Source organism: Homo sapiens, chromosome 5 (genome assembly GCF_000001405.40).
Source record: "Homo sapiens chromosome 5, GRCh38.p14 Primary Assembly".
In the NCBI taxonomy this organism is placed as follows: domain Eukaryota; kingdom Metazoa; phylum Chordata; class Mammalia; order Primates; family Hominidae; genus Homo; species Homo sapiens.
Genome location: NC_000005.10, coordinates 130,330,122 through 130,402,210, shown reverse-complemented (window position 1 = coordinate 130,402,210; position 72,089 = coordinate 130,330,122). Strand labels below are relative to the sequence as shown.

The window sequence follows — 72,089 nt, the reverse complement described above, 5'->3', positions numbered from 1 at the left end:
CATGTTGGTCAGGCTGGTCTCCACCTCCCGACCTCAAGTGATCTGCTTGCCTCGGCCTCCCAAAGTACTGGGATTATAGGTCCCTTCTTTTTATTTTTAAACAAATGAATGTAAGCGGTATCTCAGCAATTTTGATTTTTATTTTTGCAACCATTAATAATTTTAAATATTTCATTATATGCTTATTGCCATTCATGGATTTTATTTTTGAAATTACCATTTATAATTTTCTTTTCTTTTCTTTTCTTTTTTGAGACGGAGTCTGGCTCTGTTGCCCAGGCTGGAGTGCAATGGCACGGTCTTGGCTCACTGCAACCTCCACCTCCTGGATTCAAGTGATTCTCCTGCCTCAGCCTCCCGAGTAGCGGGGATTACAGGCGCCCGCCACCATGCTTGGCACCTCAGGATCCGCCCGTCTTGGCCTCCCAAAGTGCTGGGATTACAGGCGTGAGCCACCGCGCCTGATGCCAGTTATAACTTTCAACAATTTTCTGTTTAATTTTTACTTTGCTTTTCTTATTGACCTATGGAAGCACTTTATTATCCATACCAATGCTTTGGCACTTGTCTGTAATACACATATCGCCTCCCAATTTGATCTATTGTTTTGATTAACTAATGTTAGTTTTAATCTAAATGTATCATTTTTTTCTCATAGTCAATGTGTTTTGTACTTATTTAAGAAACTTTTCTCACTCTAAAGTCTAAAAGGTATTTACTTATATTTTCTACTAAGAAGCTTAAGTCCTTAATGCTTTTGGAATCTATTTTTATATTCTATGAGGTAGAGATTTAATTTTGTCTTTATTCACTTGGCTAACCATGTTTCTTAATGTCTATTTAATAATTTCAACTTATCTATTTATTAAATAATTTCAACTTCACCCAGCCATCTGGCATGCTATCTCTGTCATATAACAATGTTCCATTAATGTTTGGGTACTTTTTAGCACCTTTATTTATCAGATAAGCTATATTTTCTATCCCTGATGCTGTAACATACTATTTAGATTATTACAGATTTAAAGTATTTAGTAGGACAAATTACCCATCCTTCACTTATTCAGATTAGTTCAGGGTATTTATTAGCTCGTTTTGTTCTTTTATATAAATTTTATAACAATCTGAACAAGTTGCATTAAAAAAACAGAAATTTCTATTGAAATTTTATTAAATCTGGAGTTCCACTTAGGGAAAATTGATTTTTCTATAATATAAAGTTTTTCTCCTTATAAATATGGTTTCTCTGCATTTTACAGTTATTTTTAATAGCTCTAAAAGTTTTATAATTTACCTGTAGAGATTTTTTATATCTTATGATATATTATTCTTGTATTCTTGTAAATACTGCTGTATTTAAATTATTGAAAATTTTTTCTTCTCTTTATTTTTGTTTTCTAGGTATTTGCTTCTGGTGTATATAAATGCTACTGACTTTATATTCAGTCCTTTTGTAAGATTTATGGATTCTTTTGCATTTTCTATGTAAATGATAAAAGTTATCTCTAATAATTTTGCTTTCCTCTCTTATAACCTTAATACCTTTTTTATTTCCTCTTATACTACTTAAGACTGCCAATAAAATAGAATAGATGTGGTGGTAGTATATATCGTTGAGTTGTCCCTTATTTTTAAGAAACTGTTTTCATTGTTACCATATTTAAGGTGTTTGCTCCAGATGTTTATGGAAATTTTTTGTTAGGCCTTGGAGGTTCTCATTTATTTCTAACTTAATAAATGTTTACTTTTTTTGAATTATAATTGCATACTGAATTTACCAAATGCCTGCATCTATTATGCTGACCAATTCCCCATGCTCTGAGAGCATGAAATATTGTTGATTAGAACTCAGTTTGGCTCCTTGAGAATTGTTCTCCAGGGCTTTTGGCCCTGACTGCTGTAATCTTGGTCCCATCCTGTGAGTCACTGCTCTTCTATGAAAAATGGCAAATATTTGCATTTGAGTAGTTCCCTCAGACTGCTTAGGGAAGGAGTCCTCTTTTCATTTTACACAATTGCTACCCTTTCAGTACAAGATGGCACAAATCCTTTAAAAGTTGCATGGAATTCTTGCAGATTAGATTATAAACCACTCTGTTACACAAAACCACACCTATGTATACCTTCAATCCAGGTTCATTTCTACTTTGGGCTTAAAAATCAAAGAGCGATGAGACAATTCCATTCAACTTCTTAGAAACTCTTTTGTCTAGCTGAGAACTTATAGGAGCCATCTCTTTAAATTTCTCCATGGTCTTATCAGAGAGGCTGATAGTTGCACCTGTAGTTGGAATCTCATGTAGATTTTGGAATAAAAGCCCTTTACAGCTCATACTTTATGGACTTAAACCAATTTCCATGGCTAAATAAGTGAAAAGGCAAGAAAATCTGATTCTCAGGAAAAAAGAGGGGTAAGTATTTTAAAATATCAGTAACAGAGTATATGAAAAGGTAAAATTAACAGTATATTTAATTTCATTTAAATGGCAATAATTATGACATATTCCTCAGGGATTGTCTAATTTTTCCTTAAAATTTTCAAATGTTAAAACATTTGGGTAAGAAGACAGATAACCTGATTTTTTGCCTCTTGATTTGTAAATCATTTTTAAGGGGCCAAGCCACTGTCTTCATTCTTCCTTTCTTCTATCAGTGTATTAGTCCGTTCTCATGTTACTAATAAAGACATTCCTGAGACTAAGTAATTTATGAAGAAAAGAGTTTTAATTGACTCACAGTTCCACATGTGGGAAGTCCTTACAATCATGGAAGAAGGTGAAGGAGGAACAAAGTCACATCTTAAATGGTGACAGGCAAAGAGAGTGTGTGCAGGGGAACTCTCCTTTATATAACCATCAGATCTCGTGAGACTTACTCACTATCATGAGAATAGCAGGGGGAAAGACCTGCCCCCATGATTCAATTACCTCTTTCCAGGTCCCACCCATGACACATGGGAATTATGGGGGCTACAATTCAAGATGAGATTTGGGTGGGGACACAGGCAAACCATATCATTCTGTCCCTGGCCCCTCCCAAATCTCACGTTCTTACATTTCAAAACAAATCATGCCTTACCAACAGTCCTCTAAATTCTTAACTCATTTCAGCATTAACACAAAAGTCCACAGTCCAAAGTCCCATTTAAGACAAGGCAAGCCCCTTCTGTTTATGAGCCAGTAAAATCACAAGCAAGTTAGTTATTTCCCAGATACAATGGCGATACGGGCATTGGGTAAATGCATTCCAAATGGGAGAAAGTGGAAAAAACAAAGAGGCTACAGGCCCTATTTGAGTCTGAAATCCAATAGGGCAGTCATTAAACGTTAAAGCTCCAAAATGACCTCATTTGACTCCATGTCTCACATCCAGATCACACTGATGCAAGGAAGTGGGCTCCAATGGCCTTGGGAAGCTCCACCCCTGTGGCTTTGCAGGGTACAGCTCCCCTCCTGACTGCTTTCATGGGCTGGCATTGAGTGTTTGTGGCTTATCCAGGCGCATGGTGCAAGCTGTCAGTGGATCTACCATTCTGGGGTATGGAGGATGGTGGCCCTTTTCTCATGGCTCCACTAGGAAGTGCTCAAGTGGGGACTCTGTTTGGGGGCTCCAACCCCACATTTCCGTTCCACACTCCCCTAGCAGAGGTTCTCCATGAGGGCCCTACCCCTGCAGCAATCGTCTGCCTGGACATCCAAGCATTTCCATACATCCTCTGAAATCTAGGCAGAGGTTCCCAATCCTCAATTCTTGACTTCTCGTACCCACAGGCCCAAAACTACATGTAAACTGCCAAGGTTTGGGGCTCGCACCCTCTGAAGTAATGGCCTGAGCTGTACATTGGCCCCTTTTAGCTGAGCTGGGGCTGAAGCAGTTGGAATGCAGGGCACCATGTCCCAAGGCTGCATAGAGCAGGGGGGCTCTTGTCCTCATCCATGAAAGCATTTTCCCCTCCTAGGACTCCAGGTCTGTGATGAGAGGGGCTGCTATGAAGGTCTCTGACATGACCAGGAGACATTTTCCCCATTGTCTTTGTGATTAACATTCAGCTTCTCCTTACTTATGCAAATTTCTGCAGCTGGCTTAAATTTCTCCCCAGAAAATGGATTTTTCTTTTCTATTGCATCATCAGGCTGCAAATTTCCCTAACTTGTATGCCTGTCACCTCTTGATTGCTTTGCCCCTTAGAAATTTCTTCCACCAGATACCCTAAATCATCTCTCTCAAGTTCAAAGTTCCACAGATCTCTAGGGTGGGGGCAAAATGCCAACAGTCTCTTTGCATAGCAAAAGTAACCTTTACTCCTGTTCCCAACAAGTTCCTCATCTCCATCTGAGACTGCCTCAGCTTGGATTTTATTGTCTATATCACTATCAGCATTTTGGTCAAAGCCATTCAACAAGTCTCGAGGAAGTTCCAAACTTTCCCACATCTTCCTGTCTTCTTCTGAGCTCTCCAGTGTGCTCCAGCTTCTGCCTGTTACCCAGTTCCAAAGTCACTTCCACATTTTTGGGTATCTTTACAGCAGCACCCCACTCTAGTGGTACCGATTTACTGTTTTAGCCTGTTCTTATGCTGCTAATAAAGACATACCCGAGACTGGGTAATTTTTAAAGAAAAGAGGTTTAATTGACTCACAGTTCTACATGCTGGGGAGTACTCACAATCATGGTAGAAGGTGAAGAAGGAGCAAAGTCATATCTTACATAGGGGCATGCAAAGAGAGCTTGTGCAGGGGAACTCCCTTTTATAAAACCATCAGATCTTGTGAGACTCATTCACTATCACAAGAATAGCATGGGAAAGACCCGCCCCCATGATTCAGTTATCTCCCTCAGGGTCCTACCCATGACACATGAGAATTATGGGAGACATAATTCAAGATGACATTTGGGAGACATAATTCAGCTGAGCCGTATCAATAAGCTTCTGAAATGAAATGACCAGTTACAGGACTTCTATATTATAATCAGCTCTGTATGGATGGAGATAGCTGCACTCTTCTTACTGTATTTCTTCCTGATGAAATGCCACTGGACCAACTACAGAAAGGAATACAATTTTATGTAAAAAAAAAAAATGTGATCATTAGCTGCTCAACTAGATTAGTTAAAGTGGGTCATTTTACTTGCACTATTTAATTCTCATAATAATTACTGATACATTTTAAGACTCAACTGATGGCTTTTAAAGCTAAAAGAAAAATCAATATTCATTTAAAGCAATGGAAAGAAAGACTGTTTCTGGATAAATTCAATATTTAAGGAAGAGACTTACAAATCTATTTAAGTGGAAATATCAGCTATAGAAACTTAAAGTAAATCGGAAGCTAACCAGCCATGGCTGTTTCATTATCTTCAAGTGAAAGGCAATCTCTGGAAATTGTGTGCTTTTGATTAATATAATTTACATGGCCTGTTTTCATTTCCCTGTAAATGTCTACAGAAAAATGAACAGCAACCAAAATCTTCCTTTCATAATCCAATAGGTAACAAAAGACAAAGTTTACATATTTTTTTTTCAAAAAAAATTTATTTATTTAACTTATAGGGCACATGCTGTATGCCAGACTCGTCACTGAAAATACTAGGCCTCTGTCTGAGTGGAAGGGTTTTCTATGGGAGAAGAAATGCCAGTGAAGACTTTGTAATTCAAAGAATACATTTTTATTTTAATCAACGGTTATGAAACATTTCAGAAGTGTCCCAAGTGTGTGCCATGTGTATTCAATTATGAATACCATTAATGATGTAAAACATTGACTTTTAATGATAAAAATCAAGTGAGATATAAAAATTTGTTCTAAATGTGAAATATGGTGAATTCTATAAAAAAAACCCCCCCTTTTTTTTTTTTTACTGATTATTAGGGATTCAAATTTGTGATCTTTAAAACTATGTTAAGATGCTTGTATCTTTTACATCATAAGGGCTTTATTTACTCAGTTTTTATGAAGTCCAAAGACTCTTTCCAAACTAAAGTTTAGTTAATTTGGGTTGTATTTTTAGTATGGCATTAGTTAGCATTTTCATCTTGAAATTCCTCTACCAGATGTTGACAAACTTTTTCAATAAAGGGCTAGATAATAAATATTTTAAGCATTGTGGGCCATATATTATCTGTGGCAACTATTCAATTATATTTCTGTAGGGTAAAATCAGCCATAGACAATATATAATGAAGGTATTTATGTTCGCATAAAACTTTATTTCAAAAACAGGAAGTGGCCTAGATTTGGTTTTTGGGCCATAGGTTGCCAATCTGTGCTTTTTACAATAGGTTTAATTTCTTTATTATCAATTGTAAGATCTCTTTCCCTGTTAGCCTTTATTATATGTAATAACTTTTTATTCTATTTAATTCTTTATTCTTTATTATTTTCACAAAATAACCTTGAACCTCAACTACAATTGATATTATAATGTGTTTTTTCACCCTACATTAACAAATATGTACTTTAACTGTTAATTCCATGTAAATTAATGATTATAGCACTTTCTTAAGCTATATTTATTACTACATGACAGAATACCTTCAAAAGTTTATACAATTTCCTTATGGTGACACCCACTGAAAAACCTTAAGTTTGGACTAAGCTCAATACCTTGGAGTTACATAGTATCATGCAATTTTGGAATACGAGACCTGGGAAAGTTGAGAGGTAAAAGGATTTTACCTCTCAAATTGTCCCAAAATTCTCCTAAAAGAACCTCCCTAAATTCTCCTAAGTTGTAGTCTGTTGTTTTTTCTACTGTAGTATGATAATTTTGAACTCTGACCTTATGTGCTTAATTTCCAGTTATGTTCATGGCCATCTTCAATTCTCAGTCAGATTGCTATGTCCTGGAAGTAATTAGTGAGAACATTTCATTTCCCTTGATAAAGATAGAAAATATTATTTTTTGTATTATGGTCTATATGTGCCTATACAAGTTGCATGCTTCATAAGAAAGATATAGAAATACAAGATTGATGAGAAAAATATATAAACTCTTCGATATAAACAGGATGTTAGATAGATTTCTTGACCTTCACATAGTAAAATGGTTGCAATAACTGAGGACATATTCCTAGACTCAATTATTGTTATTTATTTTAAAGATTATTTTCTTTTGGCAGAATGTTTTTAAGTTATTTTGGAAACAGAAGAAGAAAGAGTGAAAAAGAATGCTTAAATGCAAAGGAGATCTTTTAAAACAAATTATTCTTTTTCTTTTTTTAAAATTATACTTTAAGTTCTGGGAGACACGTGCAGAATATGCAGGTTTGTTACATAGATAGACATGTGCCATGGTGATTTGCTGCACCCATTAATCCGTCATCTGCGTTAGGTATTTCTTCTAATGCTATCCCTCCCCTTGACCCCACACCCCGACAGGCCCTGGTATGTAATGTTCCTCTGCCTGTGTCCATGTGTTCTCATTGTTCAGTTCCCACTTATGAGTGAGAATATGCAGTGTTTTGTTTTCTGTTCCTTTCTTAGTTTGCTAAGAATGATGGTTTACAGCTTCATCCATGTCCCTACAAAAGACATGAACTCATCCTTTTTATGGCTGCATAGTATTCCATGGTGTATATGTGCCACATTTTCTCTATCCAGTCTATAATTGATGGGCAGTTGGGTTGGTTCCAAGCCTTTGCTATTGTGAATAGTGCTACAGTAAACATACGTGTGCGTGTGTCTTTATGGTAGAATTATTTATAATCCTTTGGGTATATACCAAGTAATGGGATTGCTGGATCAAATGATATTTCTGGTTCTAGTTCCTTGAGGAATCACCACACTGTCTTCTACAATGGTTGAACTAATTTACACTCCCCAAAACAGTGTAAAAGTGTTCCTGTTTCTCCACATCCTCTCCAGCAGCTGTTGTTTCCTGACTTTTTAATGATTGCTATTCTAACTGGCATGAGATGATATCTCACTCTGGTTTTGATTTGCATTTCTCTAATGACCAGTGATGAGCTTTTTTTCATATGTTTATTGGCCACATAAATGTCTTCTTTTGAGAACTGTCTGTTCATATCCTTTGCCCACTTTTTGATGGGATTGTTTGTTTTATTCTTGTAAATTTGTTAAAGTTTTTTGTAGATTCTGGATATTAGTCCTTTGTCAGATGGATAGATTGCAAAAATTTTCTCCCATTCTGTAGGATGCCTGTTCACGCTGATGATAGTTTCTTTTGCTGTGCAGAAGCTGTTTAGTTTAATTAGATCCTATTTGTCTATTTTGGCTTTTGTTGCCATTGCTTTTGGTGTTTTAGTCATGAAGTCTTTGCCCATGCCTATGTCCTGAATGGTATTGCCTAGTTTTCTTCTTGGGTTTTAATGGTATTAGGCCTTATGTTTAAGTCTTTAATCCATCTTGAGTTAGTTTTTGTATAAGGTGTAAGGAAGGGGTCCAGTTTCAGTTTTCTGCATATGGCTCACCATTTTCCCAACATCATTTATTAAATAGGGAATCCTTTCCCCATGGCTTATTTTTGTCAGGTTTGTCAAAGATCAGATGGTTGTAGCTGTGTGGCATTATTTCTGAGGCCTTTGTTCTATTCCATTGGTTTATATATCTGTTTTGGTACCAGTACCATGCTGTTTTGGTTACTGTAGCCTTGCAGTATAGTTTGAAGTCAGGTAGCGTGATGCCTCCAGCTTTGTTCTTTTTGCTTAGGATTGTGTTGGCTATACAGGCTCTTTTTCCGTTCCATGTGAAATTTAAAGTAGTTTTTTTTTTAATTCTGTGAAGAAAGTCAATGGTAGCTTAATGGAAATTACATTGAATCTATAAATTATTTTGAGCAGTATGGCCATTTTCACGATATTGATTCTTCCTACCCATGAGCATGGAATTTTTTTCCATTTGTTTGTATCCTCTCTTGTTTCCTTGAGCAGTGGTTTGTAGTTCTCCTTCAAGAGGTCCTTCACATCCCTTGTAAGTTGGATATCTAGGTATTTATACTCTTTGTAGCAATTGTGAATAGGAGTTCACTCATGATTTGGCTTTCTGTCTGTTATTGGTGTATAGAAATGCTTGTGATTTTTGCACATTGATTTTCTATCCTGAGATTTTGCTGAAGTTGCTTATCAGCTTAAGCAGTTTTTGGGCTGAGACGATAGGGTTTCTTAAATATGCAATCATGTCATCTGCAAACAGAGACAATTTGACTTCCTCTCTTCCTATTTGAATACCTTTATTTCTTTGCCTTGCCTTATTGCCCTGACCCGAATGTCCAGTACTATGTTGAATAGGAGTGGTAAGAGAGGGCATCCTTGTCTTGTGCTGGTTTTCAAAGGGAATACTTTCAGCTTTTGCCCATTCAGTATGATATTGGCTGTGGGTTTGTCATAAATAGCTTATCATTTTGAGATACGTTTCATCAATACCTAGTTTATTGAGTGTTTTTGGCATGAAGATGTGTTGAATTTTATTGAAGGCCTTTTCTGCATCTATTGAGATAATCATGTGGTTTTTGTCATTGGTTCTGTTTATGTGATGGGTTACATTTATTGATTTGTGTATGCTGAACCAGCCTGGCATCCCAGGGATGAAGCTGACTCATTTGTGGTGGATAAGCCTTTTGATGTGCTGCTGGATTCGGTTTGCTGGTATTTTATTGAGGATGATTTTTGCATCAGTGTTCATCAGGGATATTGGCCTGAAATTTTCTTTTTTTGTTGTGTTTCTGCCAGGTCTTAGTATCAGGATAATGCTGGCCTCATAAAATGAATTGGGAGGAGTCCCTGTTTTTCTATTGTTTGGAATAGTTTCAGGAAGAATGGTACCAGCTCCTCTTTGTACCTCTGGTAGAATTGGCTATGAATCTGTCTGGTCCTGGGCTTTTTCTGGTTGGTAGGCTATTAATTACTCCCTCAATTTCAGAACTTGTTATTGGTCTATTTGGGGATTCGACTTCTTCCTGGTTTATTCTTGGGAGAGTGTATGTATCCAGGAATTTATCCATTTCCTTTAGATTTTCTAGTTTACTTACACAGAGGTGTTTATAGTATTCTGTGATGGTAGTTTGTATTTCTGTGGGATCAGTGGTTATATCCCCTTTATCATTTTTTACTGTATCTATTTGTTTCTTCTCTCTTTTCTTCTTTCTTAGTCTGGCTAGCAGTCTATCGATTTTGTTAATCTTTTCAAAAAACCAGCTCCTGGATTCATTGATTTTTTTGAAAGATTTTTTGAAAGAGTCTCTGTCTCTTTCAGTTCTGCTCTGATCTTAGTTATTTCCTGTCTTCTGCTAGCTTTGGAATTTGTTTGCTCTTGCTTATCTAGTTATTTTGTGATGTTAGGGTGTTGACTTTAGATCTTTCCCACTTTCTCAGGTGATCATTTAGTGCTATAAATTTCCCTGTAAACAGTACGTTAGCTGTGTCCCAGAGATTCTGGTACATTGTGTCTTTGTTCTCATTGGTTTCAAAGAGCTTATTTGTTTCTGCCTTAATTTCGTTATTTACCCAGTATTTATTCAAGAGCAGGTTGTTCAATTTCCATTTAGTTGTGTGGTTTTAAAACAAATTGTTTTAGATGTGCCTAGAAAATTATGACTATATGGTCTATAACACTACATTTTGTAGTACAACACTTGTAATGAAAAAAAATCATTATTTCCACCAAAGACCCCTCCTAATTTTTGCATTAACAATTTTCAGATTAAAGCAAAAAATTAATACAATTATCCTTGAAAAGGTATTTTTACAAAGCTCTCAAATTTTTGCTTTTTTCTATATATTTTTCATGTTTAACTTTTTAATTGTATTTTTCCCGTGAAAATCTACCAAGATTTCATTTTTAATCAAAGCTAAATTTTATGTGTTTTTTCTACATATTTATATGTGTACAATCTACATATTTTTATATTTATATATTTAATCCATTTATTTTATAATTGTAATGGACATTTCCACCATTCTGTCTGAGTTTTAGTTGTTGATTTTTACTGCGTTTTGGCTTTTTTCTCTATAAGCTATTTTTGTTTTTATTGCTGTAAGTATTCAGAAAATATTCTTGTCTTTTCATGCTTAGTGGTTGGATTTATTTTTTTAAGAAAAATAGATTTCCCTAATTAACAACATAAAGAATAACTTATCCATTTATATTTTATTTAAATAAAAGGAAGAATCAAGCATGATTTTATTTGGCCTCAGCCACTTCACTCTACATTTTGATTTTAAAAATCTGGGATTTTATACACAGTTAAGTATTATATTTTATCATTATTATCTTTAAATTATGTCTTAAAAAATTTATACAGTAATTATTTAGATGGAATTTTTATTTACTAGGCTTTGTTACTAGGTTTTAAAATTATTGTCCAGATCCCAATTTAAAGGATGCTACTGTTAGTTTTTCATCCCTGAAGACCATATCTCTCCAAGAGGTAGTGGAAATATTTTATTTCTTCTTTGTTTGGATTCTACAGCTTCTTTGTGATTTGCTTAGTGATGATCCCTTTGATATCTTTTAGATAATTAAATCTAAACTGAATTTGTAGAACTCTAATAATGTTGCATATGTATGTCCATTTTTATGAATGTTACAATGGGAAATAAAGATGACAATTCAAACTTTATTAGTAACTAGCTGGTACTGTATCCTAGAAATTTGTGCTTTTATATGGAATAGCTTAAAATATCCTGGAAGAGTCATTATGAGAAAATATTTTGAAAATAAACCAAAAAAAAGCCCTCAACTACAATTAAAATAGTATTATGTTGTCACTATTAACTTTACTCTTACTTCAAATAACACAACTGTTTTTGATCACATTGTTTTAAGTAATAGATTACCTTTAAGGTAAAATCTGCCTATTAGGAAAATTTTAGGGTTCATTTTTCTTCCTCCAATATTAAACAACTTAAGGAATATACTTGAGAAGTTACTCCCTGAAAAATAAAAAACATTGCTGTGTTTTGAATTATCTGATAATTGTATCAACAAACACACATAACTTGTATCAACATTTGGTATAACACAATGAGTAAAGCTTATTTGAGAATCGTATTATTTAAAAGGCCAAAATTTTCAATATGAATTTTGGAGCTGTATATAATAAATTTGAACTATGTTCAACATATTATCAGCTTTCTAAGAACACAGCTGCTAAACAACAAACTAAAATCTAATGAAAAGATAGTCTAGAGGAATAGCTACATAACTAAAACAGCAGAAACATTTTCTTAAACTACAACTTAATATGTTTCTTTTAAGCGTAGAAATCCTAGTTCCTGATCCTTTTCTTTGTAGCTAGGCAGCATTGATGCTGTGCAGTGGTTTCTTTTGGAATGTTACTTCGAGGTTGGATACAGAGAGCACTTCTCTGAGCAGTGGGTTCCTTTTATAGATCCTTTCAAATAAAGGCAGTTGAGTGTATCTGTTGAATGACCCATATGACTACTGGGCAAGTTAGTGAGGATCTAGAAAATCAATGAATATCACTAAGACAAGAAAAACTACTTTTTACATGAGTGATTAAATTTTAAAAATTATTTTTCTCATTTAAAACCATTATTTCAGACATACAGAGAATAGAAATATAAAGATAAAAATTTTGAGGAATTGGTAAAAATAGATATTTCTCATCATGAGGAGTTATACCAGAATCTGCAGTTAAAATAAGATCTAGATAAATTCCTAGTTCTTCAGTGTTCTTATCAGCTACCAGTTTTCTATACCCACATTCAGTGTGAAAGAGTATCTCGTGATGCCCTTTACTTCAAATTTAGAAATCACCTTGTTTATACTTAGTATACTGTCCATGTTCAGGAGAATGACATGAACAGGAAATTATAAGAGAACTGAGTATTTGAGAATCAATTAAATTTTCCACAGGTCTTGTACTGTGAATTTTCTTAAAAGAGAACAAAAGCTAAAAGCTAGCAGGTAATATTGAAAGGCTAGAAATCTGTTGCAATTAGAACACTAATGATAATGCCACTTAAACACTTTTTTTTTTTTTTGAGATGGAGTCTTGCTCCTGTGGCCAGGCTGGAGTGCAGTGGCATGATCTTGGCTCACTGCAACCTCCACCTCCCAGGTTCAAGCAATTCTCCTGCCTCAGCCTCCTGAGTAGCTGGGACTACAGGTGTGTGCCACCACACCCGGCTAATTTTTGTATTTTCAGTAGAGATGGGGGTTCACCATGTTGACCAGGATGGTCTCAATCTCTTGACCCCAGGGGATCCGCCCACCTTGGCCTCCCAAAGTGCTGGGATTACAGGCGCGAGCCACCGTGCCTGGCCTAAATACTCATTTTCTTATGATGTATGTGATGAATACACACACACACACACACACACACACACACACGATTTTCCAAGCATTGTATCTTGCCATTATACTCAGTGAACAGTTAAGCTCTCTCAAATCTCAACACTTTGAGCTTCCAAAATGATTTATTGTTATTAAATGGAGATACAACAATAAGAAGTAGTCTGTATACTCTGTGTATATAGATTTCAGTCTATAATAGGCAGCAGAGCCCAAATTTTGAAGACAAATTATAAAGTTTCTCAGGAAATCCAGGCCTGTTGAAGAGAAGTACAAAGCCATATGCATTATTCTTGTTTTTGCTTTATTTTAAAATCTTATTTATACTAGGATTTCAGAAAACCAAAATTTGATTGGCAATAGAATTGTGTTTTTATGCTGGTTCCTTAAACTAAGGGAAAAAAGAAGTGGCAGTAAGATTATGGATTTCAGTATGTGATCAGAGTCAAATTCTAGGAAGCTTAAGTTGTAGGAACTTGGAAATTCGTTGATTACACATGGTTTCTGAGGAATGCGTATCATTCTCCATGTAGTGGCTTCATTCAATTCCCATATTATAGAGCTTCTCGTTTTCACTTATATAAATATTTAGGTTAGATGAAATAACGACAAACATCAGTAACAATTAAGTAACAGGTAGTATTATTTATATTGCATATAAAATTTAAGAAAGTAACATGAACAAAATTGTGGCCTAAATCATATAGAAATTTAATATAAAGCATCTTTGAAAAATTCCATGGCTGTGCTAATCACCCAAGAATCAATGCCCTTTGATGAATTCACTCTGTGACTCTGGAAAAATGGGAGATAACAATGACCTTCAACCTAAAATCTGGGTATCTGATGAAACCTGTCATCTTTAATTTTGCATAATAACTTATTTTGCATATATTTATTTACAGCGTAATACTGTCCAAATGTAAATACTTGGCATTCTATTTTGTCCATATATCCCTATCTAGTACTCACTCAACACATATCTAGTTCTTTATCTGTTCTACTTCCTTCTACGTCACAATATGTTGAAAACTTTTCATGAGAAAAGTACATTTTTCTCAAAACCATCAATTTTTACGCTTCCTCACCCATGTTATTCTGTGCAAACATCTATCGAGAGAATAAGGGGTGAGTCTTGCTATCAAACCACTTGGGGCTCTTTGCTCCAGAGATTAGTCTTTAGTTTCAAGGAGCATGACTATTTTCCTCAATAAATCTCAATGGGCTCAGACATAAACAGATTGAATGAATTCACAGATGACCTTAGCTGTTCCCTCTCGTATTCTCTTTTCCAAACCATATGTATCAATGATGTTAACATGAGAATGTATGGACCTTGACTTTGTGAAATAATTTAATATATGGAAATACAGGTAAGGCATATAATGGAAGCCAAGAAACTCTTCAGCACTTAAGGTCTAGGTTATGTTTTAGAATTATGTTTTTTATCACTTTTTAAGGCAAAAGTAACAGAATTCGAGTGAATAACTATAGATTACAACACATGAATAGAATTAAACAGTAGAAAGCTTTTGGAGTTGTGAGTAGGGGGGAAATTCTATTATTCATCTGTGTTAAGAAAAACTGGTACACTGAAATGAGTTTCTGGAACTGCCAATGTCTGCAACTCTGAGTACACTACACATAAAAAGTATGGCTAGCTAAAACACATTATTATTTAGGATTTTTACTATATTAATATCATCATAAGCATTGAATCAGAGTTATGTGTTAAACTGAAATTTTATTAAATATTTCATTAAATTGGATAACAGTATCAGTGTAAGAAAAAAACTTGTTAAAAAATAAACTCATTAAAGTTGAATAAAAATACGATGGCTTATTTATAGTATTTTATATTTTTAAGACGGAGTATTCCTCTGTCACCCAGGCTGGAGTGCAGTGGTGCGATCTCAGCTCACTGCAACCTCCACCTCCCGGGTTCAAGCAATTCTCCTGCCTCAGCCTCCCAAGTAGCTGGGACTACAGGCCCCTGCCACTACACCTGGCTAATGTTTGTATTTTTAATAGAGATGGGGTTTCACCTTGTTGGTCAGGCTGGTTTTGAACTCCTGACCTCTGCTGATCTACCCGTCTCGGCCTCCCAAAGTGCTGGGATTACAGGCGTACAGGCGTGAGCCATGGTGCCTGGCCTATGGTATTTTTTAATTATGTAAAATAAAGTAAAACTTATGTAAAAATTACTTACAATTTTTCTTTAAAAATTTAAAGTAGTAGATTACAAAAAGACATGAAGTAGTGTTACAGCTCTTTTAGAATTTGTCTAGCAGGTTTTTGGTTTTTTAGCGAAACCCTCCCCAGCCAATATACACACAAAGACGATGCAACTAATCCTCTCAGAAAGCAATCTCAAGTTTATAGAACAAATCTCTCTCTTTACATGTATTCTTTTCCTTCTAAATTTTTCTCATTTGAGCCTCTGAGAAGTTCTATATTTGCTATTTATCTTTCTATTTAAATTTCTCTATAAAGTCATCCAAATTCTCAAATTCATAAACACAAAGGAAAATGTTTCAGATCCTCTTGCTTGACCACTAGGTGACATTTCACACCATTCATCACTTCTTCCTTCCCATAAACCTTTCCTCCCTCAGTTTCTTGACTCTCTCGGGGATCCCCTGCTCCTCAGCTTGTTGTTTATGTGATGCTGATCCTCAGGCCTTCTGCTTTCTGTTTGTCTTTGCTCTTTGAGAAACATTAAACTTTCCTTCTGCTTTAGCTCTCACAATCATGGAAAATATGTAGCAGTTGAAGATTCTTGCCACTTTATCCTGTGCTACATGCCCATGAAATAAAATAGAATGCATTTATAAGTCTTTCCTGATTTATAAATTCTCAAAATCCATCACATTGTGAACCAGGAATAGGGTTTATTTCCCCAGGTAAAGTCTGAAATCATGGGCAAATCTCACCAAGGATGTGGGAATAAACCTAATGAAATGTAAACTGTGTTGCCTCTCACAATACCTTTTGCCAGGACAGAGCTCATAGATGGTTCAGCAGCTTTGTTTTAAAGAATGGCAACCTAGTGCTCCCTGTTATTGCCAGGAGTTCTGGGCCTTCACGTTAGCAGTTAGGCTAAAAGGGAAGCAACACAGGGAGGAGGGTATAATGAGGCATGTTCGACTCCCACTTCCTGTCAGGGTCTGAATGTTTTTCTGTTTTGGGTTCTTCTTGGCCAGGAGGTGGGTTCCATTCAGTTAGCTGAGGGGCTTAGAATTTTATTTTTGGTTTACAATTGGAAAAGTAAATGCCAACTGAGAGGACAAAAATCCTTATAGATATTACATTGGCTGGGCTTCTGTGATTATTCATATCAAAGTAAAGATAAGATTGTTTATTAGGGGACCATGAAATTTAATCAGTGAAGACATGTTAGAATTTTCACTGAAGAAAAATTGTAAGGAAGTATCATTTGTAGAGGACACTATTGTGTCAAGGGGATATCTCTTTCTTATGCTTTTATTTTTCTCGGTTAAATTTCTTATTAACATGTTTATCAACTGAAGTTATGGCAAGAATTACATTTCTACAATAGGTAACAATGCTGCAGGAACAAGACCATGTTTAATGGATTATTCCTATCTCTGTTAAGCTTTCCTCAAAATAATTAGAAAATACTGCATTCACCCGAGGATAAAACATTCAAGCAGAAATGACAAGATAAATATATGCGAGAAAAGGGGACGGACTGCTATGTAACTCGATAAATTGTCTGGCATATTTATTTGTTTTCCATTATGTTTAAGGTGTTTCAAAGGATTATGAAAATGAGATAGAATCAAAATGAGAGTTCTTCTCTTGTAGCAAATGACTTTTCAATACATCAGTTAATTGAACTGTTTTCCCACAAAGAAGGCCGCAGACAGTATCAACTATCAAAACTTTTAGAGAAAAATGTTGCATTCTTGCTAAAAATTAGGGAAAAAATCCTGTTACATTTAGTTTTATTAAGTTACAAGAGGAAACTAAGCATTATTTTTAAAATGAAGATAAACTGCTGGCAAAGCTACATTCTCCTCACTTATTTTAAATAATTTTATTCATTCTTCATTGTCTTAGTGAGGCAACCATCATTGATCATTCTATTATGGAGAATACTGTAACCAATATTAGCACTTGAAAAAAATATCTTGAGGATTGAGAGTCTGAATTTACACCAATGTATCCCATAAGCAGAGAAAGTGTTGGCAACTGCAGCCAGTACCACCCTTAAGTCAGGGCAAGAGACAAGCTCACTGGGATAATGTGTGCTTCCCCCATGTTCCTGGCACCAGAGGAACATGGCCTGGAACCATGTTCCTGGCACCAGAGACCCTACAATTCCTTCACTATATGGTGCCAACCCACATCCAAGTACTGTACCAGCCTCTTCCCAGTTTCACCTTCATGAATTTAGATTACATGTTCAATGTGACCATACCTAGCTCATACGAGTGACCAAAGAAGAGAAGTGTGAGAGAATGAAGCTTGGGAAGAGAAAGTAGGTGGCCCGTGGACCGGCTTTCCTCCTGTGGTCACATCTGCATTTTTGCTCACACTGTTTTCTCCATATGATATTCTCCCTACTCTCCTGGTGAATCCTGACTTATCTTTCAAGGCTGGTTTACTTAAGCACAACAATAATTTTTCTAATATGTTATTACATGTTACTATTTATACATGTTACTATTAGTTACACATGTTACTATTATTGCCGTTGTCATTTGATATTACCTGGGTTTTTTTGCTACCTTTCAATTTCCCATCTGAGCCTTTGAATGCTGACAATATTTTTTTAATTTTTTTTATCCCTACTGACTTCTCCAGTGCATAAAATAAATTATCATATGATGGGCGTTAGTAAATCTCTTTGAACTAAATAATGATAACATATTATCTATTCAAACAAAATTTGGGATTCTAATCAGCTATTCGGTTGGTTACTCAAATGCATTTATTGTGTAATATTCTTGTCATTGTGTAATTGCTATTTTAAATGTATCTCCTGGAACAAGTGGTATTTTCATTGACATGATATTCTATCCATTAAATTGTCATCTAAGTACAAGAGAAAATGGTAAGAAGTATGATAATATTTATAATTTCAAAAAGTTCTGATCAGTTGTTGAACTCAAGTAGTCAGAAATCAAAAGGATGAGTGCTAATAGAAATAAATGCAATGGTGTAATGAAAGTTTGTCTTGTAGGCTAATCCATGGAGACTTCATACTTGATAGCATGATTTGACCATTATAGTAAAAGGAAAAATTTCATTAGTGTGTGTCTTATACTATTTTGTGGAAACTGTGTCTTGTATTATTCTGTATAACTCTGTGTAAATTTGTTCTTGTGAAAATGCTAAGTAACCACAGATACAGTTTTTTCTTTTAACTTTTAAGTTCATGGGTACATGTGCAGGATGTGCAGGTTTGTTACACAAGTATATGTGTGTCATGGGGGTTTGTTATACAGATTATTTCATCACCCAGATATTAAGCCTAGTATCCATTAGTTATTTTTCCTGATCCTCTCCCTACTCCTACCTTCCACCTTGTGATAGGCCCCAGTGCTTGGTGTTCCCGTCTATGTGTCCATGTGTTCACATCATTTAGCTCCCACTTAAAAGCGAGAACATGCCATGTCTGTTTTTCTGTTCCTGTGTTAGTTTGCTAAAGATAATGGTCTCCAGATCCTCTCATGTCCCTACAAAGGACATGATCTAGTTTTATTGAGAAAGTATCAAGAAACCTATCAGTCCCTAAATATTTCTTCCCACTAATTACAATGATTTGAATTGTGACTGGGGCTGTACTTAGTCCTGAACATATGATCATATTATCAGTAGAAAAAAGGGTTGCCCCAAATAAAACCCATGTATTGATAATATAAAAAATGTATATTTATAGCCCAAATCTCTCCTCTGGGTTCTAAATTCCAATTTAATTCTTAATATGCTTAATTGGATACCGCGAAAATGCCAAATTCAACATGCAGAACAGAACCTTTTGTTTCTCAAATACCAATTTTCCACATAGCAGTAAATGTTCTATCATATACCCAATTTCTTAAGATAGAAACCTAGAAGCTATTTTTCCTTCCAGTTTTTTCTTGCCTCCTGCTTACCATGATGTCCAATTTGTCAGAAAGTTTCAATGATTCAAGTTTCAGTCAATTTTCCTCTAAGTATATTATGAATTTATCTTCCTTTCTTGTCTAAAGCTACCACATTTGTCTATCATGTCATTCCTCATATGGACTTCTTCAGCAGTCTCTCAAGCGATCTCCCTGCTTCCACCCTTGCCGCCTCTAATCCTTCCTTACGCATAATCTTAAAATGTGAGGCAGATCTTATCCCTTCTCTGCTGAAAGCCTTTCTGTTGCACTTGGAATAAAAATGCAAGTGCCTTCCTGCATCTGATCCTTCTTGCTTTCTCCCTGGTGGGTTACTCCAGCCTTATAACAATACCTTCATTGCTCTTTATACTTCTGCCACATTTTTCTTCACTGAGTTCTTCTGCTTGTCATTCACTTTATTCCAGTTTTTACGTGGCTACCACCATTTAATTATTCAATTCGTAGTTTCAATATCCATTTCTCAAAGAGATGTTCCCACATATAATGTAGCTTCATTCCACCTACTCACACACATTTTTCTCCATTCCTTTTTATGTCTTTCATAGCATTTACCCAAATTTACAGAGTTTATTCTTCTACTAGCAATTATGTTCATCTCTCTTATTCTGTCAGAATGAGAACCACGTCTGTTTGATTTACTAAAGGATTTCCATTACCTTGCATGGTTCCTGTTGTATAATAATTAATATTTGTTGAAAAATAAGTGTATTTAGGATAGATTTACTAACATGTAGCCTACTGAAGCCCCCTGAAAAATATTCTAATGTAAATCATACAGATGTTTTCCTCTTAAAACTTTATTAAAATAAGATGGAATACAAATATATAAACAAAGAAACAACCAGGCAGTGCAGTTTTAAATTTAATTGGTAAAAGTAATAGGTTTTCCAAAATATCTGTCCATAGGATAGTGAAAGCGCTTTTGCTATTTTCAAACTACATTGGTTCTTATCTTTATATTTGAGGAAGATGCAACTCTTAACATGTCAAATTTTATCTATTAGTTTCACATTTTACCTTATAATTTAAAAGTGACTTCCGTTGTCACTGGGGTATCTATCAAAAACATGTCTATAAATATCCTTTGCTCATTTTCTTGAAACGCAGTGTGAAAGAATATTGTAATTCTTTGCAATTTCATAAAAATAATAGTCAAGCTTTTTTTCTGAGAAAAAATCTACTATATCCATGCTTGCTTTTTATAGTTTGGTTTTGGTTAAACAACATAATAGATTAAATAGACTATGTTGTGATATAAAGACAGCCAGTTTAATATATTAATTATGTGCTAGATTTTCCCATGTACCTATAAACAAAATGTGTGCCCAAATACTCAAAATGAAATGGATATTTAAAATGACAACGATAGATGGCCAGATTAAATGAGTTAACTCAAATCTTAATAAAATTCCCTTTTTTGCTGAAATGGTTAGGTAATTACAATAGAAAATGCATTTTAAGCCCAGATAGCCCCAATATTGCATTTGTTTGCTGTATTTTGCTTTAGACACAGTCTATATTTTACCATTATTATAACACCCAAGAAGCTGTCTTTAATTATAAAATAAAAATCATTCCATTCTGTGTTATCTCTACAATTCAGTCTCCAGGGGAAAGAGTTCTAGCAAAAAAAAGGGCCATGTATGTAGTAATTTGAAAAAAAACCATGCTAGATGAGGTATGAAATGGGACAAATCTTAACATTTATATGTTTATTTTTCCTTTCTTCTGAAGGTTCTTAGTGAATAACTGTATTCCTATGAGACAAAGCAGAGTTTACAATAACTGAATTACGTTATAGAAAACCATGCACTTGGGGTTTTAATATTTTAATATTTTTGTTTTGAAGCAAATCTTGTGATTTTTCTATGTGTTATGAGTCAAAAATTTTGAGACACTAATAAGTAGGAGGGAACAGTTAAAGGATTTTTATAGTTCTCTTTATTCCCACTTAAAATAAAATCAGCTATTATTCATAATGCTGTCCACCATCTCTGCTTGGTAGGGGCAAATTCAACAGTCCATGAATCCTTGGAGCCAAGATGTGGTAGTTTTAATATGTTGGAGGCAGAGAAATTAGGGAGAGGGTGGTTTACAACCTCCACTTGCCTGAATAATTGAATACAACGTGATAGTTTATTTTTATAAGTTGTCCGTGGTCTAAGAGTGCAGTGGTTAGAGGTGAAGCAGGGGATAGAATTTATCTACTACCACACTATCATTTCCTGCAAAGTCTTCAAACAATTCTTAAACAGAGGAACAGACCTTTTCTCAAATGGATTTAATGAGATTTATCATGCAGTCCATGAAGTGAAAAATCTAAAATCCCGGAGATATATATAAAATATTCAACTTTTCTGAGTGAAAACTTGTATGTATCTTAAGAAAAGGGAACTCCTTTTTAGGGTAATTTTGTAATTTTTTAAAATATTATCTTTTCCTATATGGCGGGAAACATTATGTGACAAAAGAAGAAACTAAGGTTTCCCCCTAAATCTCCCATAGAAACACCAAACTATAAAATAAAAGCTGGCCGGGCGTGGTGGCTCACGCCTGTAATCTCAGCACTTTGAGAGTCCGAGGTGGGTGGATCACGAGGTCAGGAGATCGAGAGTGTCTTGGCCAACATGGTGAAACCCCGTCTCTACTAAAATACAAAAAATTTGCCAGGCGTGGTGGTGCATGCCTGTAATCCCAGCTACTTGGGAGGCTAAGGCAGGGGAATCGCTTGAACCCAAGAGGTGGAGGTTGCAGTGAGCTGAGATCGTGCCACTGCACTCCAGCCTGGTGACAGAGCAAGACTCTGTCTCAAAAACAAATTAATTAATTAATTAATTAATTAATTAATTAAAAAAATAAAAGCTGAGCCAAAATATCAGCTAAACCTCTATTAAGTCTGGGATACATTTTATCATATTTAGAAATCATTTTACATATAAATCGTATGTAAAGTGACATATTTAAGCTATCAGAAATATTAACATCACAGATAAGTTTCTAATTTATTCTGTACATAGTAAGATATTACAGATGGAGAGAGAAAAGATATACATTCAAGGATCAGACATTTTTCATAACTCCACATGATTCAAGTGATTGACAGTTACAGAATTTTTAATAGCAAAGACAATTCACAAAAAGGTTAAATTCATAAGACTAGATGCAGCTTGTCAAATAAGATTAACAAAAACATCTAGTAATCCAAAGTAAGAAAAGAAGGTGAAGTTTAAATGGACAGCAGAACACTTGAATTAAATCAGCATATCTCTCTGTGAATCTAATGAGCTTACATTATGAGTATTCTTTGATTCACTCCAGCAATCCAAAATTGCTTAAGCATTCAGCCAAGCAGTAATTTTATTTGAAATTACTTAGACTTTATGTGTGCTGAATGACCATGGCTTGGATTTTTATTTGTGTTGAATTAACAAAGTTGACCTTCATAGATATTAGCACCCTATTTAAACTTACCTTTATATAACAAATTCCACATTTCTCTCTAAATACGCTGCATAGCCTTAACAGGTACAGTAAGACTCAAAATACAGTCTCATCAGCTTCACTCAAGACAGGTCATTAGAATATTCACTCTTCTTATAGCCATGCTTTAAGCCATATTTATATGGCGCTGTCAGTACCTGAATAAAAACAGTGATATTTTTGATGTTCAGACCCATCCTTATGAGATCCGTAGCCATGAGGGGATGTGAGACTAAGTAATCCTATGGAAGGTCCAATCTTGACCAACCTGTCACCAAGGACACTTAACAAACTTCTGTACTTTTATCATGAGGAATAAGGGTAAATCTGTGAAACTTCAGTCATATTTCAGCCAATGTAAGGAAGAATTCTAAAATGTTAGCCATTCAACATGCCTCAGAAAGTATGGCTGTCCTCACTAGAATTTTCAGATAGATGGTGAATGGCCATTTTGTCTTAGATGTCAAAGAGATTTTTATTCATCCACAGACGGTGATACAGGTAACTGTCAAAGTTTCTTGAAGTCTAGATTATATTTCATAATATTTAGCTCTAATTCTTAAAGAAAAAAATTCTTATCCTCAGTTGTCACAGAAAGAGCCATCTGACAGATGTGGGCAGCTAGATTGTCTGTCAGAATGTATATTTGGACTGGCATGTATTATAGAGTGCACCTTGGGTAAAGTCCTATGATGTAAAGACAACAGACAGGTTGGAGTGGCTAGGCCTGTGAATAGAAAACAGCACTAAATAATCTCCACTGTAGATGTTCAATCTTGGCCAAAAGTCCAAGGTCTTCATCAACCAATCTATAAAATGAAGGGATTGGATGTTATTTTATTCATCAATTATGTCTGGAATGTTCATTATATTTCAAGTCCTGCAGATACAAAATGTAAAGATATAATCTTTAAAGTACTTCTGGTCAAGCAAGTAGAGCCAGGTGAGCAATGGCGTCTCAAGGAAGGCTTCCTGGAGGAGGTGAACTCTGAGTCTGAAAAAGACAGAGATTGAGTCAGGGAGCATACTGAAAACACGATTGTTATGAATCCAAGCTGGAAAAGTCATGGTGGGTGAAAATGTGTGTGATGGAGTTGGAGTAATGGGGAGAAATGATGAGAGGCTCCTTTGAAATTTCAGCCCCCCTGAATGTATTTCTATGCCATTGACTTAAAAAAATAATGTTTTAATTTTCCACTCAGTATGATTTTCTTCAGGATAAAAACCATATTTCAATGTTGTTCTTTCCACTCTACCTCCCTAAACCTCCGCCTTACTACTACCACTTAGAGTGACTGATAATCACAGACTCTCAATAAATAGGTTGATGAATGAATGCTATACTCCTTTTCCCCTAGGCAAGGATGCAAAGTTAAATAAATAAATAAATTAATTGATTAATTAATTTTTAAAAATTGAGTCAGAGGTCTCTAGGCAATTAACTGCCCATTGGTCTTTTGCATAAACAGGTCTTGGCCTCTTGGCCTCTACCCAACCCTGTAAAGTTTCCATAGCTTCCCTCTACTCCCTCCCAATTTCATACCTCATAAAGGTCTAAGTTGACAACTGATATAATTAAGGGACCTCACAGTAAAATGAATCTTTACATGTGAAAAATACTGTTTTGCATCCCCCAGCCTATGGGAGGCAGCACTGGTACTCAGAGCAGCAATGAGGCAATAATTTGGAAGCCTGAAAAATGAAGAATCCAAATGAAATCAAAGCTAGTTGGTAAGCCTATTTTATCAAGCAGTTCTGTGTCTTGGGATTTTTTTCTGCAGGCTCACTAAATCTGCTTTACGTTGCTGCCATGTTTTATACATAATTGTTAATTGTTCCCATGTTTACCCATTGCTCAGTAAATCGCTGGCACTAACTTCAGATAAGTCATGGGCCGGGCGCGGTGGCTCACGCCTGTAATCCCAACACTTTGGGAGGCCAAGGCAGCGGATCACCTGAGGTCAGGAGTTTGAGAGCAACCTGGCCAACATGGTGAAACCCCACCCTACTAAAAATACGAAAATTAGCCAGGTGTGGTGGTGGGCACCTGTAATTCCAGCTACTTGGGAGACTGAGGCAGGAGAATCACTTGAACCCGGAAGGCAGAGGTTGCAGTGAGCCGAGATGGTGCCGTTGCACTCTAGCCTGGGCAACAAAAACGAAACTCTGTCACACACACACACACAAAAAAAGAAGTCATAAAAGTCATATGGAGGAACTATCCAGCAGTCAGGCTAAGGTAGGTATAGTACATGGGGCACAAGATTTGCTATTGAGTATTTCTGTGCCAAGGGCATTAATGAATGAGTGTCTTTAAATGGATACTTGACAAACAATTGCAGAATTTTATTCATTTCAGAGCCAGGGAGCATAAGTATTACTCAAAAATTAACACACACTATGTTTTCATCTAGCACAAGGAGTAGCAAATTGCCCATGTGCCAAGTGAGAAATCTTTCATCAGCCCTGCTAAGGGTTATGTCTTTCAGGATAGTCATTTTTCCTTTGGCTCCAATTCATCCTGATGGCTTAAATATGAGGTCAGGTTCAAAGAGTCTAAATCGGTGAAATGATTTCCTTTTGAGTGGAGGCAGGAGGAGAACAGAGTTATCTGTCCCATCACTAGAATATATTGATTTGGCACTAGAAAGAAGAGAAGTAAAACAAATGGGCTGTTTATGTGACTTCTATTAAGAAACATTTACATAATTCAAGCTAGCAGGGGAAAATGTCACCTATTAGAGGATATGCTTTTGGAAAAAGGGAAATAATAACATTGAGATCTCTCTTTACTGGAGACTTTCAAGTAAAATATGCCTCATGTCTACAGAAAATATATAATGGCATTAGTAATGAAAAACTCATATATAATGTAAGTTATCATTTTGAGAAAGCCAGCTATTACTTTTGCATTTCCTCAGTAAATTGTCACATTGCATGCATTTGAATTCTTACAAGACAATTTTCTCATTATTAATAGAAGAAGGAAATTACAGTATCTTTTACTTATAAGTCACTAGATATTAGTGAAGATTCCCTTGAACTTCCTCTGTCCTCAGTATAATAAACATTGAAAGGCACTTTTATGTAGAGATTATTACATCAACTTTAAAGTTATGCAGAGCTGGATTTAAAGTTTGGCTCCACTAACGTATCATTACAAGGGACAGAAAACATGATTTAAACTAGCTTGAGCAAGTAATGGGAATTTGTTCATATAATTAACATTTCAAGGGAATCTGGATTCAGGTAGAGTTGAATTCAAGGATCAAATTGTATGATCAGAACTGAATTTCTCCCCATCTCTTGGCATGATCTTCTCTCTTCCATGCCATGATTTTTATTAGTTTGTTGGGAGATGGCTATAGCTCCATCTTCTCTCAGGAGCAAACATAGGGATGTTCAGCCAGGAAGACAGTGGGCTTGTAGAACAGAGCTTCAGAAACAGTTGCCCTAAAAATTGATGATTATTATTAGAAATTTAATAAATACATTCTTGGTGATGAAAATGCCATTTTTCATCCCACAACAATTTACTGTGTGATCTTGGGCAACTTATTTAGCCCACCCAAGCCTCAATTTCAATTGTAAAATGGAAATGATATTAAGTACTTTCTAAGGCATCTAAGGTTTAAACAAATTTTTGAAAACTGTTTCTAAAGCCCTTGGTAGAATACATGACCAATAATAATTGGGAAATAAAGCTGCTAAAAAAAGTCCAGAAAGAAGTATGAGTAGGCAAAAGGGGTTCTGATTCCAGGCCCTGATCACAGGACTGATGGTCCTTCTAAAGCGGAACTACATTTCTGTGACAAAAATGCATTTGAAAGTTTGTGACTAAGTGCATGGAATAGCATAAACTTGCCAAAAAAAAATTACACCAGCATTTATGAGAGAGGCAGTATATTTGGCAGAGAGAAATAAAAAGGAAAAATATCTGTGTTCTTGCTATATGAAAAATGCATCATTTGTTATAATCCTTCCACCTACAGAGGAAAAAGAGACAGTCAAGGACAAAAACATAGCTTCATGCATATGCATCACTTGATTATAGAACATTGGTAAAATTTCCTTGTATCTGTTAGGGTCTTCAGCCTGATAGGTCAAAGAATACCCACTGGGCTGGACTAGATGATGAAATTGATGAGAGAGAGAGGAAGAGAGGAGAAAAGAAGAGGAGAGGAGAGAAAGAAAAAAAGAATGATGAAGAAAGTATAAACCAGGGATGTGTGCATTAGGCATTAATGCTGGCAAATATGTGGGGCTCCATATCTTCCTGGAAACATGCTAATGATCTTATTCTGACTTCCTCACAAGCAATATGGATTTGCAGAAGGGCAACAAGGGATAGTTGCCCTGATTAGGAAAATAGTCGAGGGTAAAGTACTGATTCTAAAACTCTCTAATAGTCCTGTCAGTCCAGAACTCAAGGCAGATTTTCTGGAGACAGAGTAGACTATGGGGAAGAAACATGATGTTTCCCCTATTACTTCAGCTATACTCATATAGTAAAGACAGGACAAAAAGTACAACAGGGAAAGTCAATTGATTTGCTATGATAGGCATGGCAATTATCTTCTTTTTCATTTCTGTCTCAGAGTCCCGTTAGGCACAATTTACATTTTATAAGATGACATTTAATATACATGTGTGTTTTTTGCCACAGGGATATTTGAATTCATCAGCACACCATTTGCCTTAGTCTGTTTCAGCTGCTATAACAAAAATAACATAGTCTGGATGGCTTTAAAATGACAGAAATTTTTTTATCACAGTTCTGGAGGCTGGAAACTGCAAATCAAGGAGCTGGCAATTTGGTGTATGATGAGGGCCTGCCTGGATTGTCACATGGCAAAAACTGTCATGTGCGTCCATGTGAAGAGACCACCAAAAAGGCTTTGTGTGAGGAATAAAACTTTTTACTCACCTGGGTGCAGGCGGACTGAGTCCGAAAATGGAGTCAGCAAAGGGAGATGGGGTGGGACAGTTTTATAGGATTTGGGTAGGTAGTGGAAAATCACAGTTAAAGGGGGTTATTCTCTTGTGAGCGGGGATGGGGGTTACAAGGTACTCAGTGGGGAGGTTCTGAGACTCATTGTCTAGGAGAAGGAATGTCACAAGGTTAATTGATCAGTTAGGGTGGGGCAGGAACAAATCGCAATGGTGGAATGTCATCAGTTAAGGCAGGAACTGGCTATTTTCACTTCTTTTGTGATTCTTCAGTTGCTTGAGGCCATCTGGATGTATATGTGCAGGTCACAGGGGATATGATGGCTTAGCTTGGGCTCAGAGGCCTGAGTAAAAGGACTAGGGAGCTTTGTGGGGTCTCTTTTATAAGGGAACTTATCCCATTCATGATGGCTCCATACTCATGACTAATCACCTCCCAAAGTCCTCACCTCCTAATACCATCACTATTGGAGATTAGGTTTCAATATATGAATTTTAGCGGGATATAAACTATAAGTCCATTGCACTGTCATAATCAAGGATGGAGCAACTTGGAATCAATAATTATCAAGAATTACATACTATATTAAAGATGTCCAAGTGATTGTGTTTTCAGAGAAAGAAGTTCAAGAAAGAGTAATTAAGGACTGTAGTCATTCATATGACAAATGAGGACTGGTTGATAAACCCATCTAACATCTAAATTCTGGCTCAGAATATTAATTGTTGAGGAATTACATGGATGGAGCTACTAGCAAATACATTTTACCTCTTACTAACCATGATGGCTGATTTGGGGTATCAACTTGACTGGATTAAGGGATACTTGGGTAGCTGGAAAGGCACTAAATATTCTCAGTGCTTCTATAGGCACTGAGCCTGTCCCTCTTCTGTTAAAAATAAGCCAGGTGGTTTGGCATTAGATTAGAAGATTGAGCTGCCCTAGGTGTGTCTGTGATGGTGTTTCAAAAAGAGATTGGCATTTGAGTCAGTGGAAAGAGTAGAGAAGATCTGCCCTTACTGTGGGCAGGTATCATTTGATCAGCCAGCTAGAATGGAACAAAAAAGTAGAGGAAAGGAGAATTCTTACTGTCTCTTCCAGAGCCTGAACACCCTTATTCCACCCTTGGACAACAGAATTCCATATCCTCCACCCTTTGAGACTTGCACCTGTGCTGCCTCCTCTCCAAAAAACCCTCTCCCCTTGGGGTTCATGGGCCTTTGGCTTTAGACTGAGATTCACCATCAACTTCCTTGGTCCTGAGGCCTTTGAACTTGAACTGAGTCACACTGCTGGCTGGCTTTTCTGGTTCTCAAGCTTGCGTATGGCCTATCATGGGACTTCTCAGCCTCTATAATCAAATGAACCAATTCCCCTAATAAATCCCTTCTGATCTATGTCTCTCTCTCTCTCCATACACACACACACACACACACACACACACACACACACACATATATGATCCAATCATATATATTGGATATATATATGATTGGACTGGGGGGCAGTTTTCCCCATGCTGTTCTCATGATAGTGAGGGAGTTCTCACAAGAGCTGATGGTTTTAAATGAGGCACTTTCTGGTTCTCGCTGACACTCCTGCCGCCTTGTTAAGAAGGTGCCTGCTTCCCCTTCCACCATGATTGTAAGTTTCCTGAGGCCTCCTAGCCATGCTTCCTGTTAAACCTGCAGAACTGTGAGTCAATTAAACCTCGTTCCTTATAATGACCCTGTCTCAGGTAGTATTCTTTATAGCAGTGTGAGAATGGACTCCACTGATGTTACATAACCACCAAATACATTGTTTTCCTTATGCTTTAAACTGTCAATTATCTTTTAGTGGTTAAAAGTAAGAAAAAAATGGCTTTTATTTTTATCTTTAACTTTACCTTTTCCAGTGCTTTCATATTCTTTGTGTAGATCAGATTCCCATTTGTTATACTATTTCTTATGCCTGAAGACATTTATTTACTTCTTGCACTGCAGGTATGCTTGCATTGAGTCTCTCAGCTTTTGTTTTTCCAATAATTATTTACTTTGCCATTATTAAAATATGTATTTGCTACATATTGAAATCTAGATGAGTTTTTTTCACTCAGAACATAAAGATATTGCTCTTTTTTTTCTGACTTGTATAGTTTCTAATGAAAAGTATGCTATAATTTTTACTTTTGTTCCTTTGTATCTAGTAATACTTTTATTCTCTGTATACCTTCAAGGTACTCTCTTTATTTCTGATGTTCAGAAGTTTGACTATAATGTATCTAGGTGATGTTTGGTTTGGTTTGGTTTATTTTCTTTTTAAATTGTTTATTCTGCTAGAGAGTTCTAAGCTTCTTGAATATATGGTCCATTTTTATTTCACTAACTTTGGAAATTCTTGGCCAATACCTCTTCAAATATTCCTCTGTGCTGTTCTTTTGATTCTGTCTTGTTATTTGTGGATTTTAATCACATCTATGTTAAAGTCTTTGGTATTGTCCCACAGCTATCTGTGCCTCACTGGCTTCAAATTCCTCCAGTTCTCGGCTTCTGTTATTTTGTACCCAGTATATGGCCTGAGATGCCAGGGTATTTTTTCTCAGTGTTTCCAATTTCCTCAGCTTTCAGTAGTTTCTGAATGTTTGTGCCACAGAGAGGACATTTTCTCATTCTTTCTTCATTGATAGATTGTTGAGCTCATGGTGGTGCAGCAAAGATGTTTTCAGTTTTACTTGTTCAGCTTCAATACTGTGCAGGGCTTGTGATCCTGGGCCTTGGATAAATGGTCTTTTAAGCACCCCTGCCCCTCCTCTACTTGGCAGTCAGACTCTGCCTATGTATTTGTTGGGTCTTGGACAGGAGAGCTTCCTGTTCCTTCCCCAGTTGTAGCCAATTTCTATTTGGTGTCCATGAAGGAGCCTGGACCAAGTGATTTTTCTGCTCCTCCACTGGGGCACAGGGCCTCTGCCTCTACCCTTGCCTAGAAGCAGTGGATTTTTTTTTTTTTTTTTTTGAGACGGAGTTTTGCTCTTGTTCCCCAAGCTGGAGTGCAATGGTGCAATCTTGGCCCACTGCAACCTCCGCCTCTCAGGTACAAGTGATTCTCCTTTCTCAGCCTCCAGAGTAGCTCGGATTACAGGCATGCACCACCACGCCTGGCTAATTTCTTTCTTTCTTTTTTTTTTTGTATTTAGTAGAGATGAGGTTTCACCATGTTAGTCAGGCTGGTTGCAAACTCCTGACCTCAGGTGATCCACCTGCCTTGGCCTCCCAAAGTGCTAGGATTACAGGCGTGCACCACCGCACCTGGCCACGAAGCAGTGTGTCTTTATATTTTGTATGAGAGTAGTGCCCAGAAAAGCAGTTGATGTTTGATGCCTGACCCAGGGAGCAGCTGAAAACTACCTGTGCACCTGCATCACAGAGGTGGCAATTTTACAACCGCCTGCTTTTTTGTGGGCATTGGGTGGAGGCCTATGAAAAAGACCTTTCTAGTGAACATGGCTCCCCGCTTCTGACTGGAGGTCTCAGTTATTCTGAGCTTATCTGCTAACCCTTGTTAGTTGGCCTACTTGTTACATAGCTCTAAAGGATGTTATAGTTCGTTGCAGAGGATATAACCATTGCCATGAATGCACAGGGAACCTGGGAAAGCTTTTCTGATGCCCTAGAGCTCAAAGAGAAATATGTGGCTTATTTAAAATTAATATAGTTTAAGACATCAATTTTCAAAGTTTTCAGCAGCATAAACCCTTTTCTATAAGAAATGTTAAGTGGAACCCCCAAAACCAGGAGTAATTTACAAAGTCAAAATTATAATTGATTTTTTAAAGTGATTTCAACACTGTGAAAGCAATAGATGAGAGGCTTTTATAGTAAAGTCATAGAAAATCCTTGGTCCTTTTACCATGATTTGAGCAAAGATTTGGGATATCAGTCCAGTCAATCTGTTTATTTGAACTCTCCAGCACAAAGAGAAGAAGCCTTACGTCCTCCTTATTACTCTTAGGCAGTGACTACAAGGTCTCAGAAGTCTTGCCTTAAGTCTATACTTGATTCTAGGTAAGTTTGCTTGATAGTTCAATTAACTATTTTATCTCTTCCAGTTATCGGTTGCCAGAGCTGCATCCCCAAATGATAGTGAGATTTCTACTAATGTCAAATAATCACTGTTAATACTAATTTTCTTGAAATCCTACTCTCTCTAACCACTGTTGGTCCCAATTACTGTTAGTCAATTTTTAAATTTTAAACGACATAACCCAGGCTAGGTAGTTTGAACAACAACAGCAACAAAAAACACATGCATTTGTAGATTCTATGTCACAACGGAAAATCAAGTCTGGGGACAATGTAAGGAGAAACATTGACAACATAGACAGAATCCAGTGAAGACTCACTGCTGCCTCCCAAAGACACAGTCCCTAGAATAAATCTGTTTATTCTGAGCACTTGATGTTTAGACTTCTGCCTCTTCTCTCATTTGAACTCATGTCAGAATGGTAATTGCTTCTTCACATCATCTACTTTTGAATTAATGTCTCATAAAGGTGCATCTGAATGGCACAGGCTGGGTTACATACATGACTGAAGGGAGGCTGGAGAAGTGATTGTGGACTTTCTGCCTTAGGGATAACAAAACCAGGGACAAAAACTCTCCTAGCCTAGAAGAGATGTTAAAAAGGTTTTAGGTAGACAAAAAAGCATAATACTTGTCTCCTGTAGATACCATTTTCTAGAACAAAATTATTATTCAAGATTACTCAAAATTATGTATTTTGATTATGAATTTCTTGTACAACTCTCCGTACCCTTATCCCGGAAGTTTGTATTGACTTTTCTGTTTCTTCTTGAGAAAAGATAAGATAAATAGGACAATAATAAATATTATCTCTAAAATTGTTCACCATCCTCATCATATTATTTGTTGCAGTGAGAATCCTTTTTTTCTAAGGATATTCTTCTTGAAATCCTAAGAACTCCCCCATCAATTGTAGACTAGTTATTTTTCAGGTTTACTGCCCAGCTGTCTTCCTCAGATTTCTTTCCATTTGCTCTTTTGGTCGAGTTGTCTTATTTCTTGGATTCCATGTATCTTCTTTATTGAATTTCCTTTGTTTTCAGAGTGTGCTCTTATTTTCTCAAAAAGAGTGCATGGGGAAAAACTTTATGACTGAAAATAATTTCACTCTTCTCTTGTACTTGATTGAAAGTTGGGCTATGTATAGAATTCTAGATTCAAAGTTATTTTAACTCAGAGCTGTGAAGACATGGGTTCATTTTCTTCCAGCACTTAATTGCTGAAACACTGACTGTAATTATTATATTGATTATGATGATTCTTCTAATTTCTTTGGGGTTAAGTTGTTTATATAACTAGGTAATAACATTATTGGCTATCAAGCTGTGATATTTTAACTACAGAAATAGAATGTTATTGGATATGAGAAAAATAAGTGAAGATAAATGTAAACTATACAAGTCTTTTGTTAGCAAGTATGTTGGGTTGTCTCAAGATGAGAAAGACAAATAGAATGTTAAAAATCAAAACAGGAGAATGTTGTATATTGATTTCCCATACTTTTTACCATCTACAATCTTATAGCCCCTTACACTCTATTTCCATTCCAGATACAACCATTCCTCCATCTTTGAGCACAACATAGTAATATATTCCACAACAAATATAGAACCTATTCAATTTCTTTCAATGAGAGCCAGTGCTTAGTGAAGAATTCTGTACCATTCAGGGTTCAACTAGAGAAGCAGAACCAGCAAGATATATTTTATATAGGTATACATTCCTGTATATATACATATGTGTGTTTGATACTGGTAATTGACTTACACTATTATGAGGGCTGGTTAAGCAGTCTTTTGAAAACTATGTCTCTGTATCTTATGTTGGAGCTTGAAGTCCACAGGCAAGGAATCAGGAAGGGAAGATTGCAAGCATGTCAGAAACCCCACAAGGATAAACTGAAATGCATGTCCATTCTTGTTGCCTCTGACCTTGGTTAAAAGGGTATCCTGCAAAGGCCTTTATCTCAGAGCTAAACACCTACCTGGCTCAGGGGTCAAAAAACTGAAGATGAATCCAGAAAAGGCTAAACAACCGCAGATCTAGATGCTGCTTTATGCCATTGAAATGATGCAGCAGATCAGCAACAGCATAGGTCAGCCATAAAATGTCACTTCCTTCCCTAGGTCTTCCAAATCTTGCAAGAATCTCCTTTGTGCTTCACCCTAATTGGAAATGCATAAAAAAGGGAATTCTGCATAATCTAGTACAGCCTAGCTAAATGACACTTTAAAATGTCATCATAGTCCCCCCAAAGTAATTTTAAAAAAATTACTTTTATCCTAAAATTTTATTCACTGAAAGTAGAAAAAAAGTCTTTAACAATTCTCTCAGGAACTTCTGGTGGCCATCAATATGATTTCACCATATGCCTAACAGAGTGACTGAAACTAAAACCTGGAGGTAATTGAATGGTAAGATGTTTTAAAATACAGAATTATTTAATACTGGTTGCCTAAATGTTTTCCAAAGGGAATCCTTTTTTCTTTAATCCTACTTCTATACCAGGCACTTTTGAATCATACAACTCTCATTGAACAAAACCATGATGTTAGCATTTACAAAGTTTTTCTTTTTATTTGCTGTGGCGGAAGTGTCATCTTTTGATTGATCTAAAAGTGGAATCGCACTATTACTAGATAATTTAAAATCACTTTAAATTATAATATGTCTAGTTAAGATAAAAGCCCTGATTTCTCTTGCTCTAATGGTGTCATAAGCACCAAGACTTTATAGAAGCATTAATAATCAAACTCACATCTTGGTCTTGTCAACATAATCGAAGACTAAAAAGGTGAATTAAAGCTGAAAGCAATGGTTGGAACAGTTCTGGAATCATTCTGCTACTGCTTATATAGCCTTTACATGGTGCTCCAAATGTATAATCCAAAATGGAAGGCAAATGAGATTCAGCTGGACTCAAAGAGACACAGGGAACTTGATGAAAGCATTGCAAAATCCAGTGGACCCGTCTATCACAAATTGTAAGCCATGTTTTAAAATTAAAACAAAGGCCCTGGCAGAGAAATTGCCAAAATGCTGTTCTTTAATAATGAGACAGAACTGATAGTTTGTTCAATTTACCCATCAATTTGTCCAGAAGCTTTTGTTGGGAATGAAAATTGTCTGAATGCTAATCACTTTATACTCTAAAGGTGCCTAAATCTCCAGCCAGAGTGTATCATGAAGAGATTAAAATGTTCTTATTTTGGGCTGGGTGTGGTGGCTCATGCCTGTAATTCCAGCACTTTGTGAGGCTGAGGTGGGTGGATCACCTGAGGTCAGCAGTTCAAGACCAGCCTGAACAATAGGGTGAAACCCTATCTCTACTAAAAGTACAAAAATTAGCTGGGCATGGTGGCAGGCACCTGTAATCCCAGCTACTCGGGAGGCTGAGGCGGGAGAATCGCTTGAACCCAGGGGGCAGAGTTGTAGTGAGCTGAGATGGCACCATTGCATTCCACCCTGGGCGACAGAGCAAGACTCTGCCTCAAAAAAAAAAAAAAAAAAAGTTCTTATTTTTGTAGAGATTGAATTTAAGCAATGAGTTTAGAAAACTAAAATACGTATGTGTGTGTGCACGTGTGTGTGTGTAAAATTTCCTCTGGTTAAGGCTGTTATTAAGAAAGAAATACCCTCTAGGCATCAACAGGATTGTTTTAAAGCTCTGCTTTGTCACATCTTGCATGGTTTTGATGTCACAAAAAAATAGAGTTTTTTCTAATTCTGAGTCTTATTATTTTCAAAGAGCCAGATTTCGATACATTTAATCATACAAAAGACCTCATATGCTCTTATCAAAGTGATTTAATTGCTCAATCTCTCAAGACATAGCTATTTTAGTTGGTGTTATGAAGCTAAATTTCTTGGAAAGCCTCTTTGAATCTTCTAAAATATTAACTAATGTGTTCAGTTAAAGGAAATTGGGAAAGCAAACTAGGTATTGAGTCTAATTTAAAATATCTTGCTGATGAAGCGATATCTGCACTCCCATGTTCATTGCAGTATTCTTCACAATAGCCAAGATATGGAAACAACCTAGGAGTTCCTCATCAGATAAATAAAGAAAATGTGATTTATAATTACACAATAAACTGCTATTCAGCCTTGTAAAGGGGGGAAATCCTGTCATTTGCAACAAGATGAACAAACATGGAGGACATCATGTGAAGTGAGATAAGCCAGGCACAGGAAGGCAAATACTGCAGGATCTCACTTACACGTGGAATCTAAACAATTTTAACTCAAGGAAGTAGAGACTAGAATGAAGACTACCAAAGGCTAGGGAGAGTCTGAAGTGGGAGAAGGGAAGATGTTGATCAAAGGGTAAAACAGGAAAAATAAACTTTAGTGAGTTATTGCACAAATGGTGACTATAATAAATAATAATGCATTGTATATTCCAATTTGCCACAAGATTAGATTTTAAATGTTCCCCCCAAAATAAGTATATAATGTATGGATTTGTTAGTCCGATTTAATCATCCTATATTGTAAACATATATCAAAACATCCCACTGCAACCCCATAAATATATTATTGTTATTTTTCAATTAAAAATAAGTTTTAAAATTAAAAAAGAATATATTAAGTGGTTTAAAAATTAGTTTGAAAGCCCCCAAAAAGAGAACTAGTATATTTAGCCCCATCAGACTAATTACAAATTATATGTATGGTATTAGCTTCAGTATTTTATGGATGACTCTTTTTAAGCCAATGATTCAAATGGCTGTTAGGTTTCTAGTGGTAGTTCAGGATTTCACAAAAAATAATTCAAATTTCACAAAGAACCTTTATACTATTAAAAAAATTTTTAAAAAACACATATGTATTATGTACCACAGTTTAGCTTATTAAAGACAATCAAGGATGCTAATTTTATGTCAGATTTCTTCATATTTATGCTGTTTTCAAGGAGAAAATCTTTTCTTGCTAATTCTGTTTAACTGAAGAATATCCTAAGATTTCAAAACAAACTGCTAAAAATATTTTACCATAACCACTTACTTGCTGATGTAAATGGGATTTAGAAGCATGTATTAAACTATTGCCCCAAACTCCAAATTTTAAATGCCTGTGTTTATTAAAAAAGGCAAACTTATTATTTTTACTTTTTTTTTTTGAGACGGAGTCTCGCTCTGTCCCCTAGGCTGGAGTGCAGTGGCGCGATCTCAGCTCACTGCAAGCTCCACCTCCCGGGTTCATGCCATTCTCCTGCCTCAGCCTCCCGAGGAGCTGGGACTACAGGAGCTCCCCAACACTCCCGTCTAATTTTTTTTTTTTTTTTGTATTTTTAGTAGAGACGGGGTTTCACCGTGTTAGCCAGGATGGTCTCGATTTCCTAACCTCGTGATCCGCCCGTCTCGGCCTCCCAAAGTGCTGGGATTACAGGCGTGAGCCACCGTGCCCGGCCTATTTTTACTTTTTAATAAGTAAATAATTATGCATTTAGCCCCATATAGCAAAATTATATGAATAAATATCAAATATTAAGTGATTGCACATCTCTAGTCCCAGCTACTCAGGAGGTGAAGATGGGAGGATCACATGAATGAGCCTGGGAGGTTGAGGTTGCAGTGAGCTGTGATCACACCACTGCACTCCAGCCTGGGCAACAGAGTGAGATCCTGTCTCAAATTTTTTAAAAAAGAAGTCTGGGACTCTAAAATTTCATAAAAATACTTCCATCTATATCTTACTTGAAATAATAAATCTAAATAAAATGATATAAACATGTTGAAAAAAAGATACAAAAATATATGTCATAAGCAAGCACAATAAAATCTGTAATGATAATTATATCAGATAAAATAAAATTCAAGGTGGCAAGCTTTAAGTACAGAAGTTTATATTGATTAAAAAAAGCAATTCTTGAAGAGAAAATAGTTGTGAGCATGTCAGTTACATCTGAGAATGGCACCTGATGAGGTTCTGTGTGGATCCCATGAGAAAGCCATCATTAGAATTAATGCCATAATACAGACATGCCACAGCTTTCTCTCAAGGCACTCTAACCAACACTGCCCTTTCTGCTATTCATTAAACAAAGCCAACCATACTTCTGTTTTAGGGCCTTTACACCCAGTTTCCCTGTCCGAAATTTTCTTACCCCATGTATCCTATGATATATTCTATTACCTCATTCAAGTCAATGCTGAAATGTCACTTCATCAGAGAAAGTTGTTCCTGAACACTCTGTGTTACATAGCAGCCTCTCCACCCCTCATCCTTGCCCTACTTCTACTGTCTAGATCCTGTATCATAAGCTGACATTATATGTTTATTTATTTATTCATCCATTTGTCTATCTCATCCCAATAGAAATGATGCCTCATGAGGGAAGGAACTTAATTTCTTTGGTAATTTCTTTATCCCCATCCCTAGAAGAATATCTGAATAAGCAAAAAAAGAAGTGCAAGTGTATCAGCTGTAGAGTTTTTTCACTGAAGAACTGGGAGGAGACTGAGTCCAGTCGCTCACGCTTAACCCCAGCGCTTTGGGAGGCCATGGCAGAATTGCTTGAGACCAGAAGTTTGAGACCAGCCTAGGAAGCATAGTAAGAACTTGTCTATACAAAAATAATAATAATATTTTTAAATGGCAGATCCTATAACAAATACCTAAAAATGTGGATGTGGTTTTGGATTTGAATTATGGATAAAGGCTGGAAGGGTTTTGAGGCACTTTATAGAAAAAAAATCTCCATTGTCTTGAGGAGACTGTTGGTAAAGATAATAACATTAAAGGTGCTTCTGTTGAGGCCTCAGATGGAAATGAACATGTTATGAGAAACCTGAGGAAAGGCAATCCTTATTATAAAGGGACAAAGAACATGGCTGAATTGTGTTGTAGTGTTTTGTAGAAAGTAGGTGAATGTAGACATTTCTAAGCAAAGTGTTGAAAGTATGGCCTGGTTTTTCCTTACTGTTTATAGTAAAATATGAGAAGACAGCTAAATTGAATAAGAAATTGTATAAGAAATTGGTAAGCAAAAGGGAACTAGAACTTGAAGGCTTGAAAAATTCTCAGCCTATACATGTTATACAAAATGAGAAAACACATTCTATAGAGAATATCCAGGGTGTGGTTGGATGATCCCTTACTGAAGAGATTAGGCATGTGACCCACAGATCCAATCAACCATCTCAGCAGAAGCCAGGAATAGAGATGAGTTAACCAGGAAAGATCTGTAAATGATCCGCTTATCTAATGGACTGGACCCCATGAATTGCATGGGGAGGCCAATAGGTTTCTGATAATTTTATACAAGCAGAAATGCTGCTAGAGTAAACGGAGATGAACAGAGATGGGATAAAATGGAAGAAGGCTGCCAGACTTCTAGAATTCTACCGGAAAGAAATAGGCCAATAACACTAACATGAATTGTCCTTCCAGAAAAGAGAACAAACACCTGGAAGGTGGTTCAGAGCATGTCAGGGCTGCCACTGCTACCACAGCTCAGAGTGCACAAACCTGTGTATGGGACCATCTCCTGCTTGGTTCCAGAGAGTGGGGTCATCTCCTTGGATTCAGAGGGACTGGCCCTCTTCTCAGAGCAGAAAGGGTGGGATTGCCAACATGGTGGGCCTGGAAAGTGGGGTTACCACTACTGTGGGCCTGTAGGACAGAACAGGAAGCAAAAGAGGATTATTTTCAAGCCTTAAAATTTAAATGGAATTTGCCTTGTTAGGTTTCAGACTTGTTTGGAACCTGTGATCCTTTTCCTCCTTCCTATGTCTTCCTTTTGGAATGGGAATGTTTATCCTATAGCTGTCCCACCATTTTATTTTGGAAGCAGCTAACTTGTCTGGTTTCACAGGTTCACAACTAGAAAGGAATTTTTCCTCTAGATGAATCATACCTCCAATCTCACGCATACCTGCTTTAGGTGATATTTAGATGAGATTTTGGACTTAGAGTTGCTGCTGGAATTGGTTAAGACTCTCAGGGATATTGGGATGACATGAATATATTTGCATGTGAAGGACACAAATTAGAGGATACAGAGGGTGAAATGTTACAGGTTGAATTGTGCTCCAAAATTCATGTGTTGAAGTCCTGACCCTCAGTACCCTGGGATATGATTTTATTTGGAGATAGGATCTTTACAGAGGTAATGGAAGTTAAAAGGAGGTCATTGGGATGAGCTCTAATACAATATGACCTGCGTCTATATAGAAAATGGAGATTTGGATACAGATATACACAGATATGTATAGAGAGAAGATAATATGAAGATACAGAGAGAATATCATGTGAACATGAAGACAGCCATCTACAAGCCAAGGAGAGAGACCTGAAACAGATCCTTCCCTCACAGCTCTCAGAAAGAGTTTACCCTCCCAACACCTTGATTTCAGACTTTAGCCTCTAGAACTTTGAGACAACATGTTTCTGTTATTTAAGCGACCCAGTTTATGATACTTTGTTGTAGTAGCCTTAGCAACTATTATAGTAGAAATGTAAAGGATTTGATCATATTAATTATACATTAAATAATAGATGTCATATGTAAAATACACTAACGTTAAATACTTATCATACATAAATAATGCCTGCATATCAATAAACAAAAAGGAACTGACAAACAAATGGACAAAGATACCTAAGTAATTCGCAAAAGGAGTAAAAATAGCCTATATTCATATGAAATGATATTCTACTTCACCAGAAATCAGAGAATACAAATTAACACAGCAATATATTTCAGATTCATAAAAATTAAAGTGACTATTGTGAGGATGGTATGTGAGAATTAGGCATAGGAATTTTAATACAATTATTGATGGCAATATACATTTGTGCAGTGTGTTTTGGAATTATGTATTGAAATAAGGGTTGTAAGTATTATTTTGATCACAGAGGTACAATTTTGGAATATGCTTCATAAAAAATCTATGTATACCTACATATACATTTTCTTTATAAAAATATCTACACACATGTATAAAGATATTCATTATAGGATTGATTGTATTAGTAAAACATTAGTAACAATTTAGATGTTAATCAGTAGGAGAATTATTAAATGCATTAAGACACCTTCGTAAAAACTCATACAGTAGTTAAATAAGATCTAGATGCTGTGAAATGGAGAGACTGCTAAGTCACCATGTCAACAATAAAAAGACATTTAAGTAGCATGATTTTACTTAGGTAGAAATTTCTATTTTTTAAAAAAGGTCACATATATTTGTATGAATGTACACATAATGTCTGAAAGGGTGCACATTAAACTTGAAAAAGTGGTTAAGGGTCCATGGGATGGGATTAGAGAGAAGTTTGGTAAAGGAGAATCCCTACTTTTTAACTCTAAATCCTATAATTATATTATATTTATATTATTATTGTATATTCATTATTTTTAAGTCTATGAAAAACATAGAAATCTGTACGATATTTCTCATTATGATATCCCTGGGCCCAGGAAAGTATATAACAAATAATAAATATCAAATAAATGTTTCGGATTCAATATATAGGAGAAAGAAAGAGGCAAACATAAATCTTGAAAGAAAATCATTTAGAATGAGTTTCCAAAGGCAAAAAAGAAAAAAATATGTAAAGAATAAGAGATATTTTAATAGGGGAAGGCAAAGAAAAAGGTTAAACATGATTACATCTTAGAAATCTGTTTTGCTGCTCTGGGTAGAGGGATACAAATAAGAAAAATAAGATTGGGAATGAATCTTGCTTTTGTATCTGTACTAATGGATGTGGGATAAAGCAGCATATGGAGAAATATAATTATACTAGAATTTTTACAGCTTGTTTTAAGTGTGTTCTTTCCACATAGGTGATTTGAATGTATTAAAATACTTTGACAGTTTTCTGGCCAATTGATTTACATATGAAGACTTTCTTTCTCTGGTGATCTATTTTTATTCAAATAATAAATTTTTGTTATATAAATGAATGGAACAGGAAAAAATATGAATATAGAATCTAGGAGATTCTACACAGCAATTGGTAAAAGTAATATCATCTAAAATTAAGCAGTTCTCAAATGAAAACTGAACTGGAGCTTATATTCCTACTCGCATTGTCAGTGGGCCAAGAAGATGATATAGCTCCTATGCTTATTGAACACAGTGAAATCTTTATGTTCTTTACTTTTGTGACTCATGTTAAAATAGGCAGATTAATCATATCTTTGATGAATTATATGTGGTATAATAATCAAGCGTATATTACACCACTTTGGTCCGTATTTTTAAAAGTTTTGTTGTAAGATTTATTATTTTCCTTTGAGTAACATCTGACATACTAAGACTGATAACTGAGTTTTCTATTTATTTAAAATGTATTTTAATAAAAATTTTAGTGTGCAACTTAAAGAATAATCTCAGGAATCTTATCAACATTTTTTAAATGAAGAAGAAAAACAATATAAATGATAAAATGTCAGCTATTGATACCACTTAATGAGAATTTGAGTGATTATTCTGTCTATTAAATCTCTTATAAAGACCCCTGAAAGCAATATGATCCAATTTTGTTAGTTTAATATTCTTGCCTGGAAGATTTTTTAAAACTGAATAAAATTTATCTTGAAATTTGTAACCTTTAATTTTATATTTTCTCCTTTTTTTCAGGGCAGTATAAAGTAGGAGATTTCAAATTATTCTAATAGTCAAACATCTTCAAGTAGAGTCAGCTCTTCAATCTTATTTATAAGATCAAGTGCCTTTAATTTGCAGCACCCATTATCTTTCTAAACATCAAAGAGTAAAAATAACTTTTTTATATTAATGGAACATATAGGAACAGATAGTACAGGATTAACTTCTTCCAATTTAGGTCAATTTTAGAACACTTCGATAGACTACCAGTGCTTTGACATGGTGTAATGTTTTATACATGTTTAAATAGTTGTTATTTTATTTCTAGAGAATAAATTTTTTTTTACATATCTTCCAGGAAAATTTCTATTTTTATGTATGAAATTAATTGGTTATTTTCTCAATGTCATATGTGATATAGAATAAAAATTCCTAAAGGTCACATCTTCTCATATTTTACTTTTTGAATGAAACCCTTTGAGTTTCTTTATCAACTTAGCTGGTAGCTATTGCCCTCAGCAGCCACCACAGGCCAGGACCAAAGAGCACCAGCAGGGCTTCCATGTGCCTGTGTCACTTAGGGCAGCCTTGCCATCAGGGGCTAGAATGCAGACACATCTTCAATGACACAACCACAATGTTAAAAGTTTAAGAGTTTTTTTTTTTTTTCTAACTTTTAAGTTCAGGGGTACATGTGCAGGATGTCCAGGTGTGTTACATAGGTAAATGTGTGCCATGGTGGTTTCCTGCACAGATCATCCCATTACCTAGGTATTAAGCCCAGCATCCATTAGCTGTTCTTGATGTTCTCCTTCCTCCCACCCCCAACCCTCCAATAGGCCCCAATGTGTGTTGTGCCCCTCCATGTGTCCATGTGTTCTCATCATTCAGCTGCCACTCATAAGTGAGAACATGTATTTGGTTTTCTGTTCCTGAGTTAGTTTGGTGAGGAAAATGGCTTCCAGCTCCATCCACGTCCTGGCAAAGGACATGATTTCATTCATTGTTATGGCTGCATAGTATTCTATGATGTATATGTACCACGTTTTCTTTATCCAGTCTCTCATTGATGGGCATTTATGTTGGTTTCATGTTTTTGCTATTGTGAATACTGCTGCAATGAACATACACATGCAGGCATCTTTATAATAGAATGATTTACATTCCTTTGGGTATATACCAAAAATTGGTAGAATGGTATTTCTGCCTTTACGTCTTTGAGGAATCACCACACTGTCTTCCACAATGGTTGAACCAATTTACACTCCCACCAACAGTGTAAAAGCATTCCCTTTTCTCCACAACCTCGCCAGCATCTGTTTGTTGACTTTTCAATAATAACCATTCTGACTGGTGTGAGATGATATCACATTGGGATTTTGATTTGCATTTCTCTAATAATCAGTGATATTGAGCTTTTATTTCACGTTTCTTGGTTTCATGTATGTCTTCTTTTGAGAAGTGTCTGTTCATGTCCTTTGCCCACTTTATAATGGGTTTTTTTTTTTTCTTGTAAATTTGTTTAAATTCCTTGTAGATGCTGGATGTTATGGTCCATGTATCGGTTTATGAGTTTTTAATACTTACAGGCCCTGGGTGGGGTCACAGCACACCTGGAGGCCACAAACACAGAGTTCAGGGAGCATAGGTAGGGAGAGAGAGCCAATGCCTTTACTAGTAGGTTGGTGCACGAGTAATTGCAGTTTTTGCCATTAAAAGTGGTGGGAAAAACTGCAATTACTTGTGCGCCAAACAAATAGGCCCAGGGCATTTTCCAAACAGGTTTCCTGTGGGGAATATTAATTGGTGGGTTTAAAACAAGGAGGCATGAGTTCCAGGAAGTCACACGCTGACTGAGAGGTAGTCACTGTGCACAGCCCATGTGAGGTGTGAGGGTCAGCGGGGCCAGTCAAGCAGGCTGCATGCACCTAGCTGTTTTCTAGCAAAGTGGTTACTAGGGAGCAGTTGTTTATGGATCTACTATATTGAGGAACTGAGGGAAGAGGAGTGTGTTGTGTAGAACTGGAAACCATCAAGGGTGACTAAGCCCTGTTCTTGGTATGAGAAAACCCAACTTATAGTTATGTATGTTTGTATGTATGTATTTTTAATTTTTATGGGAACACAGAACACGTATATATTTATGAGGCACATGATGTATTTTGATACAGGCATACAATGTGTAATAAACACATCAGGATAAATGGGGTGTCCGTCACCTCAAGCATTCATCATTCTTTTGTGTTAAAGACATTCCAATTGTACTCCCTCAGTTATTCTAAAATGTACAGCGAATTATTGCTGACTGTAGCCACCATGTTGTGCTGTGAAATACTATATCTTTTCTAATTTATATTTAAAATGGATGCCAAGACAATATGACGTTATAAGCATTCACTACACTTACATGTTAATCTAATGTCAATCATGACTTATAACCCAATAATGGCATCCCCAATAAGTCAGAGTCAGTAGAGGGAATCGAAGGTACTCAAAGTACTTAAGCAGAAAGAGGTTTAATATAAGATATTAAAATATCATCAAAAGAACTCAAAGATCTGGCTCTAAGCTAGACCTCCAAGGATGACTCCCAAAATAATAAAAACTCCCCATAGTGTTTCTACCTCTGAGGCTAACTAGCAAGCCAGAAGCTATTTTTTTCAAAGGTGAAATACAATAGTATTTGGTGAGTTCTGTGGCTTAGTTCCAAAATTATAGGGGTGTGATTATCTTATTGAAGATTTCCAGGTCCTTTATACAATGTCCTAATCTACCATAGAAACATCAACGGTGACTATATCTACTTGGTCATAAAAATGTGTTATGTAATACCATATCTGCTTGACTGGCAGCTTAAATTAGTTACTTTGAGCCCCATTCTAAGCCAGTTGCCTTATAGGTTACTTAGTAAATGGTCAGAGCAGCACCCTTAAATATAATGTATGCAGCATCCAAAATCCAGAAATGCCTACCAACACCAGTGGGTCATGAATGTGCAGCCAACTGTGTTTCACTGTGAAATGAGTATACTGATAATGTGCTTGTGTATTTCACCAAGGTAGCAGGCACCTATATTTTCACTGGGTTACCTTCCACATTCTAATGCACTTGTATCTTTCTAAGACAACTGGGATAGCAAATACTTCTGGCCCACCAGGTCCATGTGGCATTCTGACATCAACATTGGAAATATCCTTGTGATGATCTGTAGTATGGTAAGACAATGAAGATTTTCTTGAGTTTATTACACAGCACTGGAGATTTGACACTACCTGAGGTAAACCAGTATAGGTGTCCTACTTCTAGTGGTGGTGAAAACAAACTGGTTTGCTCCAGTAAAGAGACAGCACCTGGATTGATAGCTACAATTGTTGTCATCACCTGATTATGCTTCCAGCAATCTACTACATAGTGGTGGCACTAATTCCCTTCAAGATGTGCTATTGCTTTTGAATGACTCTTTTGGAAGGGAGAGGCAGTTATTTGGCTTCTAGTTGGTTTTTCCTATCATAATGGTCCTCTGAAAGTTAACGAAATTCTTCCAGTTACTAAGAGTATTTTTCCATTCTCCATTCAAAACAGGGGAAATAGCAAGAAAATGAGTTTCTAGACCCAGAGAGCCACAGGGGATAAAGTTTCGTCAAATCTCCATTTCTCACCTTACCCTTATAAGCCCTCAGTCATACCTGAGAGACACAGTGGAACACTGTGTCTGCAGAGACTGTGTACTTTGAAGGACTGAGAGCATGAATACTCAAAATCTTTGATTATTTTTCTTTCTTTAAGGTACAAAAACCATGGGAAATAGCTAAAGATTTCTTTGGAAAAGACTAGGAAGAATATTTAAAGTATATACTTGAAGAATGATGTCATGGAACTTTCTCAAGAATATTTGATTTCCAATTTATTTAAGCATTGCTGTGTCTCTGCTGACTGAGGTCTGGGATTTCGCTCTCCATTGTGGTGGCTTAAATTAGGACTCTATTCTTCACACTCATACAGGTTATATTAAGCAAATAAGGACTTAGTTGTTCATTTGAACAAATAAAGTGAGGGGAGTATATATTATAAAGTTAATCTTAAACATTCCTGTCTCTTAAATATGTTAATACTCATAACAAAAAAACTGGCATCTTAATTGCTTCTAAATCTAGGTTTCAGTCAACAGAGCAAGCAGTTACCTTCAGCTTCTCAAACCACACATCAAAAGTACCACCAAAATTTTCTGTTGTAGGAATCACTCCATCTGCCATAGCCTTATTCTCAGTAGCTACTTTGTTGCAGATGACATCAAGTTAAAATTTTAAGGTGCGGTTTTGTCATCATGTGGCATGGACTAGTAGTATTCTTATTTCCTGTTTTAATAGGGACATCACTGCCTTTAATTCTAAATAAGTTAGGTAAAGGATCTAAGATTCCCATCTTTGTAGTTCTGTTGCAAGTAACCTCTTCTGGCTCCAAATACTCTTATGAGTAAAGTCTCTGTGCATGAAATAGAAACTATTTTAGGTGTTAAGCGGAAATAGGGTGTAATTAGGTGCTTAAAATGATTGGAAAAGCTGGAGGAATGGGATCTAAAATGAGTCTCTACATATGACTTTCCAAGCAGTGCAGAAATGACCCACTGAGAGATGCTGTTTACTAGATCACCTTTAAAACTATTGGGTTCAACACACCTTCACATTATGATTTAAGGACTAGAAGATAGAATTAAAGCTCCAACAACTCTGCTTATACCTCCTAAACTACCTTTGGACAACCAGAAATCTACAGAACAGTGAATGGAAAATAGCTGCAGAAAAACCTTATGCTTTCATGATTTTATCAGCAAAAATAGACGGTAAGAAGAATAAGAGAAGCTCTGCTTCTGTGTACCTCTATCTTCCAAATTTTATGTATGTAAAATTTAATTTCCACAGAACTGTAGCTGCAAAGAATTCTGACAAATGTAGATTTTAGATTTCTGGTCTCTGAAGTAGAGTAATGTACTCTGGAAGATGGGTGAAATGAAGATTAAGTAAGCTAAGCCATGGTACCTAATACATATCTTCAGATAGAAATTTGAAACATAATTAAATGATGTCTATAGAAAGATAATGTAATGTTAACATAAACAGCTAGGAGTTTGTTTAGAAATGTATGGATGTGTGCCTAATGTCACAGCTCCAAAATGTGTGAAACAAATACTAAAAAAATTGGAGGAAGACATAGTTCAACAATAATTGTTGGAGACTTCAGTCTCCACTTTCAGAGATGGATAGAACAACTAGGGAAAAATCAACAAGGAAACAGAAGACTTGAACAGGATTATGAGCCAAGGAGATCTAACAGACACCTATAGGACACACTAACTCAAAACAGCAGAATATATATTCTTCTCAAGTGCACATGGAACATTCTGCAGAAGAGACAATATGATAAAACACAAAACAAATATATACAAACTTAAAAGGTTTGAAATCATGCAAAGGATGTGAATATTCTCTGACTACAATAGATTTAAATTAGAAACCAATAGCAGAAAGACATTTGGAAAAGTCACAAATTTGTGGAACTTAAACAACACGCACACTGCTACCTGACCCACTGGTTAAGTATGAAATCACAAAGAAAATTAGAAAATATTTAAAAGTATTTTTAAAGAGTAATTCAAAAGGAAGTGAAGACACAACATAGCAAATTTATGGGACACAGGTAAAATAGTGCTTAGAACAAAATTTGTATCTGCAAGACATCTATTTTTTTTAAAAAGATAAGATATAAAATTAAATGAACTAACCTATCATTTAAGACACTGGAAAAAGACGAGTAAGCTAAACTTAAAGCAAGAAGTAAAGGAAATACTAAAAGTTGGAGCAGAAATTAGCGATATAAAGTATAGAAAAATAAAAGAGAAAATCAACAAACCCAAAAGTTAGTTGTTTAGAAAGATCAACAAAATTGACAAATCTTTAGCTAAAACTGACCAAGAAAAAGAAAGGGAACACTCAAATTATTAAATCAGGAATTATAGAGCAGACATTACAACCTACTTTACAGAAATTTGAAAGATTATTGAAAAATACTGTGAAGAATTATATACCAACAAAGTAAACACATTAAATGGAATGGGCAAATTGATAAAAATGCATACAGTACCAAAATAGACCGAAGAAAAAATAATTTGAATAAGCACATAATAAATAAACAGATTGAATTAATAATATTATATTAAAACTTCCCACAAAGAAAGCCCAGGCTCAGGTAACCTCTCTGGTAAATTTAATGAATCATTTGAAGATTCATTAAACCCTTCATAAACCCTTCAAGATGTGGAAGACAAAGGAACACTTTTCAACTCATTTTATGCAGTCAATAGTAACCTGAAACAAAAACTACTCAAAAACAGCACACACATGGCCAGGTGTAGTGGCTCATGCCTGTAATCCCAGCACTTTGGGAGGCTGAGGTGGGTGGATCACTTGTGGTCAGGAGTTTGAGACCAGCCTGGCCAACGTGGTGAAACCCTGTGTCTAACAAAAATACAAAAATTAGCTGGGTATGGTGGTGCACTCCTGTAATCCCAGCCACTCGGGAGGCTGAGGCAGGAGAATTGCTTGAACCAGGGAGGCAGAGGTTGCAGTGAACAGAGATGGATCCACTGCACTCCAGCCTGGGTGACAGAGTGAGACTCCATCAGAAAAAAAAAAAAAAAATTTGTGCACACACACAAACCCCTAAACTATCGACCAGTATCTCCTATGAATATACATGCAAAAATCTTCCAATAAAATACTAGTAAAGCAAATCCAGCAATATTTTAAAAGATTTCACACTATGACAAAGGTGGATTTAATTAACATCTAAAAATCATATAATGCAATATACCTTATCAATAGAACAAAAGACAAAAAATGCATCGTCTCAATAGATGCAAAAAAAATAGCAATGGACAAAATTTAACATACTTTTATGATAGAAATGGTCAACAAGTTAGGAATAGGGGGTGGGGAACTTCTTCACTTGATAAAGAGCCTGTACAAAAAGCCCAGAGCTAACATCGTTCTTGACGATAAAAGACTGAGTGCTTTCCTCCTAAGATCAGGAACAAGACAGGAATGTCCACTCTAGTCACTTTGTGCTGAAGGTTCTAACCAAGCAATCCGACAAGAAAATGAATTTAAAGGCATTCCTATTTGAAAGGAAGCAGTAACTATCTGTATTTGCAGATAACATGATCTGGTATATAGAAAATCCTAAGGAATTCTGTAAAAATTTATTAGAACTAATAAGTTCAGAAAGGTTGCAGTATAAAAGATCAATATTCGAAAGCTTATTGCATTTTATACCTTCTCAGTGAACAATCAAGCCAGGAATTAACAAAAAATATTTATAGTAGCATCGAAAAAATAAAATATGTAGAAATAAATTTAACAAAGGCATGCAAAACTTAAAATTTAAATTTGGCCAATAAATTACTGATGTAAAATGAGAGTTCCTTGAAAACATCTAGATTCAGTTGCCTGCAGAAAGGCAGGCTGGGCCTTAATCATAAAATATGTAAAATTCCACTTTTAGACATTTAATCTTGCAGACTATTGGAACTATACACTCTGAATTTCTGCAAACACAAAAACTATGCCTTCATATTGAGAACACGTTAACTCAGTTGAATTCAACCCACTGAATTTTATTTAAAACAATATTTTAAAAAATCCACTGAATAGTGGATGTCTAATTTGGCTAATTTTTTTTACTCCCAAGTAAGTTGTTTTTTCCCCTGTATGATATAATGCCAAATTATAAAATCTAGCTGTAGGCAAGTTTTGACTAAAAGAGATAGATTTTATTTATTGTTTCTAGCTCATTTCTCTTAGCCATAGCCTAATTGCTTTTGAACTCACAGGATACTATAATGCAAATAATAGTTCAAAAAAACGTTTTTGTTAAGGAAATCATAGTGTAGGTGCAATAAAAGCAGTTACATCAAATCCTAGCTTAAAATTATTCTAACTGCATGACTCAACTAAAATGAGTTTTAGCATCTACAAATTTTACAGCACATTCAAATCTCTTTCCTCTATTACGCAGAAAATAAATTATAGGGAAAACCACTAAAAATAAAACCTATTCCCTTAAGCTAGCTAATTATGAAAAGTGACTCACTATGGGACATTTAGTTGTATCCAAAATGAGTAAGAACATGGAGCATGGAGGTGCAACTAAACAAGGAAAGCAGAAGAGGGCTACAATAGCTGATACTACAATGTATCAAGGAAAATAATTTGAAAATGATTCATAAAGCTTTCAAAATAGACAAATGGTCCCATATATGCCATTACCCATAAGAGCAACTATTTCCACTTCTGACACCTTAGAGATACAGGCAGGAGTTGATGGGAGCCATCAGCAATTACTTGTTTGATTCTGTTATACCTGCATCATTGAGCCAATAAAAGAAACCAAAGGTAGTTACAGGTAGAAATCAATTTTTCTGCTGTTTCATTTTAAGCCTGTTACTGGCTAAGGTGTCAGTATTGCACTGCAGCTAGATTTTTCACTGTATTTAATAGATTCTGTAATTAAAATTACATTTTTTGTAATTAAATGTCTTTTATTATGTATTCTGAAATACTAGAGTTTGTTATGAATCTTTCCCCCTATTGCTGAGATTTCTGTGGAACTCACAATTTGCTCTTGGGGAAATGACCTCGCCCTCCCACAGTTTAGCTCTTTAGAGTTACTGAAAGCTAAACAGATACCTAGAATTTATAGGTGATTTATATCCACAAAATATCCTTATTTGACCATGAGAGAATTATTTTCTATACTGTTTAACATTTGCCATAATTCCTTATATGTTTAAATATTTTCTTGGTTATCATATTATATCTTTCAAAATTTGTGGGCAGGAATTATTGGTTCTATTTTCTTATGTCCCACAAGTGCACCTAATATCACATGCAGTCATAGATTACTGAAGATGAACAGGATCATCTCATTCAATCCCCTCACACCATAAATGAGTAGACTGAGGTCTAGAGGTTTGGATAACTTTCTCAAAGTCACAGAGTTAATTAACAACACATTTAGGGTGAAAACCTACTCCAGTGCTCTCTCTACTGTGCTGCACACACTCTGAAGCTAGAGTCATCCCCATGTATTCAGTGATGATCCCTTTGTGTGAAGGAGATTCTCCTTGGTAGAGCACACAGTGACTATGATGATGTTAATATTGTGCTGCTGCTTCTTGTAAAGACTGCTGTTCATTCTGTAACAAGAGCTTGCAATTCAGCCACATTTTTGATAGAGGTGATATATTACCAACAATCTAAATATATTCTTTATTTACGCCCTAGCGTTTACGGTCAAGGACTAAAGTAGACACTTGCCTACAGTAGCACTGTGAGAACCAACTACAAAAATCTAGAAAGACGAGTCAATCTCAGCAGGAGTTTTAGAATGTGGGAGGAAAGGTCTGTTTTGGTATGCAATTTGCATACCTCTTACCAACCTACATACCAACACTAAATGAAAGCAGATATATATCTTTTCATTAATTTTTTTTTTTTGAGACGGAGTCTCACTGTGTCGCCCAGGCTGGAGTACAGTGGCGCGATCTCAGCTCACTGCAAGCTCCACCTCCCAGGTTCACGCCATTCTCCTGCCTCAGCCTCCCGAGTAGCTGGGACTACAGGTGCCCACCACCACACCCGGCTAATTTTTTGTATTTTTTTTTAGTAGACACGGGGTTTCACCTTGTTAATCAGGATGGTCTCAATCTCCTGACCTCATGATCCTCCCACCTCGGCCTCCCAAAGTGCTGGGATTACAGGCTTGAGCCACTGTGCCGGGCCCTTTCATTAAATTGTTAAGGCAGAATTTCATGTAACATAAAATCCCCCAAGACAGATTTTGTTTTATTTTTTGTTTTATTTCATTTCTTTTTTTTTTTTTTAAGACAAAAGAGAATTCTTATTCCCTTTGAGGGCCAAGTAACACTTATTCAAATGACTCTTATAGAACTATAATCATAAACACTGAATACCAGAGGTAAAGTGTTTAGAACCGTATATTAGGCGTTGACTGCCAGAATGACAGTGTGAGAGGCTTCACTGACCCACCTTTATTGAAACTGGTGAAATCAATTTTAAAACATAACCATGTAAAGCCTCTGGAAATGGTTGTAAGGATAAATAGCATATGGAGAAACAGCAATTAAAGAAAATCTATTTTAAAAGGTGAGCATCTGTGGTATCTGAAGCAAGACTGTTCCCTTACTACCCCCTCCCAGCTCAGCAAGGTAAAGACTTCACTCTAGATTGCTGCAGTCAAAAGCACAGGGCTCCCTCTCCCCAAAGCTCTGAGTCAGAAATCATTTTTTTGTATATGTATCCTGGGAGGAGTAGGACATCAGCATTTCTCATGCTGCCCTCAGCTACCTGTTGCTGAGGCTAAGTCCTGGGTGTCATTGAGATGCTGCCTCAGAGCCTCCACTCATAGAATGGAAGCTTTACATAAGGCATAGTGATGTGAGAAGCCTGAGGCCCCGATCACCTTTGCCCTTGTTCAGCCAGAAGAGGTAAAGGAAAGGACCTCTGGCTGCCCCCTAACCCCACTCCAGAAGCACTCACTTCCTAGGGAAAGGTAGACACTTGGAGAAAAGCTTGCTATTTTTCCCTTTTCCAGCTCTAGAGTCCTGGTTTACAGATTTCACCTGGAGGGAAAAGTGGGCCATGAAACAGATAGTTCCTAATTTATTGTCAAAGAAATTGATTTCATTTGCGACAGAGCAGGGAGAAAGTCAAGCTTAAGGGCACTCTCAGAAACAGTGCAGGTTGTAGTAAAAGCATATTAGGAAGAGATTCAAGATACTAGCTAAAATGTAGGCTAGCTAGTTTGCCAGTGATAACAGCTATAGACAACTAGATAAAAGAAAAAGATATGCAAATTACCCTGATCTCATCACTATGTAATATGTGTATCGCAACATTACTATATACACCATAAATATGTGTAATCTTTATGTGTCAAAATTTTTTTAAAAAGCAGATATCTACAGAACACAACAGCAACAGCAAATATTATTTTCAAGTTCACCAAAAACATTGTCTAGAATAGACCATATGCTAGGCCATAAATTGAGGCTCAATATATTTCAAAGGATGCAAATAATATAAAGTATGTTCTCCTACTGCTATGGAATGGAGTTAGAAATCAATAGCAAGAGGAAATTTGAGAACCTCATAAATATGTGCAAATTAACATGCTCCTAAATAACCAATAAGTCAAAAAATAAAAGGGAACTCAAACCTTAAACTATAGAAATCCTAGAAGAAAACCAGGAAATACCATTCTGAACACTGGCCTTGGCAAGTAATTTGTGACTTAGTCACAAAAAGCAATTGCAACAAAAACAAAACTTGACAACTGGGGCCTAATTAAGCTAAATAACTTCTGCAAAGCAAAAGATACTGTTAACATAGTAAGCAGACAACCTACAGAATGGGAGAAAATATTCACAAACTATGTATCTAACAAAAGTCTAATAGCCAAAAGCTATAGTAACTTAAACAAATCAACAAGGAAAAAACAACCCCGTTAAACAATGGACAAAGTACATGAACAGACACTTATCAAAAGACACAAATGCAGCCAACAAGCATATGAAATAAATGCTCATCACTAATCATTTGAGAAATGCAAATCAAAACCACAATGAAATATCCTCTCACACCAGTCAGGATGGCCTTTGTTAAAAATTCTAAAAACAACAGATGCTGGGAAGGCTACAAAGAAAGGAGAACACTTATACACAGTTGGTAGCAGTGTAAATTGGTACTACCACTGTGGGTAGCAGTTTGGAGATTTCTCAAAGTACTTAAAGCAGAACTACCATTCAACCCAGAAATCCCATTACAGGGTATCTACCCAAAGGAAAACAAATCATTCTACAAAAGAGATACATGCACTTGGTATGTTCATTGCAGTGCTAGTTACAATAACAAGACATGAAATCAACCTAGGTACCCAAGAATGGTGGATTAGATTAAGAAAATGTGGTATGTATACACCATGGACTATTATACAGCCATAAAAAAAGAGAAATCATGTTTTTTGCAGCAACATGGATGCAGTTGGAGACCATTATGCTAAGCAAATTAATGCAGGAACAGAAAATCAAATACCATGTGCTCTCACTTCTAAGTGGGAGCTAAGCATTTAGTACAAATAGATGTAAAGATAGAAACAACTGACACTGGGGACTACCAGAGTGGAGAGAGAAGGAGGGGACTGTGGGCTGAAAAACTACCTGTTTGGTACTATGCTCTCTATCTGAATGATGGGATTATCCATACCCCAAACCTCAGCATCGTGTAATATACCTATATAACAAACCTGCATACACACCCACTGAATCTAAAATAAAAGTTGAAATGACTTTTAAAAAACAGACAAAAACAAAAGGGAACTCAGAAAATACTTTGAGATGAATTAAAACAAAGATACAACATATAAAAATGTACGGTATGCAGCTAACGCACTGCTTAGAGGAAAATGTAAAGCTGAAGATGCCTATATTAAAAAAGAAGAAAGAGCCAAATAAATAACTTAACCTTCTACTTTAAGACACTGGAAAAAGAAGAGCCATCTAAACCTAAAGCAGGCAGAAGAAAGGAAATAAGAAAAGTTAGAGCAGAAATTAATGAATTCGAGAATAAAAAAGCAATAGATAAAATAAACCAAAAGTTGGTTTTCTAAAAAGATCAATAAAATTGACAAATCTTTAGCTAAATGACTGATGAAAAAGATAGAAAAAAAAAAAAAAAAAGAAAAAAAGAAAAAGAAGACTCAAATTAGGGGACATTAATTCTGAACCTACAGGAAATAAAAAGGGTTATAAATTAATACTATGATAACTGTATGTCAACCAATTAGATAACTTAGATAACTTAGAAAGACACATGCTAGCAAAACTGACTTGAGAAGAAATAGACAACCTGAATGGAGATATATTATGTAAAGGTATTAAAGTAGTAATTAAAAAAAAAAAACTATCCTCAAACAAAAGCTCAGGATCAGGTGGCTTCAAGCTGAATTCCACCAGGCATATTTTTAAAGTAGTACCAATTGTTCACAAACTCTTCCCTAAAATAGAAGAAGGGGAAATACTTTCCACTCATTCTATGAGGCCAGTATTACCCTGGTAACCAAACTAGGCAAAGACATCACAAGAAAACTAGAGACCAATATCTCTTATGACTGAAGATGCAAAAATCTTCTACAAAATGCTATCTAACTGAATCCAGCAATATATAAAAAATAATTTTACATCATGACCATATAGGACCATTATTCTAGTAATGCAAGATTGGTTTAACAACTGAATATTAATGTAATACATTATATGAATGAATAAAAAGGGAAGAGCATATGATTCAGAAAAATATATGATCATAGATTCAGAAAACTCCAATACTATTTCATGATTTTTTAAAAATTCAACAAACTAGAAATTGAAGGAAACATCTTTAACTGATAAAGAAGGTCTATAAAAAACCTCTGGCTAACCTCATACTTAATTGTGAAGGACTGAATGGTTTCCCTACAATATCAGGAACAGGACAAAGACACCTGCTCTTGACACTTGTATTAAATATTGTACTATAAAATCTAGCTAAGGAAATTAGGAAAGATAAATGAATATAAAGGCATTCATACTGGATAGGAAGAAGTAAAATTATCCTGGTTCATAGATGACATGAAGTTGTAGATAGAAAATCCTAAGGAATGCACTAAAAACTATTATTACAATTAATAAATTAGTTCAGCAAGGTTACAAAATAAATCAATATACAAAGATTCTGATACATTTGCCATGAATAATCTGAAAATGACATTAAGAGAATAATTCTGTGTATAAGAGCATCCAAAGAATTAAAATACTTAGGGATAAATTTAACAAAGCTGTGAAAAATTTATATTGTGAAAACCACAAAATGTGTAGAGAGGAATTAAAGAAGATCTAAATAATTGAAAAAATATCCCATGTTCATGGATTGGAAGACATAATATTGTTAAGAAGGGAACAGTCCCCAAACTGATCTCAAGTTTAATGCAATCTGTATCAAAATGACTTCTTTTAAAAATTAACAAGCTGGGCCGGGCGTGGTGGCTAACGCCTATAATCCCAGCACTTTGGGAGGCTGAGGCAGGCGGATCATGAGGTCAAGAGGTCAAGACCATCCTGGCCAAAATGGTGAAACCTCGTTAGCTGGGCATGGTAGCACATGCCTGTAGTCCCAGATACTCAGGAGGCTGAGGCAGGAGAATAGCTTGAACCCGGGAGGCGGAGGTTGCAGTGATCAAGATCTTGCCACTGCACTCCAGCCTGGCAACAGAGTGAGACTCCATCTTAAAAAAAAAAAAAAAAAAAAGACAAGCTGACTCTAAAATTTCAAAAATTCCAAATAACTAAAACAATTTTGAATAGAAGTAGAATGGCTAACACTTCCTGATTTCAAAACTCACTACAAAGCAAAGTTTAGACAGTGTAGTATTGGTATAAACACTTTGGGAGGCCGAGGTGGGTAGATCACCTGTGGTCAGGAGTTCAAGACCAACCTGACCAACATGATGAAACCGAATCTCTACTAAAAAAACAAAAACAAACAAACAAACAAACAAAACAGGCGTAGTGGCAGGTGCCTGTAACCCCAGCTACTCAGGAGGCTGAGGCAGGAGAATTGCTCGAACCTCAGAGGCGAAGGTTGCAGTGAGCCAAGATCGTACCAATGCACTCCAGCCTAGGTGACAGAGCACACCTCCGCCTCACAAAAGACAAAACAAAAACAAAAAAAAAACAAAAAACAAAGATAATGGCTATGATAGATCAATGGAATGTAATTGAGAATACAGAAATAAATCTATTCATATATGGCTAACTGGTTTTTAGCAAGTGTGCCAAAACCATCCAAAGTGGAAATAGTCTTTTTGACAAATGATGCTGGAACTGGATAGCCACTTGCGAAATCAATCAATCAATCAAGTTAGGCCCTTTCCTTACACCATATACAAAAGTTAATTCAAAATGGATCAAAAGAGCGAAATGTAAGATGTAAAGCTATAAATGTTTCAGTATAAAACGCAGGAGTAAACCTTCATGAATCTGATTTGGCAAAGGATCCTTAGATATGATATCAAAAGCATAAATAACAAAAGAAAAATAGATACACTGAACTTCATCAAAATTAAAAACTTTCATGCATCCACCACACTATCAAGAAAGTGAAAAGACAATTCACCAAATGGGAGAAAATATTTTCAAATCATATATTTAATAAAGATCTAGTACCAGAATACATAATTAACTGTTACAATTCAACAACAAAAATACCACCCAATTTAAAAATGGGCAAAAATTTGAATAGACATTTCTCCAAGGAATATATACAAATAGCCAATAAGTACAGAAAAAAATGACAAACGTCATTAGTTTCCAGGAAAATGCAAGTTAAAATCATAATGAGATGCCACTGTACATTTACTATAATTATAATAAATATTTATTATATTATTTATAATATAGATAAATAAATAATAAAGACTCCAAATCAGAAATTGATTATGCAGAGGAGGAATGACCCTAATTGAAATTCTGAAATTAAGCTAGTTTACTGAAAAAAAATGAGATTAACAAATAAGACACATTCTTCCCATTTCCTGTACCTGCTGACATCTCCAAAAAACAGACTAACAAAAAAACCCAGCAGCCTTCTTTATTTAGGAAAGCTAATAGCACCATTGCAAGGTTGCTACTAATGAATTCAGCAGTATACTTACTTTACCTTTTTAATGCTTAGTATCTCATTGGACCACACACTTCATTAAGTAGCACTTCAGACAAGATTTCTTATATCAATAAAAGGCAGCACCATCTATCTAGATATGCAAACTAGATAATATCTCTAGTCTTGATCAAAGTTTTATGTACACTTGGGTGTATAATAGACATCTTAAACAACATGGATGATCTGAAATTATTTATTCTTCCTTCCCTGTCTGAAAAACATTTTTCTCCTAAGTCTTCCTCCTCTAAGGATATGATACTATCCTCTCAGTTGTTCAACTAAAAACTGAGAAAGAGGGCTGTCCTTCTTGAACCCCCACATCTAATCCAACAACAAATTCTTCCTTTTTTACCCTCAAAATAATCCCAATTGTATTCATTTTCTCCATTTTCCACTAATGGTTCACTAGTCCAAATCACTATCATTGCTTCCCTTCTGAATTGCTGCAATAGGATCTTGATGACCTTCCTATTAAAACAAACAACCAACCAAAAAAAAGCCTTTATACTTTTACATAGGCATTGCATGAAGTTGAAACTGTTTATCATGATCTACCAGGCCCTACATGATCTAGCCCTGCCTCTCCAACCGTCATTCTTTCCATGGCATCCCTCCTCATTCCTTTCCAAACAAAGTAGCCTTATTTTTTTCCTTAAAGACATTAGACTTGTTCTTCCATTAGGACATCTGCACTGCCTATTTTTGGTTTGGTCTGGAAGGCTCCAGTTCTATTTCTTCGTATGATGAGTTCCTTCTTGTTATTGAGGTTTCAGCTTAACACTTAACTACTCTTTGAGATGCTCTCTAGCTACCACTAATTTAAACATTTCTTCAACGACTCTCTATCACGTCACAGCATTTTATTTTCCTCAAAGTACATGTGATTATTTTATTATTTTATTATTTCTTTATGTGTTTATGTGTCTTCTCCACTGATAAGTAAGCTTCACAAACTCAGGGACCTTGTTCATCTTGTTCACTGGTGTACCCCTAAGTCCTACAACAGTACCCAACACATAGTAGTGGTTTCATAAATATTCCCTGAAAGAACAGGGCCTTGAAACTTTTTTCTACTCCAATCCCATCCTCAACCTTTCATTAAGTCCTATTGATATTAATTTGCAAATATCTTTTGAATTCATCACTTTATCATCAATTTTTCATCAATTTTTTCATCTCCCTTGTCACCTTATCAAAATAAATGATCATTAATCTGTTAACTGGACCACTGAGATAGACATCTATCTGAATTTCTGGTATAATCTTTTGTCCCTCTCCAATCTATTAACCACCCCGCAGACAGGGCAAGCCTTTCAAAATCATAATCCAGTCATGTCACCTTCCTAATTGACACTGTTCAGTGGCTTCCTATTGCTTTTAGACAAAGGTCAAAATTGTGAACATGAACTACAAGGCCGTGTGTTGTCAGTAATATAGACCTCTCCAGTCTCATCTCTCCATTTTCTCTTTCACATTCTGTTCTGGCCACTCCCGCTGTCTTTTAATTACTCATCATATTATGCTTTTTGCCTACCACAGAGGCTTTGCACATGCTGTTCCATCTGCCTGGAACGCCCTTATAAGCCCTCTTTACATATGTTTCAGATCTCTATCACGTTAAGTGCTTTAGGAATGCCTTGTCTGATCCACAATCCAGGTCAGATTTCCACTCCTGGGTTATCAACAGGAACAGTGTTGTAAAAAGAAAAAAAAAGTAAATAGTAAATACAAAAGAAAGCAGATGAGAAGCTTGTACCCACTTCAGGCTTCTTGGATCAGAATATAAAGGAGTAGGTTCCAGTCATCCTTATTTTCTAAACAACCTCTTTATTTATTTCTGACCTTAGATTATGAAACTCTGGCTATACAAGGTTTCCAGGTACTGCTCAAAGTACTCTAAAGATTGAGAATAAACTGCTCCCCAAACGTGGGCATTCCACTTTGGATAGTTTCAATTAATCTTTAGAAAGTTTAACTTTAGTACTGGGTGCAATGGCGCATGCCACTAGTCCCAACTATTTAGGAAGTTGAGGCAGGAGGATCACTTGAGGCCAGGAGTTTAAGATAAGCCTGAGCAACATAACAATACCCTTGTCACTAGCAAAAAAAAAAAAAAAAGTTAGCCAGGCTTAGTGGCATACGCCTGTAGTTCTAGATTCTGGGGAGGCTGAGGTGGGCGGATCACTTGAGCCCAGGAATTCAAAGCTGTTATGACACTGCACTCCAGCCTGGTCAATAAACGGGCAGGGTGAGTTTAGAGCTTGAGTGAAAATGGTTTCCCCCATCTTCTATCAATTGATGTTTATTCAATACCTCTGACACATAGAACAAATTAGAATTTAGTGAAGCTCAGAATTGCTTTATTTTATTGAAGATTTATTTTACAGTTTTTGACTCATAATAAGCTTGCTTTTCGACAAATATTTTCTCCCCACTAATACTGATGCTAAGTAATACTGATGCTTAATGCACATGGACAGTTCTTTTTTGGGTTTTTGTTTTACTTAAGTGTGCTGTTCTTCAATTTTCACTATTATAATTAATTTTATTCCATTCAGCCTGTTTTTCTAGAAAGAAACAGTTCTTGGATTCCTGATTTGCTACCCTTCAGCTTTATTTTATCTTCTATCTAATAACTTTGCCTTCCTGAAGTCATTAATGAAAATGCTCAGTGAGAAGAGTCTAAATTGTAGACCTTTATTATGCCACTGAATTTATTTCTTTATCTTAAATTCTTTCAATATTATGACCCAGTTGCAAATTCACCTATATACAATAAAATCTGTTCCGATCTGTTCCAACTTATCAATTTAGACAATATTTAACACGTTTCCAAAATCTTTTATGAATAATACGTGTTATATTTTAACCCAACTAAAGTTTCTTAAAAAATAATGACAATCATAAAAATAGTTTGTTTTTAAGCTCTTACCATGTATCAGGCAGCATTCCAGTTGTTTTAAGTCTATCAATTAAGTCTATTAACTCTTAGACTTAATAGATTAAAGTAAACATTACTGCCACTGTTGTTACCCTTGCACTTATTATTTCTATTTTTTTCTTAGAACTTCCATAGCCTACTAATCTTACAACCTTGTTATAAAAAAATGTAGTTATTGTGACATAACTTGTTTAATGAGGACATGCTGGCTTTAATAATCACTAGTTTCTTTCACAGTTGCTCGCATATCAACCTTTTAATAATGTATACTAAATTCTACTCTGGAATAAAGGTCATGTTTTCTTGCTCGAATGACTTTTGTTGTTCGAATGACTTTTTCCTGCCTTTTTAGTTTCTGCATAGTCCCTTAGAGTTGCTTAGCATTATCAATGGGTGAAATGGACAATCCCTGGAATTCTGGCATCACATTACTAATCAAAATTTATCTATATATTTGAAAGGCTGGAATAATTTATACTTCAATATAACATATAGACCACCAACCAAAGTATTGACTAATTTGTCCAAATAATTCATTTTTATATTTTGAGGATGATTAAATTTCTCTATATACAGACATATGTGATTACCATAGTTTTTAACCATTACATTAAACTTATCTTGATCATAACACAAGGCAGCATTTAGATATACATTTAGTCTCTGTAAAAAGGTTATATGTGATGACTAACATTAGGAAGGAACCTTCATTTATCTGGTTTTGTTTTCTCTTGCAGAGTGATGTTCAGGCCTCTTTCTTCATCCCTTTCCTATTCCTCTCCATATAGAAAGTGTAGTATTTGTTGTTGGTTGGCAAGGATCTGACACCACTGAACCATGTTTGTAAATTAACAAGCCTCATCTATTAAACATCTATAAGCACTGGGGATTAATCTTCTTTTATTTCTTCTCCACCCATTTAAGGTCATCATCCCAGATCAGTATATTTGCTTATCAGACCCAAAGTTTCCCTGGGTTGAGTTTTAGCAGGTCCTTTGTTATGAAAACTAAAGCCAAATTCTCCAATTAGCTTTATCATTATTAAAACCAATATTTGGTCCTCATCAGTGTCTTTTCCATGTTTTATTTCTTAATTGGTTTTAAATTCAGGACGGGAATTAAAAAACGGTATAATTTATTGGTTTTCCCAACCCAGTACCTTTACCTCCTGCCTCTCCCTTTGTTCTCTTGGTTACATTTCCAGGCACCTGCCATCCTACAGCCAGGCACCCAGGGAACCCACTTCACTACATTATTCTGCAAGAAATTGGCACTGAATTTTCCAAATGGTTGTTCTAGGCTTTGTATGAAGGATCTACACATACACTGGCATCTAATTCTTACACTGACCATCCTCACAAATGAACATACCAAGAAGAGTTTCCTTAATTTATCATCTCCAAATCAAAACAGAAATGGATCGAGTGCTACACAGTAACAGGCAGTCTTGTCTACTCCTGATGTTTCTGTGAATGACATAGCAACATGTAATGAATGACGTAGCAACACATAATCCAAAAGAAATTGAAGGTACTATATCTCTCTGTCTTTTATCTGTCTCTCTTTTACACACACACACACACACACACACACACATACACACTGAACTACTTCACTATTATAATATCCTAATAATATGGATAATGGGCAATAATTATTTTTCTGAGCTGAAAAACCCCCCAACAACTATGAATGCAAATAGTCACTGCATTAGGCAATAGTCACTGATGTGAAGGAGATATGAGGATGAACTTTCTGGGAACCTGATAATAATCTATTTCTTGATTTGATCTACATGGTAGTTACACTGGTGTTGATCACTTAGTGAAATTTCACCAACCTGTATAATTTATGACTTGTTCACTTTTCAGTATGTATGCCATACAACAAAATTTTACTTTAAAAAGCCACACGGGAACCAATCAAATTAAACAAGAGCTCAAAGAGCATATGAAATTAAAATTTGAGATTTAATTGCATCTTGGAATATCTTGACTTATGAAAAAATTGGAACTTCTATTTGTATTGGATATGTTTATATCCTCCACTTGAATGAAATAACATTCAGAAGCCCTACGTACTTGCAGCATTTACATCTGACAAAATATTAAACACAATCATAAATGGTGGCAAATTATTTGATGTCTTCTAAAAATATTTGTCAACATGGTAGTCTACATGGAGACAAAAATATTATACTTATGACAATACTTCTGTTAAAATATTTATGTATTTCTTTATGAAAAGAATTACAATTGACTGTGTTTTCCAGTTTGTAGAATTTGCTCTGAGATTATCAGAAATTGATTTGCCATGACATACAACTTTAAAAATACTGAACGAATGTTACAAGAAAAAGAAAAAGTAGGACCATACTAAAAATATATTTTTTTGCTAAAGAACTCCAGTGACATAATATTAGAGATATGGCCAAGAAAGATTAAAATTCCAAATATGTACCAAAAATAATTATTTAATTAATACCATTTTTCATAATCAGGTAGTCATATAAAGTTTTTGTTTTAATGTACATAACTATATTATCTTTATTTTTCAAAAGAATTTTATTATTTTCATTTAAAATTTTCAATATAAGTCATAGGTCCACCAGTAAATTAAAACCGATTTGGAAATGCTTGAAAGATGTTAGACTAAGTGTGATGGTTAATTTTATGTGTCAACACAGCTGTGCCACAGTGCCCAGATATGTGGTTGTACATTATGATTGTTTCTGTGCAGGTGTTTTCAATGAGATCTACCTTTAAACTGGTGAACTTTGAGTAGAGTATCCCCTACAATGTGGGCAAGCCCCATTCAATCAGTTGCAGGCCCGTGTAGACAAAAGCCTGACCTCCTGCAAGCAAGAGGAAATTCTGACAACAGAGTACCTACCTTTAGATTTCATCTGCAACATCAGTTCTTCCTGGCTCACCAGCAGACTGCCTTTGGACACAAATTGCAACTCTTTCCTAAGTCTTCAGCCTTCCAGGCTTCCTCATCAGAATTTGGACACACCAAGTCTGGAAAATCTCATAAGCCAATTCTTTAAAATAAATCTCTTTCATTTACATATATATACGCACATCCTATTGGTTCTATTTTTCTGGACAATCCTCACTGATTACTAAGGATCAAAACTTCTTCGTAATTTCTTCAGATCCTCCAATATTTGAGCAAGTAGGCAAGACAAGAATATTTTGGGGAGTGGCAGGTTATCATGGTCTCAGTATTGCAATCTATAGCAGCATGCAAGAGACCACAGTAATCTGTCATGGGAGCTTCCCCTGGTGCCAGGGTCCCGGAGCTGGGCTCTCGAGGCGTGGCTGTTGACAGAAGGGAAATAAGAAGCAACTACCCATTATCAAAATCTCTATTGTTAGAATCTTATATACTTTACTCTTATATATCTTACCTTTTATTAGTCTACAATTTTAATTCCACGTTGCTCAGATTAGTAGCTTTGCTGAAAGAATACAGAAATGAAAACCTTATTCTGTTTAATAATACAGACATTTCTCAAAGTAAATTTCCAAAGTGTCATTCCTTTCCCAGTCTGCCTTTCCAATCCCGTGAGATAAAGCTCATGCTCCATACTTGGGTGGTGACTCATTTCTTCAAGATAAACTGGAAGTTGCATAGTAATGTGCTGTTTTTACATTTTTAAAACACAATGACAACAAAACGGAAAATGTGTTAGAAAATAAGGACTTGTTCAGTTACAAATGACACAAACCCAATTTGAATTAGTTTATGCAAAATAAAACTATAAAAAGGAATTTAATTGTCCTATTAACTGGAAAAGGAGAAAGGGATGCTGTGTACAAAAATAAGAGGCACCCACTACATTCCACTAAGTGGCCTCCTAGCATGCATATACAGACCCCATATGCATGCTTATTCCCATATTATAATTCATTTTAGCACTGGTTTGTATAGTAATATTTATAGAATTACACAAGCAATGTAGAATGCATTGTCACTGATAAAAAATGAAATATTATAGGTTAAGGTTAAATGCTTTTTGACTACTACATGTAATACCTCTTTTTATCCCAGATTATCATTTAACAGGTATATTTTTAGGCTTTTTAATGTGTTAAATACACATGTACTCATACAAGCAACTATTTAGAGAAGTGTACAGTGTTGCTGTGTGTGTTTGTGTTTCTGATGGATACTTCATCATGCTAAATGCTTTATTATGATAATTGCTTCCTACTGCCTTCTCTCACCATCATAATCCCTTTGGAGACTTTTCTGTGTCACTTTTTAACCTTATATAGTGTATGCTATACTATGCATGCAATTTATTTGTAGTTTAGTTATTTTCCCAATGATGGAAATATAATTTGTTTTCAAATTTTTTATAATAAACAATATTGCCATGAAAATCTCTGTTTATTCCTCTTGTTCTTAACCGTGGTATTAAATCTGAGTGTATAATAATAAGAAATAAAACTGGTCATTAGACATGTAATGTTTAAATTTGGGGGGGGCTACTTATTTCCCATAGCTTTACATTTGATATTAACAAACTAATTTTTGCCAATTTTTTCTTTCTTTTCGTTCTTTTTCTTTCTTTCTTTCTTTCTTCCTTTCTTTCTTTTTTTTTTATTTTTTGAGATGGAGTCTCACTTTGTTGTCAGGCTGGAGTGCAGTGGCGCGATCTTGGCTCACTGCAACCTCCAACTCCCTGGTTCAAGTGATTCTCCTGCCTCAGCCTCCCAAGTAGCTGAGATTACAGGCACACGCCACCACGCCCAGCTAATTTTTGTATTTTTAGTAGAGATAGGGTTTCACCATGTTGGTCAGGATAGTCTCTATCTCCTGACCTCATGATCCGACTGCCTCAGCCTCCCAAAGTGCTGAAATTACAGGTATGAGCCACTGCGCCCGGCCACCAATGTGTATTTTTAAAATGCTTGACTCTACTTCATATGTCCTTGGTTATATGTATTTTCTGTTGTTAAATGCTACAGTTGTTTATATTTTCTGCTCTGTTTTCCATTGGCCTATTATTTTTATTATTTGGTAAACCTTTACGTATTTTAATATTAATCCAATGGCTGTTTTATGTGCACTTGTTCTCATCTGTCGTTTATCTTTTAACATTGTTAATGGTGAAGTTTTTTTGATGGCAGAGACATTTTTAATTTTAACATAGTGAAATTTGTTAATCTAGCTTTATGGCTTATAATTTTAGTTTATAGAAAGCTTCAATAACTCACAGTTCTGAAATTATTTTCTTTTACAAATTTTATGATTTTGTATATTCTATTTTAGATCTTTAATCCAATTAGAATTGTATGTTTGTGATTGAAGTGAAGAAGGTATATAATTCTAGTTTTGCCAAATACTTGTCAATGTTTCCAATACCATTTTTAAGTAGTCTATAGGTTCTTAACTAAGTCAAAAAGTTACAATAACTCAGTGCTAATTTTCCATACAAATACAGGTCATTTTCTTTCCAATAGAATTTGTTTAATTTCACACCAAATAACCAGTATTTTAATTAGTCATGCACTGACTGCATACCATTGTTTTGGTCAACAATGAATTGTCTGTTTGAGAGTGGTCCCATAAGATTATAATGGAACTGAAAAAAATTCCTCTCACCCAGTGATATCATGGCCATCCTAACACTATAGTGCAATGCATTACTCATGTGTTTGTGATGACGCTGGTGTAAGCTAACCTACTGCTCTCAGAATGAATCCCTGTAATTAAGTGATACATGACTGTATTTTCTTATAGAGCAAATTTTCTCACATCTTTTGCTCCAAATCATCTTGGTTTATTTATACTTTCAACTGAGACAGAACAAAAAGGACCAGGTTTACCCTGCTAGCAGAAACAATGAAAATCAGGGTAAAATATATGAAACTATAGTTTTCAAGATATTGGATATCAGGAAAAAAGGACAATGATCACTGAAAAATAGGAAATAAACAAGCTTAGCTCTGCAGTTGCCACAGCTTACTGCCTTCAGTATTCCAGCCAGTGGAGCAGGAAGAAAAGACCCAGACACAGCCTGGTAGACTTCCTGATTTGAGATGATAAAGCTGGAAATCCAAGGAACCTAAGACACCTCTAATTACTCTAGTATACATACTGCTGTGATACTACCTAATAAATCTCAGGAATAAGAACTCTTCCTAAATAACTTAACTGCATCTCAGAACAAAGGTCATTCGTATTTATCGCAATGAAAAAATCCCCAGCACCTAAGAAGATAAAATCAACAATGGCTGGCATTCTATAGAAAAACCATATAAAAAGCAGGAAAATCCAACCCCAAATTAGGCGGAAAAGCAACCAATCAGCAGCAAACTAGAATTAACACACACATTATTATTAATAGGCATTAAAATACTTATTATAGCTGTGTTTCACATGACTGAAAAGCTAGAGGAAAGATTGAGCATGTTAAGTAGAAACATAGAAGGTTAAAAAATACTCCAAATCAAAATTCCAAAACTGAAAATTCGTACAGAAATAAAAAATACTCTGGAAGGATTTGATGGCTGATTGGATATTGCAGGAGAAATAATCAATAAACTGGAACACATAGAAATAGAAACTATAGAATATGAAACAGCAAAACCCTAAAAAATAATAATGAAGAGAAGATAAGGGAACAGCGTGACAACTTCAAGCAGCCTACCTTATGTGTGATTAGTATCCCAGGAGGAAAGGAGAGAAATGGTACAGAAAAAAAAAGCTAAAGAGGTTGTGACTAAAATATCTTACAAATTTGATTTTAAAAACAGAAAAAAAAAACCCTATAGTGCACAGTATGAAAAAGTTCAACAAACCCAAAGGTCGAAAGACGCATAATTTTAAATCTTCACCAAGCATATCATAATCATATGGCCTAAAGCTAGTGATAAAGACAACATTTTAAAAGCAGAGAAAAACAGACATTATATAACGTAAAGAAATAAAGATGAGGATGGCATCAGATTTCTTATCCAAAACAACAAGAACCTGCAGATAGTGGAGCAACATCTTTAAAATAATGAAAGACAAAAAACATTAATTTACAAATCTATCTATACCCATCCAGTGGTAGGGAGAGTCGGAAGGGAAGGATTACAAAGGATGCAAAGAAACTTCTAGGAATGATGTATGTGTTCACTGTCTTAACTGTAGGGTCAAAATTTATCAAAATGTATGCACTTAAATATATGCACTTTACTGTATGTCAATTATATTTCAATAATGCTATTAATTTTTTAATGAAGTAAAATTTGTTCTGGTGATTTTCACATTTTTTTTTAATTTTAAGTTTTAGGTTCGTCTTGTCAAATTTTATTGTAATCCCTATTGGAATATAAATCTGAATTCTACTGATTTATGATGTAATATAAGAAAGAACTGACAATATTTGTCACTTTGACTCTATGTTCTTTATATGTGTGTGCGTCGTATTTATATCTGAAATGTCAAATTGTCTAAGATTATGATCTTTCCAATTTCCCTTTTTATTTAGTCTTTGAACCATATATCCTCTCTTATCTGTGGTTCTGCTTTCTATTATCCGTGGTTTGCTTTACTTACCTGAGATCAACTACATTCTAGAAAATATGAAGTAGAAAATTCCAGAAATACCAATTGTTAAGTTTTAAATTACACACCGTTCTGAGTAGCATGATGAAATCTCACACATCCTGATTCACCCAGCCCAGGACATGAATCATTTCTTTGTCCAGTGTATCCACACTGTAGAAGTTACCAGCCTGCATCACTTATTAGCTGACTTTGCTTTCAGACCATAGAGGTATGGGTACTCCTTATGTTCAAGGAACCCTTAGTTTACTTAATAATGGCCCATGCATGAGAGTAGTAATCCTGGCAATTTGGATATGGCAAAAAGAATCCCTAAAGTGCTCCATTTAAGTGGAGATGTAGAAGTTTTGAGTTAATAAGGAAAGAAAAAAAAATCATATGCTGAAGTTGCTAAGATCTACAGTAAGAACAAATCTTCTATCCATGAGATTGTGAAGAAGGAACAGGAATCCGTGCTAGTTTTGCTGTTGCACTTCAAATTGGAAAAGTTATGGCCGCGTGATAAGTGCTAAGTTAAAATGGAAAAGATATTAAGTTTGTGGGTGGAATATGTAAACAGAAATGTATTCCAATTGATGGCAATCTGGTTGGGTACCATCAGTGGTTTGGGCATACAATGGGGGTCTTGGAACATATCCCCTGTAGATAAGAGGGAAACTACTGATTTCAAAAATTCCTCAACTAGGGCCAAGCGCAGTGGCTCATGCCTGTAATCCCAGCACTTTGGGAGGCCAAGGCAGGTGGATCACTTGAGGTCAGGAGTTCAAGACCAGACTGGCCAACATGGTGGAATCCCATCTCTACTAAAACTACAAAAATTAGCCAGTGTGGTGGTGCATACCTGTAGTCCCATCTATTTGGGAGGTTGAGGCAGGTTAATTGCTTGAACCTGGGAGGGTGGAGGTTGCAGTGAGCCGAGATCACGCCACTGCACTCCAGCCTGAGCAACAGAGTGAGACTCTGCCTCAAAAAAAAAAAAAAAAAAAAAAAAAGCCCCAATTAGCTCTTCCCTATATAAATGGAAGTGGAAATATTCCTTCACTAAAGGAAAACAACTAGTTTCTTTCTCCAGAAACATCTAGTTGCTATCCAATAACATCTCGTTCCTTTATCCAATTCCAAATGCAGGATCTCTGATAAGATTCAGAACTGGTTTTTTGGGATCTTATAAAATGTGATTAACTTATCCAAATCATAGTGGGAGGAATGATTATAAGTGTTTTCCACTTAGAAACAGAGGAAAAGGTACTGGCAATAGTGGTTTCTGGTCCATAACATATCCAGGTGGGTAGAAGAAGTTTTCCTACCCCTTGAACTTTATGTAAGTTCTTTGTTCTGCCAATCTTGCTGCCCAGAGCTCTGCTCACTGTAGGGTCTTTCTTCCTTGTTGTCTCCACTACAATACTTCAAAGGTACACCACGAAGACTTCCACTTCTGGTGACTAAACCAGTCCAGCAATTCAGTTGCTGTTCATGTCAGTTTTATGAAAACATTGGGAAGATACTCCAGGACATTGGTCTAGACAAAGATTTCTTGAGTAAAACCTGAAAAGCATATATAATCAAAGCAAAAATGGACAAATGGGATCACATCAAGCTAGAAATCTTCTGCACACCAAAGGAAACAATCAATAGAGTGAAGAGACTATTCACAGAATGGGAGAAAATATTTGCAGACTACCCATCTGTGTTAGTCTGTTCTCACACTGTAAAAAGAACTACCAGAGACTGGGTAATTTATAAAGAAAAGAAGTTTAATTGACTCAGTTCCCCAGGCTGTATAGAAGGCATGGCTGGGGATGTCTCAGGAAACTTACAATCATGGCAGAAGGGGAAGCAAGCATGTCATCGCATGGCAGCAGGAGAGAGAGCACAAAGGGGGAAGTGCAACACACTTTTAAACAACCGGATCTCATGAGAACTCTATCATGAGACAGTACTAGAGGAATGGTGCTAAACCATTAGAAACCACCCCCATGATCCAATCACCCTCCACAAGGCCCCACTTGAACATTGGGGGATTATAATGCAACATGAGATTTGAGTGCGGACACAGAGCTAAGCCATATCATTGTGCCCTGGTCCCTCCCAAATCTCATGTCCTTCTCATACTTCAAAACACAATCATGACTTCCCAACAGTTCCCCAAAGTCTTTTTTTTTTTTTTTTTGAGACAGAGTCTAACTCTGTCACCCAGGCTGGAGTGCAGTGGCACAATCTTGGCTCACTGCAAGCTCTGCCTCCCAGGTTCACACCATTCTCTTGCCTTAGACTCCCGAGTAGCTGGGACTACAGGCGCCTGCCACCATGCCTGGCTAATTTTTTATATTTTTAGTAGAAACGGGGTTTCACCATGTTAGCCAGGATGGTCTTGATCTCCTGACCTCATGATCTGCCCACCTTGGCCTCCCAAAATGCTGGGATTACAGGCATGAGCCACTGCACCTGGCCCAGTCCCTCAAAGACTTAACTCATTCTAGCATTAACTCAAAAGTCCAAGTCCAAAGTCCCAGCGGAGACCAGTACCTTCTGCCTATGAGACTGTAAAATAAAAAACAAATTAGTTAGTTCCAAGATACAATGGTGGTTCAGGCATTGGGTAAATAAACCTATTCCAAAAGGGAGAAATTGGCCAAAACCAATTGGCTACAGGTGCCATGCAAGTCTGAAACCCAACAGGGCTGTCATTAAATCTGAAAGCTCCAGAATAGTCTATTTTTACTCCATGTCTCACATCTAGGGCATGCTATGCAAGGCGTGGGCTCCTAAGGCCTTTGGCAGCTCCACCCCTGTGGCTCTGTAGAATACTGCCTCCATGGCTGCTTTCATGGGCTGGTGTTGAATGCCTGCAGCTTTTCCAGGTGTACAGTGCAAGCTGTCAGTGGAGCTACCATTCTGGTGTCTGCAGGATAGTGGCCTGCTTCTCACAGCTCCACTAGGCAGTGCTCCAGCTGGGATGCTATGTGGGGGCTCCAACCCTACAATTCCTCTCTGCACTGCCCTAGTAGAGATTTTCCATGAAGGCTTCACCCCTGCAGCTGACATCTGCCTGGACATCCAGAGGTTTCCATACGCTCTCTGAAATCTAGATGGAGGCTTCCAAAGCTTAACTCTTGCCTTCTGCACACCTGAAGGCCTAACACCACATGGAAGCCACCAAGAATTGGGGCTTGCACTCTCTGAAGCCACAGATTGAGCTGTACCCTGGCTTCTTTTAGCCATGGTTGGAGCTGGAGCAGCTGGGGCACAGGACACCATGTCCCAAGGCTGCACAGAGCAGCAGG

The 72,089-nt window shown here is 35.9% G+C and overlaps 1 long non-coding RNA gene and 1 pseudogene across 1 annotated transcript; one reads left to right on the top strand and one right to left on the bottom strand.

Moving 5' to 3' along the window:
• On the top strand, nucleotides 15,532–15,589 carry RNU7-53P (RNA, U7 small nuclear 53 pseudogene; annotated as a pseudogene).
• LOC105379171 (uncharacterized) lies at nucleotides 22,315–64,802 on the bottom strand. Its single transcript, XR_001742880.1, has 4 exons — nucleotides 64,129–64,802; nucleotides 39,377–39,520; nucleotides 33,888–34,068; nucleotides 22,315–23,884 (listed from the first exon to the last, which is right to left on the bottom strand). It is a non-coding gene; the product is annotated as an uncharacterized LOC105379171 (long non-coding RNA).
• Between the last annotated feature and the right edge of the window lie 7,287 nt (nucleotides 64,803–72,089).